The following is a 72089-nucleotide window of genomic DNA, read 5'->3' on the forward strand; positions in this document are numbered from 1 at the left end:
TATTACAATTACAACATGTGGGATTATTTTAGATAGATTAAATTTATCTTATATTAATAATTTAAGGATTATTTTAAATTTTTTTGATATGATATATAAAGAAGCATAAAAGTATAAGAAATAACATAAAAAAGGAAATCCACCTTGTCTAATTATTTTCAAGAATTAAAAAATTAACTCCAATCAATATGATTATTGTCTTTTACACAAAATAAAGCTGCAAGTAATAAAATTTAAAAATGCACCAGCCGGGAATCGAACCCGGGTCTGTACCGTGGCAGGGTACTATTCTACCACTAGACCACTGGTGCTTTACGAAAATTCAGCTCTTTAGATATTATAAAGGTAGTGTTGTAGTAAATATTATTTAATTTTTACAAATTTATATATATGTAACGTTTAAAATCTGATATTTATTTATTTAATCTTTCAATATTTAAATAATGTTTAATATATTACTAAGAATATATTATAAAATTTATATATTATATATATTTAGAATTATATGATATATATTTATCTTTTTATTTTTTTTATTTCGATGTTGAATAAGCCCCTTAGCTCGATAAGGTTTGTGATTTAGTTTATATTTTATTATTTAATGGTATTTGTGTAATTTATGAAATTTTATTTTATATTAATTTTTTAAAAAAATTCAATAATTTTAAAATACATAATAATTATAATCATTTATTCCATATAAGAGTGTGGATTTCTACTCCAAAGTGATGAAAAATAAATCAGAAAATATAAAAGTTAAATTCAGGAGTTAAAAAAAAACCTGCTTCAATTATGATAACACAGATCCTCTCACATACCGAAATATTTTTTTAATATTTAGATTTTATTTTGGACATTTTTCTTATTTCTTTCTAAAATAGTTTTATAGTTAAAAATTTTTAGTTTAAAAAGTTTTATATTAAAAATATATTTCAGAAAGAAACAAGAAAGCTGTCCCAAACGAAATCTTAATTCAAAACTATAAGAAAAAAATTGGGAATGAGAACGTCCAAATTAAATCATTTTCATGAGCCAAAATTATTTAATTGGGATTAAATTTTTACCAATTTTTAAGTTTAGAGAACCAACATAAAAATATTATTTTTGATGAATTTTAATTTTTATCAAAATTTTAATTCAGAAAAACTATTGCAAAGAAAATTTAATACAATTCATTAATTAAAAAAAAAAAATCTTAGAATGTGTATGACACTCATAAGACATCTCTTATATACCAAACAAAGGGCGAATTATTACATCCGCTTACCGGATGTCCGGACACCCAATTCAGACGCGCCACATCACCCGAATACACTGGATTTCGGTGTATTTTGGTGACGTGGCGTGTCTGGATTGGTGTCAGGACGAATCCGAACACCAGACGTAATAATTTGCCCAAACAAAGCTAATAGATACTATTCCATCTACAAATCTAAATTACAGAACTTTTTAAGAAAAACAAATAAATAACTCTCTTATTTCTGCATATATGTTTGCAAAAAAAAAAAAAAAATTATTTAACTAAACAAAAATATAACAGCTTGAAACAAGCCAAAGACTTATTAGAATACATAAAGCTGTATTTTATTCACAATCAGATAGAGATGAAAGGGGAAGAAAAATCAAACAAGCACCCATCACACTGAAGATATAAGAGTGTTACATTACAGGGCAAGAACACATACAAGCAGTTATCTACACGTGTGAATCATCATCAGCTTTGTTCAGCAAAGAGGCTTTGATTCCAAAAATGGAAGGTTTCTTCAACCAGTACTGCTGAAACCTTTGCCTGGCATACTCCATGTAGTCAAAATCAATCTCATTCACTTTTTCCTGCATCCAAACAAATCCATTTAGGGGAAAAAATAATATATAATCTTCATTAGATTTGATTAAAATGGTTTTAAAGTAATAGATTTGCTTTGAAATGATTGTAATACATCTGATCAATCAGTTCTTATATAATACTTATCTTAGGCTTCGTTTAGGACGGCTTTCTTACTGCTTCTTAAAATAACTTTTTAATTATACTAAAAAGCTGCTTTAAGAAACAGTAAAAAAGCCGTCCCAAACGAAACCTTAGAGGAAATATAAGGGTTTTACAACTTATTAGTTCACGTGATCGAAATTTAGGCTTTGTTTGGGACGGCTTTTTTGTATTAGAAAGCAGCTTTACGAAGCAGAAAAAAAATTGTCCCAAACGAAGTCTTAATTAGGATTATCTTATAGAAAAATTGTTAGTATGTGAGGACCATAAAATATCAAATTTCGAGAAAGTACCGAAATTATGCCCCATAGGCCCCAAAGTAAATGACTTGCAAGTGTATATTGCTCTATCGAGTCAAGTAAATTCTCAAGCTCCTCTTTGGTTGGCTCTTCACCTTGGAAATTGGAGGTAAAAGTATTTTAGGCAACCATGTTGACAGAGATATGAAAGAAAATATAATTTGGATTAGGAGGATAGATCTTAAAGCCATTAGATCTATCCTAGAGCAAATAGAATAATTTAAAAGACTTGTGCTCGCCAAAAAATTAATCCTCTAAAATAAAATGCTGAAGTCGTGAGGAAAGCTTACCTGCAGATTTCAGATATATCTCAACAAATTTTTTGCGTTCTTCAACGTCTGTAAATGAAAGCATACAAAGTAAGAGAAGAAATTACTTAAAAATTTGTAACAATGAAGGAAATATTTAGGGCATCTCCAACCGAACTCCAAACGCTTGGATGGCGTCGCTCGTGAGCTCTAGCTGAACGGTAAAACTTCCACTATTTGGTTGCGGGTGAATAGTGGGACTCCAATATTGGAGTCCCACTGTTCATCTTCGCTATTTTTCTGTCTCTATCGAACTTGCCGAATAAACGCGCGAAAGAAAGAAAGACCGTTACATTCGCAAAAGGGGGCAAAATGGAGTTTGATTGGAGATGAAGCACGGCATTTTTTAGTTTCAAGGCATTTTGGAGTGAAAAATAAAATTTTTGGTTGGAGATGGCCTTAGCAACAATTATCTACCTGGGTATTTAGAGTAGTCAAGGACATGAGGGGTGTCTGTATGGTAATCAGCAGCCATTTCACAAAAGTGATTAGCAATATCATATGGGACAGGGTTGAAGCCAGCGTACTCGTAATCCTACAAAAAAAACATCATAGAGTAGAAATATTATATTTAGCAAAGGGATTATGATAGGAAACACTTGTAGATCTCAGGTATTTCCTATCAATCTTCGGTGAACAACGAGAATTCTCCACAAAAATCCCCACAAAACCATGAAAAGATTAGATAATTTGTATTATATGATGAAATAGAAACGGAAAATCACAAGATGCAGTTGATCCTCAATTCGAGAGGAGGATCAATCTCTCCCAAATTTTTAGACGCCGCTAGAGCACAAAAAAGCCTAAACCAAGAGATCTCAAATTCAGCCCAAATTCAAGATGCCCTAACCCTAGAAAAACAAACTATTTACTGAATATAATTTAAAAGGAAATCTCTAAACATTCCCTACATTCAAATTTCCCTCCAAAATCTCTAAAAAATCTTTCCTAAACAGCTTTTTTGGAATCGGCAGGTCTTTTGGTGTGTCAAGGAGATGGAACTTCCACCTGTTTCGTTTGTAAGCCGGTCCCATATAGACCGGCTGGACTGGTCTAACAGATTACTTTGTTGGGTTGTAAATAATGACCACAGAAGGGTGGGCGTGATAGTTGGAAGTTGGAGGTCTTATTAAGAAGAAAACTAGCTATTGCTGAAGGGGGTGCTGATTGGCGAGATGGTCAGACATAACAAGCGGCAGGCTTTTCTCTACCTTCGGTGCGCATGGCCAATGAAGGAACTATGCTAAACTTTGAAGAAATAATAAGACAAAGAAAGGAAAATAAACTGGTGAAATAAAAATTAGGAAAATATTTGAGGGTAAATATTTGTATCTTTGTTTTATCTCTAGACTAGTTGATATTTATCTTTTCTTATTATGGTTAGGGATATATGTGAATCTCATCGAACCATATAAACTCTATTATATTATTTTATATATATATTACTTGAAATTATTTTTTACACAAGCATAATCATCATTACTCTTTGGTGGGGTGCGCCCGTTTTCCCAAAATCCAATTGTTAATTGGATACAGGATCAAATAGGACTTATGGTGAGTACCTACTTGTCGTCATCCCTAGTTGCAAGCCAATAGTGGACATATTAGTAATTGTGCAGATAAATATGCATACTTTGGTTCAAAATCCTGGATAGATTAACTAGCTTAAACATCCTGGTGTAAAATATGACATTTTTTCTCTGTTTGTTCTTCCAGTAGAATGATTCTATGTTTTTTATCAGCAATGTCTGAATAGTGAAAGCCTTCGACAAAGCCAAGAAATTGATTAACACCAAGAACAAAAATAATACATTTGCATTTGTCAATGAAAGGATGGACAAAAAAGAAACTCATATTTACTAGCATAAATTGTGTTAAGAGTATAAGAACTCACAATTATAGTTATCTGTCTTGTCTCCTCATCCATCATAATGTTGCCATACTGAAGATCATTATGGCAAAATCCTCTCCTTTGACCATCCCTTGACAATAATTTCTCCACAGTATTAATCTCCTCATCCAAAGTATCCAAATGAAATTCTTCAATTTCTTGAGAAGAACACAAGCCCTTAGCTGTTTTGAGCCAGTTTCTGAAGGGAACAGATAATTGGATGTGGTTAATCTAACATCTGAGTAAAAATGGTTAGCTAAGAGCAGCATAGAGTTGGATGATACCTTAGTCTATCCCACAAATTTACTTTCTTTGAACCAGGCATATCAAGATCATGAAACTCCCTAAGTTTGGATGCTAGAAGAGCAGATATTTCTGGGTCTCGCAGGTCGGCTGCGGAGAGAGTCTGGATATTACAAAATCAGAAGATAAGTTCAAAACAAATTTACAACAATTTAACATCATATCAAGATAAAACCAGATTGCCAAGTTGCCAGACATGTATGACCTGAAGGCATACTTCCAAATTATTAATTTTAAGAGATTCTAGATCCAACCACCCAAACACAACATTGTAGCAGGTAGGCTTTAGTACAACATGTTAGTAAATAAAATATGCTCAAATGCCTAAAATTCAAGGCCAGTTAAACCAAATAAAATCTGTCAACTAAAATATTACCAACTTTGGAAGCTTAATTGTTTTATTTGGTCGCAAGAACAAAAACGTATAACAAGTAAAGGTATATCTGGTGAATCATACAAAGCAAAGCATCCACAAACAGAAATATGGGAAATATGCGGAATATGGGGAAATAAGTATCATGTCCTAAGCCAAGCTTTTTCCTATAGTCCTCTTCAGTTAAAAATCCGAAACATGTATTACCATTTTAAAACCCCAAAAGACCTCAAAAAGAGAATAAGTAGCAGAAAACTTCAACTTAAGCCATTCCCTGAAAGTAGAAGAAAACGAGGAAGGGGAAACAAAAACTGAGATTCTAACTTCCAAGGGGCATCAGATTTGTTTGCAGGAAACAGAATTACAAAAAGACAACTTGTTCATTTCAGGGAATCTAAGAATTATAAAGGAAACAAAAAATTCATCCCAGGTTTATCAAGAACAGAAGTCCATGAGCACTGCAGTTTTTTAGAATATCAACATAATAAAAGAATACTTCATCAAATTCAGCATACCCTAGCATGAACAAACTCCTCCATGCGTCATTTGAAAGCATTAGCATCCCATCCAATTTAGAAGATATAAAAAATTGGAAAAAATATGACCGTTGCAATCTTATATGCCTGCCTACATTGTAATATGATCATAGAACTGATATGCAAACAAGCGTGAAAGTTTTGGCAGGCTATCGCTATCTGTAGAATTAATGATGAAATTGTTGTGAGAAACCGTTACAAAAGCATAGTAACTAAGTTTGTGAAAAAACTCATTCTCAGCATAAATATTTTGTAAAAGTTCGAGATAAGTGACAATGACCTTTTATTTTGGGTGAAGTGATTATGACTGAGATGAAAACTTTTTGAGAGTCAAGTAAAAGATAAGTCTAACGACGAAGAAATTATTGTGTGCGGATATCAGACATCTGATAGAGAAAGTCGTCCGATTTTCTCTCTGTCTACAATAAAAATGCATTCAAAGCGCAACCGCTAATAATTGCACTTTGATTATAGACAGAGAAAAATCCGAATGATTCTATTTGTACGATATCCCCACGCCTATTAATTTGCCCTAACAATGATAATAAAATACAGCAAGCAGCTTGTGTGAGTTTATCTTTAATAGGCTAAAAAAAAAGAATAATAAAATACAGCCTCAAAATACAAAAATACCATTTTAAATCCCAGCGCCTTGAAAGTTACATGTAAAATAAAGCTTTGAAGTTATCCTAAACTGTAATAAATAGCAAAGAGCCAAAAGTATGCTGAGTGCCGACCAAAAGTATTAATTATAAACGAAAATATTATTTTATTCCATTAAAGATCACGTTCCTCATTTTCAAGTGACAAAGTAAAATAAAGCTTTTAAAAAGTCAACTTAGATTCACCCTACTGTAAGCAAAGAGCCAAAAGTATTAAATATCCCGTTAAAGATAACATTTTTACCATTTTAAACACCCCGCTGCACCTTCCTGGAAAATAGTTGGAGGGGAACGAAACAAAATACTCGTTCAACTAAGTTACTCAGTGAAATAGATCCAGTTAGCCAAAAGAAAAGAGGAACCAGCCAGGACTTTAGCAGGTTTAGATGTTAAAAGGAATCACGAAATGATCAATAAAAGCGCAGAAGAAATCTTCAAAACACAAAGATCTACCATACCCGAGCATGAATAAACTCCTCCACGCGTCCATTCGTGAACCTCCCGAGCAATCGTGGCCCCTGCCCGTGCCTCGAAACAAATTCAAACGTCCGGATCTCATCAGCCCTATCAAAGAACACATCCACCCCTTCCCCATAGATCCTAACCAAAACCTTCCTCTCCCTCCTCCCCTCCACCCTCCAATTAATCTGAAACACCTCGTTCGTCATTGCCCCCTTGAGCTGCACCACCTCCAAAGCCCGCGAATCCACCACATCGCTCCATTCCGATGCCAGCGAGTGAAGAATCCTCCTCGCCTCCTTCGGAATCCGATCCTCCACTTCAATTGCGCTGCCAACCTCCACCGCCACCATCACCGAGAACCTAGAAACCCTAACTTTCGAGACGTAGATGAGGGATTGAAGGCGAAAGGGGAACTGGATTGATGGACGGCGAGAGGTTGAGTGGTGCGAGGTAAGAAATTGGATTGAGAGACAGCGACGAAGATAAGAGGCCGTCGGCAAAATTTTCCGGCAATCTGATTTTCTTTCAGGTCAGTGAAGCGGCGCGAAATGTTTAACGGTGGGAGGGGTATTTATAGGAAAGGTCGAGAGGGACAAACCGTGTTGGCGCCGTGGCGAGGTTTTTTGGTAAATTATATCTTCACCTGATTTAGTTGCACCAAGAAATGCACCAATGGAACACCTGCCTACGTCTTATGGGTGATGAATAATTATATATTTTATTTATTTTCTTTTAGAAGTATGCCCAAAAGTTTAGGACTAATTATTCTATGCTCATATTTTATGGTGAGAACCGTCCGAATTTGTTACATTTTTATTGTTATTTTGCAGTGTTTTTACAAAAAGCAGTAAAAAGATAATAAATATTTAATATTTATTAAAAATTTGAATATTTGTTAGTCTTTTGCAAAAGGGCAGCAAAATGCATTCACAATTGAATATTTGCAGCAAAAGGACAGTAAATCCTGACAATTCTTTCAGTACGATGTACACATTGAATAATTTCTTAAATTGTAGATAGGCTTGTCAATAAATTACTCTACATCTGGATACTATCTAAAAAATTTGGATTCAAGTTGACTCGTTTAATAAATTGATATAATTTAGAAGATTTTTCTTAGAACTTGGGCAATTGCATTGTTAAAGGTGGACAGAATAGTTAAAATGTTTATTCTTCTAAGAAAAAAAAAAAGACTTTAGGGATGAGTTTTTCTTGGTTCCACCCATGATCTTGAAAATCTATATCTCAGAGCTAGTTCAGTGGTGTAAAGTGTGTATTAACGAGTGTGCATGAGCAAGTCTATTTAGCTAGATTTGAGCTTTGAGGCGCCTGTAACTAGTAGACGCTTGAAGTCAGTGGTTGTTAGAGCTTTAGATCTCTTAGGGAGGAGGGTGATTGAGCTTGAGTTGTGGGGAAGAAGATGAGCTCCATGGTTCGATGGTTGCGATAGGGAGAACTGAGAGCCCCTCATATAGGTGTTTTCCCATAATTGAGGTGGTAAGCATGAATGATGTTACCTTGCTGTGGAAAATGAAGAGTAGCTCTAACGATTGATCCTCCTTTATGAGGCGAGAGGCAAGTCGTATGATCCACGATGACCCTTGATTGTTCTTGTGAGGGGTGACTTCCCTCTATGCTTCTTGACAGGTGGGTCCGATGATTCTTGGGTGAGCTCCATTGTGAGGCCTGCTAGATGCAAACACCATTATGATGGAGATATTATTATGTGCGGTCACCGAATAGTCTGGAGATCAATCAGGACGCACCACGTCACTTGGTACACAGTGATATCAAGCACTGGTACCAAGCAAAAAAGTGACGTGACGCATTTTGATTGATCTCCGGATGTCGTCCTAGGTCCACACAGAATAATTTTTCCTTATGATAACCCTCCAACTACTTAATTGCTAGATATATGAAAGCATATATGAACATGTAAAACTATATTTTGTTTTTAATATCATGAGTTTGTAACATTTTGTTGAGAATATAAATCTATTTTTTATTTAAATCTTTGATATAAATTATTTCATAATTTACTGAAAATAACAAATAAATATATAAAAATATATAATTTTAAAATTATTAAAAGAAAATAAAGATATAATTTTGCATCTCAAAACTTATTCATTATAATATTTGGTTTAAAAAACTATCAAAGATAATAAAAAATATTCAAATGTGGTCAGCACCGACCACTTCCATTCTTCACCAATGCTTTATATTTTGACCGATGAGAATAATTAGAGCCAAGAAAAGGAGCTCTGTTCACAAGAAAGTCAGATACTTTAGGTGTGAGCCTCTCTTTCCATTTGCTTTCCCACTAATTGTTAACTTACTCCGGCGGTAAACTTACCAATGCAAGATTAATCCCACTACCGCGCACAACTCTCCTTGGCCTATTGGTTGAGAGCCTAGGCTTCCAACTAAGAGGTCCAGGGTTTGAGTCTATGTGTATGCATTGTGTGTGTGAGTTTGCCTTAAATGGCCTAAATGTCCAAAAAAAAATCTCACTACCGCACATGGCCCTCTGTGCCTGGCAGACGCACGTTCTCCTTAAAATCTTGCAGAGCCGTTAGAATAATGCAAAGACAGAGAAATGGATTTCAGCTTCTTCTCTTTTCTATTTTTCGAATGAACAGTGCACATGTATATATGTTAATTCATGCTGTAACTAACATGTGATAACGGCTCTGCAGGATTTTAAGGAGAACGCGCGTCTGCCAGGCACAGAGGGCCATGTGTGGTAGTGGGATTAATCTTGCATTGGTAAACTTACTGCCGGAGTAAGTTAACACTAGCATCTCTAATTTATGCAATTAATGAGGTATATGTGGGTGAACAAGATGGGAGGATTGAAACCTTAGTAAGAGAAATCAAGGATATGTTCTTATCGTTGGGAGATGGTGAAATAAGCCCATCAGCCTATGACACAGCATGGATTGCAAGAATTCCATCAGTGAATGATCCAAACAAACCACAATTTCCAACAACACTTCAATGGATCCTTAAGAACCAACTAAATGATGGCTCATGGGGGGAGCCTAGTTTCTTCTCTTTATATGATAGGCTTGTTTGTACTCTATTATGTGTTCTTACTCTCACATTATGGAAACAAGGAGATGAACTCATAGCGAATGATAACATTCATTAACACTATATTTCATAGTAATTTTCTTGTTTTACATTAACATAAAAATGAGCTACTCAGTTGTTATGAATGACAAATAACAATATCATGCATAAATGAAAACATACAAATAAACATGATAACATGCAATATATGTTGGCTTCTATTCAACATGTGTGCATAACGACATATAAGTTTAATTAAGGTGATATTTTTGTAATTTAGTAAATTTTTAATGAAATATTATTCTCGTAAAACTTATAACAAATATTAAAGGTTGAAATTCATTATATCTTGTTACTCTCATCCTTAAAAATAAAATAGAAGGATATATCTCACTTTTGGAACAAGTTGTCTATTTAACTTCATGGGTCCATGTGATGCAACCATAAAAAATATATTTTCATTTAAAATGTAACTTATTTGTATCAATTCTAATTTTTGTTTCTTAGTTCATATCTATGTGGTGGTTTCTATATGAACTCAATGTCCCTAGCTAGCATTTTAAATATTTTATAATTAGCACTAGTTCTTTATTGTAATGTTTTGACTCAACCCATTGAAATTCAAATCAACACATCTAAAGTTCATATTCAAGTTAACAACAATGAAAATTTGAACGGATATTCTTTTAGCAATTTCTCCCTATTTATTATTATTTATATTAATATTTATACAATTATATTGTTATTTTTTAAAATTTAAAATCTGGCATATCTGCAAAATTTGAAGAAGCTGGAGGTGTTGATTTGATAGTTGTATATAATTCTGGGCGATTCCGCATGGCCGGAAGAGGTTCTTTGGCAGGGCTATTACCTTTTGCTGATGCAAATGCAGTTTTACTTGACATGGCTAATGAAGTGCTGCCTGTAAGTTCATATACCGTTTTAGAATGTGGAAGTATGAAATATATTAAATTTTGCAAAATTACGTAGAAAGGAAAGAAGAAAAAGAAGAAACTTTCAGCATTGCCAAACTATTCCAGATCAGTTCTTGCTGGAGTGTGTGCCACTGATCCATTTCGTCGAATGGACTATTTTCTGAAGCAGCTAGAAGCAACTGGATTTTCTGGGGTTAAGAATTTTCCAACGGTTGGACTGTTTGATGGTAATTTCCTCCAAAATCTGGAAGAAACAGGAATGGGCTATGGGTAAGTGGTTTCAGAATTATCTTTTCCTTCACAGTTATATGTTATTATTTCAATTATTGGACTAAAAAAAAAAAACTTATCTAGATTGGAGACCGAGATGATCAACAAAGCTCATAGATTTGGTCTTTTAACAACTCCTTATGCATTCAACGAAGATGAAGCTACTTGGATGGCAAAGGCTGGTGCTAATATTATTGTTGCGCACATGGGTCTTACTACTGCTGGATCAATTGGTGCAAAAACTTATCTTACATTGGAGGAAAGTGTCAACCGTGTTCAAGCCATTGCAGATGCTACTGTTGCCATAAATCCTCATGTTATTATTCTCTGCCATGGAGGTAAACTTCTAACCATGCGCTTATAAATTGAACTAGCTGTTCTTTGCATTGTTTAATATTGCATGCAAAATGCTTGAATAAGAGAGGATTAGCAAGCGAAATTTTTATCACAGAGGTAATAGGCGTGTGTTTGGTGAACGCAAGAATCTTTAATAACTGATGAATAAATTTAGACCATGATAAGACAATGTCATGTAATCTATTCAGAGATTTATGCACATATCATATCGCTTAAAAGCTTCCTTATTTATAAAACTGATAACTAGATCTTTAAAATCAAAACCTTAGTGTATTTGTGCATCCTAAAATTAAGTCATTAAGAATTTAATACTACAACAACAACAAAAAGCCTCTATCCCATTATGTGGAATCGGTCTTTTTTCTTCATCGTGTTCTGTTAAGAACCAACTTCTCATCTAAATATATTAAAGAAAGGTCATTTCTAATATTTTCTAACCAAGTCTTTTTGGTTCTACCTCTACCTTTTCTAACTTAAGTCAAATCTAATACATCTACATTCCTAAACGAGTCATCAGAAGGCCACCGTTTTATGTGACCAAACCATCTAAAGTCTCTCTCTCTCTCTCTCTCTCTCTCTCTCTCTAATCTTATCTTCCACTAGAGCTACTCCAACATTTTCACGTATATGCTCATTTCAATTCCTGTTTCTAAAAGTAAAATCTCTCATCCACTTGCATTCTCATCTCTACAAAACTTAATATTATGCTTCTTTTTTAATGCCCAACATTCTGCACCATAAAGCATTGTAAGTCTCACCACCATCTTATAAATTTCGCTTAAGTTTGAGGGGGATTTTTCTACACACAACAAGCCTGATTCTTTCCCCACTTCAACCATCCAACTTAAATTCTACTAATAATATCCCCATCTATTTCAACATCACTCTACACAATAGATCTAACATATCTAAAATGTGTACTCTTATTAATGACTTGATGACTCAAACTCACAATCCTCTCACTAGGCCTATGATTATTAAAATTACACTCCATATATTCAATTTTAGATCTACTCAAATGAAAGCCTTTAGGACTCTAAGGTTGACCTCCATAATTCAAGTTTACCTTCATCTCTAGTCTTATCAACAAGAAGAATATCATTAATAAAAAGCATACACCAGGGTACAAACTCTTGCATTTGTTTAGTGAGACATCCATGACTAGAGCGAAAAGATATGGGCTTAAGCCCGGTCCTTGATGTAATCCAACTGAAATAGAAAAATATTTGTCCAAACCACCTTGTTGAACACAAGTAATGGGTCTTGCCCGTAGAACATGCTATGACAGACACAGTCAAGGAGTACAAAATCCATATCCATAAAGAGAGACTAATACATAATCCAGCAGTATGCATCTCTTCGAGCTGAATTTATACAAATAATTAGCTCCAATTAGTACAAATCCATGCTATTACATTTCCCATCATTAGAAAACATAAGCTCTCTTTAGAAGAAGAAAAATGCATTCCTGTTTTCATTTTTAAAAATGTACGTCGTAAGATCAATTTAAGAAAGAAAAAAAAAATCTCATAATCCATTCCACACATAAACATCCCACTGGTAAAGCAAAATTCTCTCAATTTTCAAAATTCCTCAACAAGGTTTATAATAATAATACTAAGACACATGAAACTCGTAGGCAGACAAACAAAAACCCAAGGCTCGTTCGTCTCCTCTCACTGCCACTCCCTTCAATAAATAGCATAAAAAAAATAAAAAAACTATCCTAAGAAAGACCTAAAATACAAAAACCTGCGAAGCATTTTTAATTAATATGCCTGCTTCCCCTGGAGGATAACTCACTGAACATCCATCTGTATTCTGCATCGAAAATTTTTAAAATAATAACAATAAAAATAATAAATAGAATCCAATAACATTAAAGAAAAGCAATGGAAAGCAACTGATTTTTCTAACACCTTTTTTTTATTATACTGAGAGGGCGGGCTCTACACAGCCATTTTCATCTCGATTTTGGAATGAGGATCATAACCAACAAGGGAGAAATCAGATGCAGTGAAAGAATCAATATCCTTCTTCTCAGGATTAATCTTTAGAATCTGCAATGCATTTGAGAAGCCATTGAAGATATTATAATGAAACTTTAAATAAAATTCCATGCTGATATATAGATTCTTACCGGAAATGGTTTAGGTTGCTTTTGAATCTGCTCTCGCAATGGCCTTACATGAGTCCTATAAACATGAGCATCTCCAATGTGGTGAGTAAAATCCCCAGGAACGAGATCTGCTCATTGAAATAAACAACAAAGAGTGGTAAAGAAATTACATTCAAAAAAATTGAAATTGCTAAAACATTTATTTAATCAATGTTGAATTTTTGTAAACCTCTGAAGGGCAAAGAGCTAAGCATCTTCACTACACGAACCCTATTACTTACTTATTACCATTGGTCTGAATGAAAATGAAATGCTTAAAATTGTCTTAAAAACTATTGAGCATGATGAGAAGAGATAATTTTAACAAAGTCATCAAAGGATAAACTCTTGGGGAAAAACCAAAAGATTTTCAAGAATAAAAAAAAAAGAGCTATACATAAGGAGTTGGCTAAGAGAATTACCACAAACTTGAGCAATCATATATGTTAGGAGTGAGTATGAAGCAATGTTGAATGGCACACCGAGACCCATATCTGCAGAACGCTGGTACATTTGACATGAAAGTTCTCCATCCTTCACATAAAACTGAAAAAAAAAATCAGCATCATTAGCAATAACAATCTTATACTAACCTTTTGATTCAGTTTTATGAATTCTTCTTTATATATTTATTCTTGCTACGAATTGAATTTATTTGAGTTCTAAGTTGGATCAATCTTTTGATTAACTTTTATCCATTCTTATAACTATTTCACATAAACAACATCCTTTTTTTCATATTCATATTCATGTACTCAATTAAAACATAAAAGGGTGTTGAATCCAATTTTTTCAATGAGCATTAATCTGACCTTACTTGCGATATTGAAAACAAAAAGTAAATGGATGCGTGTGTGTGTTTGGGGGGGAGAACACAATAATAAATACCAATAAATAGTTCTATGTTAAACATGTCCTTTAGCCCCCTATTTATAAGTGCGAGTAGACACAAGACTATATTAAAAAGATTAAAAAAAATAAATATATGATTTCATGATATGACATAATAAAATCTTGGCATTAAAAAATATCAATTATATCTCATTACTAACATAAACTTCCTATAAAGCTTCCTATATAAGAAATGAACTCACATATAACACTTATTAGTCTGATATGATCTAATTGACCAGTGAGATTAACATCATTTAACCAGTTGGGTTGACTTGAGCTCAGTATGAGCAATTTGGTGCATACATATGCCAGGCTATATCATTATTTCATTCTCAAAAGGTTTTGTTCCATTAAAAAGAAAAAATCATATTAATCATTAAATTTGTTAATTTTCACGCTAGAATGACACAATGCAATAATAAAGAAGAGTAAAGAGCTATACATTATTTACTTGGTGACTTCAAGCTTGAGGCAAGAAAAAAAATTGTGTTTGGGTCCTTTGGGATGGTTGGAGTAGCTCTAGTGGAAGATAAGATTAGAGAAAGTTGTCTTAGATGATTTGGTTCACATAAAACAGCAGCCTTACGAAGCCCGTTTAGGAGAGTAGATGTATTAGATTTGACTTATGTTAAAAAAGTTAGAGGTAGAACCAATTTGAAAATCGGACCGGACAATGAACCGGAAGGAAAGGTTCATGGTTTGACCTGTTCGACCGGTTGAACCGGAGTCGAACCGGATGACGTAATAAATAATAATATTATTAAAAATTATAAAATGAATGAAAAATTTTCATCTAATGCATTCACTATACAATATACATTTCATTTTCATATCAAAATAATCAAATAATACGTCTAAATTTTCCTCTTCAAAATACATCAAATCCTTCATTTCAGCAGTGAATTGCTGTAGCTTCAATGTCTGATTCCTACTTAAAAAATCTGCATCCAGCAATACAACAGATTCCTTACCATGAACTAGCTTTTCTAACTTGATATTTCTAAACACCACAGGCAAATAACCAAGGCTGAAGTTAATTAATCTAAACGACAGAAGATGAAGGGTTTGTTTTAGAGCTGGTAACTACGCTTCTGATGCCGGAGCAAAACATCAGTGCTGGTTTCCTCCGAGTTATTTTATTCATCTCTATAAAATAGTAGACAAATCCGACTATAGACCACATGACAGCAATTGCGAAAAATATCACTCATTTCTCTAGAAATCAACTTAGGTGAGAAAATAATAAAACAAATCAGGGGATGAAAAACTACCATATTGTGCTCTCTCGCATGTTCCAAAAAATATCTTCAATGCATCTCATTCTCTAAACTGAGAAAAATAACTAAAGTAAAAGCAGATCAAAGGAAAGATATATCCAAAAATATCACAACAAATATGAGGTAGATGTAGAAGAACAAAGGCAGAAAATCACTAATGCAAAAAAATGAAAAAAGAGTTGAAATATTAGAAAAAAACAAAAATGTTCAACATAGAAAATAGAGAGGGGGATATCTAGAACACTAACGAGATGAACTATTATTGAAGCCGAAATCTCCTATGCTTCTTTGTCTTCTGCAGTTGCTACACACAAATCCGAGCACCAATAGAGAAGCTGCAGCGACGAAGGAGGAGCAGAGGAGAGGAGCGGCTTCGGGAGTTACGGCCTTACGGGAGTAGGAGAAAAAGAAGCTAGGTTTTACAGTTTTACTTCACATACTTATTTACTTATTTCTCAAAAACCGCACGATTGAAATCCAACGACTGAAGATGCGTCTAAGTTTAACGGGGCGGTTCGAGTCCGGTTTCCAGTTCGCCCGTTTCACGGTCCGACCGGTTCAAATCCGGTTTCCTGCTTTGCCGGTTTTGGTGTTAAAACGAACCGGCCGGCCGGGTACTGGTTCAACCGGTTAAACCGGCCGGTCCAGTCCGATTTTTAAAACGTTGAGTAGAACTAAAAAGATTTGGTTAGAAAATATTAGAAATGATATTTTTTATTAGATTTAAATGAGAATTTAACTCTTAACATGACACAATGGAGAAAAATGATTCATGTAGCTGACCCTAAGTAGTGATATAAAGGCTTGTGTGTTGTTGTTGTAGATGTTTCAAGGTGAATTTTTAAATGAAACTCAAGTATTATTGAAACTCACAAGTTTTAAAAGAAACTTTGCTAAAGCCAACGATTAGTCATTAATGCTCTAAAATTCTATCACTATTGACCCACTAAATTTCATGTGTACTGTAACTTGACACTACTAGTGTATCATGTTTATTGAAAAATAATATCATTACAAAAGAAGATTATATATTTTGAAAAAATATGCATTTATTCTCCATTAATTATATTGATTCATGACTTCACTTTCTTTATAGTATATTCATGTTATATGCTTACAAATAGAAATATTTATTTAAAAAATAATATCATTAAATTATCTCATCACAATATGGGATTAGAGTAGGTCTCAGCAAGCCTGCTACATTTAACAAAGGGAAGATGTTATGCTCAAACAGATCAGGAGTTTGAAGTAAAAACAGTAGTAAAAGTTCACTTCAAAGACAATTTATCTGAGCTCTATGCCATTCCAAAAAAGAAAAAAAAATCGATAAACAAAGTAAAAATACATAAAAAACAATAAAAAATATATTTATGAAGAAAACTAACTTGAGAGAACATGTGACAAGGCGGAAGAGCCATTTCTTTGAGATCAAAAGGATTCCAAGCTGATAGAACAATCTGTTCATCATCTGGTTTTTTCTTTATCTTTTCAATAACATCTAAGAGCTGGTCAAACCCTTTCCCAGAATAATCCGCATGCATGTCAACATATCTGTTAAAACACTGTCATCATCAACAACATTTTTAAGTTTAAGAAGAAAGCACAAGACGATCTATAATATTTTGGCTTACTTGGCGCCTAAGTGTCTCCACTGAAAGCCATAGATAGGTCCTAAGTCACCTTCTTCCCTATGAGCTAAACCAACACTAAAAAAGAAAAATAATTGAAAAAAATGCAACCACAGCACATTTTTGGAAGAAGAAACTATTAGTGAAGCAAGTATGATATAAGATTAAAAAAAAAACCTATCAAGATAATCTCTTGAAGCATTCCCATCCCATATGCGTATTCCCCTTGCCTGAAGAACCTATTCACATGAAGATACATTTCTTTTCTTAAAAAACACAGATAAGCCTCACATAAACATCTAAAAAGAATAACTGAAGTCAGGTCATGCCGAAGAGTGTCACTAGTCATCATTTACAGGCTGAATTCTGAATGACACAATCCTATGATGAATATGAAAAATTATAGGAATGGTAATTGGAACACTGAATTCAAATGAGATGTTCATTAAATATCATGGAAAACAAAAAAAAACTATTAGGGGAATATAGTACCTTGGCATTTGTCGATCCACTTATAAACCATAACAATTCTTCAACAACACCTCGCCAAAATACTCTCTGTGAAACCATTTCTAACAAATCAACATTGCCCATAAGAGAAAAACCCTATCATGTGCGATTTCTATGTCATACAGTAAAACATTATTAAGCAAAATATGTATACAAAAAGAGGGGAAAAAAAAAACTTTGACATTGCAGGTTAAAACAAATGAAAGCTAGCCAATTAGATTATGCCGTATCTAGCTACTAAGCAGATGGTGTTCCTTTTCAGAGCATGGGAGTTGAAACATCACACTTCATCATGATTAGATGTAACTGAGAGGTGATTATTTGTAAAGAGATATGCTTATCAAAAGTCTTAGGATAAATCAAACCTATAATCATAATTATTAAAAAAATAATATTTTAAATGAATTCATTATACAAAAATCTTTTTTTTTTTCGCTTGAAAATTCTATTCAACAACAAAGTTGAATGGAAGATGGTTAACAAAAAAAATATTTTATTTTTCTTGATGAAATAAAACTAAACTCATTAATTGATTTTATTGATTTGTATAGTTGAAATCACTTCATGTTTTGACTAAATTTTAACAAAAACAATGAATAGGAATCACATGCCACAATTCACATAAATTCAAGATCTTAAAGGGTGATTTAGTTACAACATCAAAGCTAGTGCTACTTATCTTTCAGTTGCTTATACCTTGTAATAACAATTTTCTTAAGTTAGCAAAATAGTACCTTGGTGGTAAGAAGTGGAAAAGATCTTCTCAAATTGAATCGCATCTGGAGAGGAAAAAAAAACATAAGAGCAATATTTTTTAGGGGTGGGGGATTTGTGATGAACAATCAAAAGCGATTAAATAACATAAATAAAATGTCATATAACTACCTGACAACCGAACTTTGATAGTGTCCCTGTCTCTGTCCTATCAATTTTCATAGCACCATGCGATATGATATCTTCCACAAGCCTAAGGTAACTGTACTCCTCATGCTGCTCAAATATCATTTTAGGAAGAAACGAGAATTGTTGGATTTCAATCTTATCCTTGCAAGAATTTCCATTAGTTGCTTGAAAATCATACTGAATCTGAGATTGACTAGACTGACTCCTCACACGTACATATGTCACAAAAGAATATCTAATGTTGTTCTCTACCAATGGAAACGATGAGAACCAAGGCTGAAACACTGAAACATCAACTGCTGGGATGAATGTGTCACATTCAATACTTGCTTCTATATCTGTGAGATGGATGGCATCACATTCGGGTGCATTCAGCACATCCCTGCAACAAAGTCAAAAACATTCATTCCCTTACAACTAAAAATCTTAAAACAACAAAGAGCTCACCTCAGTATGTGGCCACCACCAATCACAAATACTTTCTCAGTGGAGAAACAATAAGGGGAGGAAGCTAATAGATCTAAGGCAGAGCTCATGCTGCTGCATGTAATAACATTCTCCACTGTGGAAATATCAAAGCTTTCAGAACGAGTTAATACAATATTCAAGCGACCTGGCAAAGGTCTTTTCTCATTAGGAATACTTTCCCATGTCCTCCGACCCATAATCACTGCATTCTTTTTTGCAGGATTTGACGTACTCATTGTGAGCTCCTTGAAAAATTTGAGATCAGATGGAAGTTTCCATGGCAACTTACCATCTTTACCTATGCCCATTTCCCTAGTAGCAGCAACAACAACTTCAAAAGTCCTTGGAGGATCATTTTTTGCAATGCCATTAGGTATGTTTCCAAGTATCTTATCCGCCATCAAAGCAGCACTGTGACAATATTGACAGCTTGAAATGCTTCTGAATGTTTCAACTACGGCAGAATGCCTCTTCTGTATAAAACCAAGGACAGAACTATTTATGAAAATGATAAAACATGAACTTGAAAGATTAAAAAAAAAAAAGAGATGAATTAACCATGAGAATTGAAAATCAGAATACTAAATTATTTAACATTGAATTAAGTAAATTCTGAGAAGGAAAAAATCGTAAAAGTGCAGCTGATGTCACATGCTAGGAAAAAGAAGCATGTTAAAGGGAACATATGTGTTTTGAACCACCTTGAAAGGAATGATCCCTGGGTTGAATATCCTGAACGTCAACATCTGAACCAAAGACTAAATACAATCAAACAAGCATGATAAAAAGAACAATGCCACCGTAACAAATTCACCAAAAGCTCAATTTGCTGGATAGAACCAAAACAAGTTGAACTAGAAAGGGCCAACAGGATATAACATGATGAAGTTTCCAGAAAAGAAAAAAAAAACTGAAAGGATTGTAAATGCCTCTATAACATATATATCAAAATCCTCGCTTAACAGCGGATAACAATGGAAACAACCAGTTTTAAATTAGCTAAATTCCACTCTTAAAAAATTGTTTTAGCAAATGTGATTGTAAGAAACCTTTTTAATGATGTTTCAATAATAATGAAAATGTTTCAAGATTTTGTCATTTTTGTGTGTTAAGAATTCTAAGCAGAAGAAAAAGAAGCAGCTTTGGATAAGGATTATTGTAGGATTTAGGCATGATTTAGCTTAAATACTGCCAAATAGCAAAATGAAAACTATAAACCCTGCAGAAAATTAAATCCCGTTCCTTCTCCGTTTTCCCTTAAATCCCAGATTTAGTCAACCCTGTAGTGTCGTGGATTTAAGGGATTTACCTTCGTGGGAAGCTCCCGTCGTGACTTCCGATCCAACAGGAAGAACGTCCTCGAAGGAACTTACGGTAAATCAAAGCCGCGGATGACGGAAAATTCCCTCTAAATGCCGGATTTACGAAATTCTTTGGTTCGGCGGATTTACGGGATTTGCTCGAAGAAGCGCGCGAAAGGGAAAAAGTTACCTTCACAGCAAGCCTGCACGATTTATTAGTAAAAATTTTAATTGTTTCAAAATAATTAATAGGATTAAATGATTTAAATGAAAATAATCATTATAAAATATTATAAATAATAATTAAATAACTAATTACTATTAAAAAAATGTAATAAATATGGTGGAAACCAAGAGGACAATAGTGTGCACAATCCATCAACCTAGCATTGACATTTTTGAATAATTTGACGAGGTAAGCATTAATATAGAATGAATAAACTTCAATTATTTCCATTAAGATTAGAACTATCTAAAAAACGGCATAACCCAAAGCATCAAATTACCATGTTAAATGTGATTTTAAAGAGAGGAAATTATCCTAACCATGTCATAATTAAAGTTTTATTATAAGGAGTTTATTTTCATGACTTAAGTTCATGACATTTATAACTACATCATGATGTGCTTTTTTCTATTCATAATTACAGCTCCTTTTGTTGAAATTGGGAGGAAAACAAATATATTTTGGGCCTTTGGGTCACCATTCCTTCAACATCATTAGTTATTTTGAGGTAATGCCACATAAGATGTTCTTAAATCTTATGTTAATTTCACAATTTTGATCTAACATGTTTATATATATTTATAACTTTTGCAGGGGATTGAAGGAATCCGAAAAATAAAAGATGGCTATAATCCTGCAACATGGATGTTAGAAGTTACCACAATAGCTCAGGAACATATATTAGAAGCTGATTTTAGTGAGATATACAAGAACTCAAAATTGCATGAGTAAGTTAGAATGAGCTTGAGACCATGTAATCTTTCATATATATAATTCCTAACATAAAAATCATTATAGGAAGAATAAAGCAATTATTGCAGAATTAAGCATACCACCTGCTGGATCTGATGATCTTCATTTTTCAACACAATACCCACAAATGTTTCATACCCAATGCATTGCTTGTCTCTGGAAGCAACACTTGTCATATTGGAGGAATCCTCCCTATACCGCTCTGAGGTTTCTCTTCACAATTTTGATAGCCTTGTTATTCGGGACAATATTATGGGATCTTGGCAGTAAAAGGTATATTTCTGCTTAATTCATTTAATTCTTACTCAAATAACTATATCATGCTGTATAAATTTTTTACATGGTTGTAGGTCAAAGCAACAAGATTTGATCAATGTAATGGGCTCCATGTACTGTGCTGCTTTATTTTTAGTAGTCTTCTATTCTAATGGGGTTCAACCAACTATGGCTATTGAGCGTAAGGTCTTCTATAGAGAGAGAGCAAGTGGAATGTATTCAGCAATGCCATATGCATTTGGACAAGTAATAATAATTTGATAATTTCCTATTTTTAGTATATATATATATATATATATACATTGAAACTTAACAACAATATTGTTAATTTGTACGTACATTCAGGTTGTAGTTGAGCAACCTTACATCTTGACTCAATCACTACTATATACCGTCATAGTTTTTTTAATGATCGGATTTGAATGGACAGTAGCAAAAGTTTTTTGGTACATGTTCTTCATTTATTCGCCTTTGTCTTGCTATACATACTATGGCATGATGACCGTCGGTTTAACCCCCAACCAAAGCATAGCAGCAATAGTAGCTGCAGCATTTTACAGCATTTGGAATATTTATTCAGGGTTTCTCATCCCAAGGACGGTAATTGAAATTTATTTTTTTAATTGTGACTTCTAAATTAATTTATCAAATATGCATCTCTTTATTTATGTTAAATAATTTGTTCATCTTATAGAGAATTTCTATGTGGTGTAAATTGTACTACTGGGCAAGTCTGTTGGCATGGACACTCTACAGATTGATTTCTTCTCAATATGGCGATGATAACAATTTTCTTGACACGAACGAAACTGTGGCTGAATTTGTTAAGAGCTACTTTGGATACAGGCATGATTACCTAGGGGTTGTTGCAGTTGTTTTCATATTATTTGCAAGTTTCTTTGCTATTATGCTCGGAGTTGCAATCAAATTTCTGAACTATCAAGCAAAATAAGTTTCTTACAATACATGTAAAATGAAATTCTACATGAAATTTAAGCATTGAATCCTTATTTATATAGGAACCACTATTAAATCTCCTCTGTTATGACATGTACTTTTTCTATGTAGTTTGATTCATTTAGAAGAAAAAAATGTTTCACCAAGTAATCTATTTTTTATGCTTAAAAAGGCATTAGTTACTACAATGCATCAAATTGAGTTTGATTTTACCTACTTTGTAAGCTTGGAATATAATGAAGCCCATACATTATTCCTCTCTCATCAGGGCTTAGTGTGCAGAAGACATTTGCATTTTAAGTCTTATATGAGTTGTATCAGCAATCATGAGTTGCCTTTTCAAGGAGAACTTAGAGACCATAGGTAGAAGATAGTGCCAACAAAACTCATTTTATCTATACCTCAACTAATAAAGATATTTCTGATCTATTAGATGTACCAAATGACTCGGACTCATTAGCATGACCATGAAGAAGCAGATTGGGCTTTGAAAACTTAATTGATCAACATGATTTAGTAGCACATATCAAGCATGACCATTCAGGTCCAAGGTATTTGCTTCCCGAAGATTCAATAATTATATTTGGTATCTAATGACAAGCTGTAAATTTCAAAATTATTAGATACAAATTGTATAAAAGGGCATTTATGAGATAATATCTCAAGTGTCTTCCTCTATTAGTGATCAATTATATGCTTTAAGAAGTCCATTCTAGGATAAATAGAGAACATGCAAGAAGCAAAGCATTGGTTCAGAAGAAGTAGAAAGAAGATCGAAACAAAATAATAGGGGATAGGGAGAAGAGCTTAGAAACCCTTAGTTTTTTTTAATTAAAGAGAAGAAAGATACAGGTGCAAAGGAAACCGTGGAGGGAAGAAGCCCATACATTTATTATTAAATTTATGATTTACATGCAACTCATACTTAATTATTTTTTATTAATAATTGTTAATTAGATTATATTCGTGGACCTCCGAAAGGACGCTGCTTAGCTGCGGAGTGTAGAGGGGTATACGACCGCACCACCCCGAGGGATAGAGATGATCGCAGGCCTCCGCGCTCCTCGCAAACGGGTCAATGGAAGGGTAGATTAGATCGCACATATGACTAACCATTAAGGATAGTGGCTCTCACGAACGCACCCCGATGAGTAGTAATATACACGACCTGACCGTAACAACGGGTTTCCCCCGCTCTAGTGGGGTTTAGTTGTTGTGGAATTTTGTTTCCCACGGACGCAAGCCCCCGTGGTTAATTACATCTCGAGCCTAGGGCCCGAGAAAACTCTCGATTAAGAATCCAATATTATTCTTCCCAAAAAGGGATTAGCACACAAAAGGGAGACTAGGAAGTTCCTACTCAAAAGAAAAGGAATGGTTCAAGTGGCTTAGTCAACATGCACGGCTCACATCCACACTCGAAGGGACTGAGGTTGTTGATGAGGGAAAGAAAATCATGCACTCAAAAAATACAGAGAGAGAGGATAGAAGTGGCGTCATCTACGCGACGTAGATAAATAAGATTTATAGTCACTGAAGAGAAGGGACCAACCCACTATTTAGGCATACTACGAGGCACCCGATGTAGTAGCCTTGAACCCTAAATCTAAGATGAGTTTAGTATTTTTTTGACTTAGAGTATTATCGATTTTATTGATTAGTTATTAATGGATTAAGACATAAATCATAGAAAAATATGTCACTAAGTTTTCTATGTTTTAAAGTCTCTATCCTAAAAGGAACATGCACCCTAAGTTTAGGTTATCTAATACTCGGTCTTTAATTTTTGTCCTTAGGTGTCACTATAGTTATGGGACGAAAAAGATGTGCTTCTAACCCTGTACATGTGTTTATAAGTTTAGGGATCTAAAATAAAAGAAAGTAATCCTAGTTATAAAAAAATGAAGTTTCTATAGAGTCCTAAAGGGTAAGGAGCGTACAACCATGAGGGTCCCTAAATTTTTTTTTAAGTTTAAGGAGACTTACTACACCGGGGGCTATGACCCGGTGGTTCCGCCCGTAGCGCCCCCACCAGACTGAATGGGGGCGACTGATGCTCGGATATGACTGTCCATACTCCTTCGTCTAGTGCTCCAATGCTCCTTGTCCTTTGCTCTCCAAAAGAAGCACCACACAAAACCTTTATGTTATTTGCACGTCAGGTGGGCCACTTGCCTTCTCTTTGGATTTTCTTATTTTTGTGAGTACTTCTACCACATCTATCTCAAAACACAAGTTAGAAAGAAAAATAAGAAAGGCAAGAACCCAGAAAAAAGACGATAAAATGCAACAAAAGAGAGGAATAAAAATAAAAAAATAAAAGAAATGTAGACATTTTTATTGTTGGGCATACTTCTTTGAAGTCAAGTGTGCCTCTAAAATAATATTCTCCCCAATTCAATGTGATACGAATATGGAAGAATGTGTTTTTAATGCATTTGTTGTCCCCATATTCAACCAAAGCACTTGATACATTTAACACAACTAACTAAGCTATTATCTAAATAAAGCTCAAAGTGACAAATGGGAACAAGTTCCCAAAACCAAATCTCAAAATAAGCCTTCATTCCACATTTATCAAAAAACCCACTTTTAGAAGCAAACACTAGTAAAAGGAAGTCAATTCAAATAAGAAAGATCATTCGTTTCAAAAAGATATTAAAGAGACCTTGCTACACAAAGTTCATTATAAGATTATAAATCCCAAAATGTCTTAATGAAAACTTCTAAATGAAACGACATAAAAAACCTTACATAAATCACACACCCAAAACTCTTTTTGACACAAAAAAACAATCAAGTGCTTTCATTTATTTGGCGTGGGGTAAAAAAACCATAAACATTCTCCAATCGGAAAATATCGTAAAACTTTTCATTATAAAACATCCGCAAAATTTGATATAGAACTCCTCAGCACAAAACAACTCAAAGCTTTCGTAAAGCTTCCAACATGCTACACCTCCCAACATTCCAAAGAAACACTCCAAATAGCTACATCTCTACTCGTGCGAAGAGATATTTTAATGTAGCATGCTCCTCTCCAAAAGTATTCATAACCACAAGCAACTAAAGGAGGAAAGAAGAGATGATTTTAGAAGCTACAAATGAAGACATATATGAAATCACTTATTACACTTCCACCCAAAACCATCCTAATGAAACTATACAAATGAGAATTCAAGGCTACATTTAAATCCATATGTAAGTTCGTATTTGGAGCATATGAAAATTCTTTAATCTTTCTCCAAAAGAAAAAAAAAACTTTATTAGAGATATGTGAATACTTAACATGGTTGCTTTCCAACAGCCATTCCGCTTTCATACTACATGCCACTAAAAATTTTCAAAAGATGAAACCTTTAAATTTATGGTTCATAAACGAGAAAAGCCACAACATATTTTTTCTAAAGATACTTTATAAAAGGCTTATGAATACTCATCCTATATATATATATATAAATACTTCCAGACTTTCATCTCGAAAAATAACTTAGAGCATACGATGAACAAAAATCTATATATATCTCATTTTTAAAATAGTTTGGAGCACTAAACGAATGAAAATCTGCATCCAATCAATTCCCAAAGCAGTTTGAGGCATAAAAACAGGGAAAATCTGCATCTAACTCTTCTCCAAAACAATTTTGGAGCACAAAACAGCGAGAAATCTGCACATAACTCGTTATCGAGACAGTTTGGAACTCAAAACAGTGAAAAATATGCACCTATTTGTTTCCAAAAGCAGTTTGGAACATGAAACCAGTAAAAATCTGCAACTAACACATCTCCAAATCAATTTTAGAGCATAAAACCAGTGAGCAAAACTGCACCTAACTTGTTCTCAAATAGCTTAGAACACAAGAAACAGTAAAAATCTGCATATGACTTATTCCCAAAAAAGTTTGGAACCCAATTCACATCAAAATTTATGCAAGAAAATAAAAGAGCATCGTACTTCCTTGATACTAGCAAAGTCATGAAGCTTTTTGCGAATCAATATCTCGTATGCAGTAGTATGGTTTCTTTGAACTTGCATTTCATCATCTCTCTCAGACAAGATAAAACTACAAACCACTTCATCAGTGCTACTTCTGTAGAATCATGCCTTCCAAATTCAACCAACCACATGATCCTCATAAAAAAAACATGCAGAAGCAAATACCTTGAGGATTTAACAGAGGTGTGTTGCAAAGTTTATAAGAGAATGTCTTGTAAGTGTATATTAATCAATTTCAATAAAAAAAAAACATTTTAAGGCGTGGAATAAAATAAATGCCACTAAAGTTCAATATAAAATTTGTTTAAATATCAAAGTTCTCCTGTATCAATAGGTCAAGCATTTAACTGCTAATATTTACTTAAATAATAATTTAAACCCCTTTTTTTCAATTATTTATGTGCCATCGATGGAATAAAAGCAGTCAGATTGAAGATAAGGAAAACTTAATTATGAAAAATAAGATCTAAATAAGAAAATAGTTGACGGTTCATCATTTGATAGATTGATAATAAGAAAAGTAGGTCCAGGGAAATCCGCCCACAAACAGAAGCCATTCACAATGACAATAGTGGTAAATCACGACCACTGCTTCTCCGGTAGAAATGAACTTGAGCACAGAAAAAGAATGATACAAAGTAATACTGCACTTGGTTAACAATGTAAGCACTAATCACAGATATCTGGTAACAGAACCAATACCAGAAGTTGTCCAAGGAGAAAGTTACCTTCAACTTCAACTGATGTGACCACTAGATAAGAAAAGGCGAATCTTGAAGCTTGTCGAACACCAAATCAGTCATTACAAGATAGATATAGGTAAATTGATAACCTGAAAAAATACTATACTTGTCACATATATAAGCTTCGCTGTCACCGTGAAAGCCATATGAGCAAAGGAAACATTCATGTGAGCAAGACTACCCCACGAAACCTCAATATGAGCAAAATAATTATAACTTTCTCTTAACGGTCTTTCACCAAGCACTTGGTGTGCTATATGCAAATGGTCATACAAAACAAGCCAACATGATGATCACACCCAACCAATCTACACAAACTCCCTCATGATTCAGGTGATAATCATCTCAACAAGAAAACATATATGCATAGAAAAGAGAATTAAAGGAAATCTCATTCATCGGAATTTTTTTTTTTTTTTTTATAAGGACTTTAAACAATGCTATCCTTAATACCTCATCACTAAGATGGAGTAAGAATCAAACGTAATAGACACCAGGCCTTCACCAACTGATAATCAACTAGCACAACAAAGCTAGGCAATAAAATTCGGAATGAACACACCCTCAAGCTCACATAAATACACACTTGGAATACTTTTTTAGTGCACAGACAATCACAGAGCTAGACACAGTAATTAAATTTTGGACTCAATGGGTGAGAGTAAGAAATGGAAAAAAAGGTGGGAGAAGAAGAAGGAAGAGTGGAAGAAGGGAATTAAGAAGAAGAAGAAAACCAGGGAGAGGTGGAAAAAGGGGAAGAAGTAGGAGAAGAAGAAGAAGAAAGAAGTAGGAGAAAAGAAAGGGGAGGAAAATAAAAGTTTGGTCAGAACCGAAGAGAGACGAGAGCGCGAGCCCCAGGGATTTCGGGTGTCCGGACCTAAAATCGGAAATTATTACGTCCCGGTCAAAAATCAAATGGTCCTTAATACCAAGTGCTCAATATCAAGTTTTTGATGATGTGGCGAGTGGTTATTGGCCTCTGAACTCGTTCAATTGACCGGACATAATAATTGCTCCCGCTCAAGGGCGTCGGTCTCAGGTTGTGAAACCCCAGAGACGAAGGGAGGCTCCCGAAATCAGAGCCAACGGGCCTGAGGGGATTCCATCCTTTTGAAATCCTTCCATACATGCTCGTTGAAAAATCATTAACCAGGCTTGCATTCCTCCTCAAACCAGGAGATCAAGCCACTGAGGATGCTAAAATAGCAAGATCAAATATTTTTAATGAAATCAAGATTGTCGGATCTGATCTATTGATTCGGGATCAATTTCAAATCACGAGAAAGTCAATTGAGTCTTAATTTAAATTAGATTTGAGTTGAAATCAGGCTCGATGGAATTTAATTAATGAAATTGAACCGGAATCAATGCAAACTCTATTTGAATCGGGCTCGACGAGACTTTATTAAATCAATCAAAAAGAACCGTTGAGGGCACTCTAACGAAAATTGAGGTCAACAATATTTAAGAATTTTAAAGCCGTTTTTTTTTAAATGAAATAATCATGGTAGCTTTCTAATTACGCATCGTTAATTTTACATAAAAAAGTTTTATATTTGTCAAAGTATATTTACTATATTAGCATTAAAGATTTAATACATATATTTATAGAACAATAATTATCTTATACTATAATATATGAGCTAAAAAAAAATCAAATATTTGAATAGCAGATTGACTATGATTATCATTATTTTTCATCATAAGCGACTTTAATTGTGATGCATCATCCATTTTGACTTTAGAGAGCTCGTCTGCTAATCTCATAATAACATTGGGTGTTATATTTACACCAATCTGTATTTATTAAATAATTGTCGTTTGCAAATATTCAAGCCCCAATGTACGTGGGCTCCAAAAATTCGCGCCCCAATCTCTTCAGGGACCCCCTTCCTTTCCTTTTTTTTTTTCATTTTGTTTTCGGGTTGTCGAGGAGAGTTTTAACAAGTATGTTCATGGGTAAATTTTCAGAAGGCATATTAGATTTGAAATAAGACACTACCCAGAGATTTCACCCTCATTTTGTGAAGACTTTTTTATCTAAGTTTTGGTTTTCTATAGGCACAAACCCCTATAGTTAATTACCCCTCCCAATAATGAGACCTCCCAATAATGAGAAAGAACTTTGGATTAAGGTTGGTTGTCAAACATATACGTAGAGATACATAGTATTATAAGCATAAGCAGTTATGCGTTTTGTCCCACACACACTGTTCTGTATTTTCCTCCTCATGGTGACTCATACATATAGATATCCTGTATTGTATTCCAATAGATAATAATAATATTTTCCTCTCTTCCGCTTACCTTCTCTGTTTCGTTCAAGCCTCTCCTCCCGTCTCTTCACTCTCACATGGTATCAGACTGCCAGGATGAGGGATAACGATTCAACCTCCCTCAGCCAACCCGACTCTACTACCACCATGTCTACCGGCTCTCAAGAACTCCTCATCCCGCCGACATTGAAGTTCATTCTCTCTAACATCAAGAATCTGATTCCCTACACCCTCACCGTTGAGAACTACATGCTATGGCGGACACAAATCTATCAACACCTATCTGCAAACGGGTACGCAGACTATCTCACCGGCATTGCCGAAGCTCCTCCGGAAACTCTTTCTGCAGATCTCGCAAAATGGCGCCTCGTCGACACCAATCTCATGTCAGCCCTCTTCTCCACAATATCTCAGACAATCTTGCCTTATGTCATCAACGCCACCTCCGCCCACGAAGTTTGGACGGTTCTTGAAAAACGCCTTCAAGCATCTAGCCGCTCACGGATCCTTCAGCTCAAGAACGAGCTTCATCACATTCAGATGCAAACACTAACGATGCAGCAATATCTAGCAAAGATTAAACAGCTCGTCGACTCAATTGCTGCGTCTGGCACCAAATTAGATCCCGAAGATATTATCCTGTACACACTAAATGGTTTACCCGCCCAATACAATTCAATCAAAACCTATATACGATCATCTTCTCTTCCCGCCGATCTTGACTCCCTCTACTCGTTACTCTGCAATGAGGAGCTCCACATCAATCAAGATCTCAAGAAAGAACCGTCTCAGCTGCCAGTTGCCCTCTACACAAACAAATACAACCCCAATCGATCCAAGAACTCAAAAAGAACATCACAATACCGTAGCAACAACAACAACCGATCAACCTCAGGTACTGATCAACCCGCCACTTCAAATGCAGGACCGAACATTTCAAACAACCAACGTCCGACGTGTCAAATCTGCGGCAAATCCGGTCATACCGCTATTACATGCTGGCATCGATGCAACATGAACTACAACTCCAATCCCAACCCAACACCCCGAGCGAACCTTGCTCAATCCACGCAAGAAGGCGGTCAAAGCTGGATCTTGGATTCTGGCGCCACGACTCACATGACATCGGCTGGCACCATTCTTCAGAATTCAAATGTGTACCAAGGATCGGACTCTGTTTCAACAGCTAACGGCTCCACTATGTCCATACAAAATTATGGCCAAGGTTTGCTACCTCTTCCAAATACTCCGCGTAAGCTTCACCTCTGTCATCTTCTTCATGTTCCCGCCCTTACACACAATTTACTTTCTGTCTCCAAACTAACAAATGACAATGCGATATCAATTACGTTTGATTCTAATGGCTTTCATGTTAAGGATCTACAGGATCATCAAATCCTTCTCCATGGTCGCCTACATAATGGAGTTTATGAACTCCAGCTTGCACCCGATCGAAACCTGCGGGCTCTTCATACCACGACTCCAACACCGATTACTTGGCATGCTCGTCTCGGGCATCCTAATCATCAAATCTTTAACTTTCTTGCATCGTCTAATTCTGGTTTTAATAAAATTTCTTCAGATTTTTGTTGCATTTCTTGTCAATCGGCTAAAAGCCACAAACAGAAATTTTGTAACAGCAATTCTGAAACAAAGAAACAGTTTGAGTTGATCCACTCGGACCTATGGGGACCGGTTCCTCAATCCGAACACTCTACTTTTCGTTACTACGTAATTTTTATAGATGATTTTACTCGTTACTGTTGGATATATTTCATGAATTCAAAATCTGAAACGATTAACTGCTTTAAAAGTTTTCTCAGTCTTATTAAAACACAATTCGATTGTACACCAAAACGCTTTCGCTCAGACGGTGGAGGCGAGTTCACAAGCACTGCCTTCCTCTCCATTCTTCAAGCTCACGGCATACTTCATCAAATCAGCTGCCCTCATACCCCAGAACAAAACGGCTTAGCGGAACGTAAACATCGGCACCTCCTCGACATCACCAGAACATTGCTGCATGCGGCAAACTTACCGGACAAGTTCTGGCTCGAAGCTATCGCTACCGCCAATTACCTTATTAACCGATTACCTTCCAAACCACTATCACTCAAGTCTCCCTACCAAATGCTCTACAATGCCACACCGGATTACTCACATTTACGAACGTTCGGCTGCCTATGTTTTCCCTGGTTACAACCATACACGCATAACAAATTTGAACCGAGATCTCAACCATGTCTATTTCTCGGTTACTCACCCAACCACAAGGGATACAAATGTTTTAACTTGAGCAACAACAAAATTCACATATCCAGGCACGTGCAATTCTACGAAAACATTTTTCCGCTGCACAACAAATCAACATCGGATTCACTCAGCTCACCGTTAATCAGCTCCGTTACCCCTCCTCTTCTCCTAATGCCTACTTCCACAATCTCCACGGCAACAGATCCTTCTCATAAGACCAATTCAGATCCACCGATCACAACTGCTCCTTCTCATTCTACAAATGATCAGACTCATCAGCTTTCATCCAGCCCGGAGCCACGCCACAACTCTGCACATCCATTCCATCCTATGCAAACAAGATCAAAATCAGGGATTACAAAACCAAAGCAGCTCCTCTCTCTACTGAGCAATTCCGATCCTCTGCAAACTCCTACAACTTACAAGCAAGCATCCAAAAACAAAATCTGGCAGGATGCAATGAATAACGAATATCAAGCACTTCTCAAACAACAAACCTGGACACTTGTACAAAAACCGGCCAACAAACCGGTTATTGGATGCAAATGGACTTACAAAATCAAGCAACTTCCAAATGGCCAAATCGATAGATACAAGGCGCGACTCGTTGCACTGGGATATGCTCAAATCTTCGGTCAGAATTACAACGAGACTTTTAGTCCCGTAGCAAAAATGGTAACAATACGCTTACTCTTAAATCTTGCAATCAACCATAATTGGCCCATGCTATAGCTAGACGTCTCCAATGCGTTTCTACACGGCGACCTCCAAGACGATATATACATGAGTCAACCTCCAGGCTTCGAGGATCCTCTCCGCCCGGATGCCGTTTGTAAGCTACACAAGTCTCTCTACGGTCTCAAACAGGCGCCCCGTCAATGGTTTCAGAAACTCACAATGGTACTTCAATCAAACGGGTTCAGGTGTAGTCGTTCCGATCCATCTCTGTTTATTTTTGCAAAACTTCACATCCGAATTTACTTCTTAATCTATGTTGACGATATCATTATGACAGGAAACGATCAACAACACATTCAAATGATCCTTGCCGAACTCAGATCCGCGTTTGCCCTTAAACAATTAGGAGAAATTTCTCTTTTTCTCGGCATTCAAGTGACTCGATCTAACAAAGGATTCTTTTTATCACAGGCACATTATGCTCAGAAATTACTTGAGGAAGCCGGTCTCTCAAATTGCAAACCAGCGCCTACACCTATAGCTCCAACATCCAAACATCAACTGCCAAACACCAAACCATTTCACGATGCATTTCTCTACCGACGGCTATCAGGTGCTCTTCAATACCTTTCCATCACACGACCTGACATTGCTTTTGCTGTTAACCAGGTGTGTCAACAAATGCATTCTCCGACCGACCGAGACTTTCAACAACTGAAACGCATACTTCGGTATGTCAAAGGAACTGTTTCCTATGGTCTACCGATCATAGCCGGCGACACCAACCTTCGCACATTCACTGATGCAGACTGGGCTTCAGACAACACAGATCGCAAGTCCATATCAGGATTCTGTACATTCATGGGACCTAACTTGATCTCCTGGTCGGTAAAGAAGCAAATTACAGTAGCAAAATCTTCAACTGAAGCTGAGTATCGAGCCTTATCGGCAGCTACCTCAGACGTTCTTTGGCTACGACGACTCGCCGACGAACTTCAGCTACCACAGAAAACACCGACTACGATCCTATGTGACAACATCTCTGCAATTGCAATAGCGAAGAATCCGGTGTTTCATGCCCGCACGAAGCACATCGAGATTGATTTTCAATTCATACGTCACCACATTCTCAACAATAACATCTCCATACAACACATCTCGTCACAGGAGCAAATTGCAGACATCTTAACTAAGCCGTTCGCAGCTTCTCGGTTTGAATATTTATGTAACAAATTATCCATTCAATCACAGAATGCATAATTTGAGGGAGAATATAAGCATAAGCAGTTATGCGTTTTGTCCCACACACACTGTTCTGTATTTTCCTCCTCATGGTGACTCATACATATAGATATCATGTATTGTATTCCAATAGATAATAATAATATTTTCCTCTCTTCCGCTTACCTTCTCTGTTTCGTTCAAGCCTCTCCTCCCGTCTCTTCACTCTCACAAGTATCTGGTGTATAGTAGCAGCATGTTTGGTATGCGAGAATTTCATATTTAAAATTAAAAATTTGACCATATTGCACTTACAGGTGATGGTGATGAGTGATGATGAGTCTGATCAAGATCTCATGGTTTCATCATCTCGAGCCAACATGATTCCTAGTCTACTTAGTCAGAGGAGGTAGTCAACCAAACCTAACATAAGGATCCTTATCCGTAGTCACCAGTGTGGTGCCATTTGGTGATGAAATCACCAGATAGAGGACACATGTCACATCCTTACTATGAAGAGACTGATTGAGAATGAATCATAGTGATTATTTTAAAATTTTGAATTTTTATGGGCATTTAGGAGACATTATAAATTTTTATGATTCTCTCTGGTTGAGATTTTCTATCAACATGGCTATCATCGCAAAAATATATTATAATCACAATAAAATATTTATATTTTTTTAAGCTTGAAAGCATAAAAAAGTATAGGGCCCCCTCTGGTTGATACAAACATTTAAAACGGCCATTATTAGGGTTACGTTGGTGGTCAAATTTTTGTTGATTGAACATTGTCGATTCTGTCAATTTATTGACAGAGAATCAAGTTCAAATCTAAATTCCTTTCTTAACCCACACAACATCATCAAGCATCACATGTGTACCTACGTTACGCTCGTCGGGATCCATACAAGTATATATTATTGAATGCATTTATATGGTTGTTCTATGTATGCATGCTATTATTGGAATGAAGCCCTAGCCTCTCCATATTGCAAATACATACTGGAGGATAATTGGAAGGTGAGTTATATTAATTAATCAAGCTCGAGTGTAATCCTATGAGTTCAAGATGACTTACGAGCCGACTTGTTTATAACAAAGAGAGAAAATTATTATGATTTAAATAATATTTATAATAAAATTATTAAAAAATGAGAAATTAGAAGATAAATCATAAATAATCACTTGAAATGAGAAGGATATATAATTTTCAAATATTTTTGATAGCTTTATAGATGAAAATATGAATTCTAATGTATTTAAAGTGTATTTTATAATAATATTTTTAAACTTGCTTGTAAGCGAACTAACGAGTGAGTCAATGTTGGCTCAAATCTAACTCATTTGCTCATCGAGCTTAGCTCATAAGTTATAGAGGCAAGTTAGTTTAACTCACTTATACATTGTTACATATAAATTGTACCATAAAAAGGCTAAAGGAAAGGTTTGGCTATAAATTTGGAGTCATTGGTGGTTTGAATTATTTTTTGAGTTACACTTGTCTCGAATTACTTTAAGATTTCAACTTTTTTTCGGACAACTTTCATATTGCTTCTTAAAGCAGCTTTTTAGCACAAAAAAGTTAGAATTTTGTACTAAAAAACTGCTTTAACAAGCATTAAGAAAACCATCCCAAATGAAGCCTTCATTTGAGACATCTTTCTAATTGTTTTTTTAAAGCAGCTTTTTAGTATAATTTTTTTTTAACTTTAAATTTTTGTATTTAAAATATGATTTAGAAAGTATTAAGAAATTTATTCCAAACTAAACCTAAATTTGGCCCTAATAAAGTTGATTTTTGATGATGTGTAAGCCTAGGCTCCTTTTACAATGCTAAAATTGTTTATAAAATATTTAAGATGTATAATTAGTTAAATACTGTAAAAAAAAAAATATTATGATTATTATAAATTATAATAATTTTTTCTAAAAATTTGATAAATAAATTCTTATAATTATTATATTTTAATGGTTCTAATAGTAAAAAACTCATTTTTATAATAAAATATCTGAAATAAAAAAATAATCAAATAAAAGTATAGCAGTAGTTTGTAAACTTAAAGGGTGGAAAATGTTTAATTTTATTTATTAAACAATAAACTTTTAAAAATAATTTTGATTTATATAACAAAAAAAATCGCACGTGTTTTTAAAATAATTTGACGAGCAAAATAAATAGACTTTTTTATGAGCTATTAAGAGATAATCATGCCTTCTTCTCCTGGGTTGATTTTTTCCCTTTGTAGCATTTCTTTTGTTTTGGCTATCCCGGGTTTTTGGCTTGTTGGCTTACGTTGTATCTTTTGTGTTATTTTAGAATAAAATTTTCTTCTTTAAAAAAAAAGGGAAGTTTGTAGCAAAAAAATTTCTAGCCCTGCAAAGCTTGGATACAAATCTCTCTTGTTTACGTGTTAGATCTTCGTGCACGAAAAGGATACAAAACTCTATCTCTCTCACTTGTCAGGAATTTTAGCCTACAATATTATTGACAGTTAAAAAAAAAAAATAAAAGTCAAGCCTGCACACCTTAATTGAACTCATAGGATCATAATTGAGTCAAGCGTGACCCTCATCAATATAACTAGCCTAAAACTAAGTCGAGTCCAAACTGAGTCCAATCAAGCCAAATTCCTCTAATCAAACTCAATACTTGCAAGCTAGCATCAAATACTTATGACATTGATCCATAATTGTCCCTTAAGATTTTTTTTGAACAATTAATGGGTCAAATCAAACACTTAAATAAGATGAGCTACACTTGAGGGCACTAATAATGGTTTTTCCCAATTGGTCTGTAATAGGAGTTCATAGATTAAGATCCATTTTAACTTAGAAAGCAACTTATGTTGAAACCATTAATTAAGATCCATTGGTCTCTATATGTGTATCATGTTTATTCACTAATGATGATATGGATTCTGTTATGTTATTACACGTATGTCCTCATTTCTTAGGATGCCACATGCATTATTGATTTTGATACATTATATATTAACAATGATTATCAAGGCTAGAGTAATCTTAATGAGGCTAAAGTCTTGAAAGAATTATTGTTAAGATTTAAGAGAAACCCAAAAAAGTTGAGGTTGAAGAAGACTATACTATACCATGACTACCAAGTTAGATATGGTATTAATAGTTCAACTTTGAACTAGTTGAGTCTTGCAACTTAGTGTGATAGAGCAAAAAATAAAGGAGATGTAATCAAAGAAATTTTGGCTTCTTCACAACTTGTCTAACAATAGGGTAAGGTTGAAGATATACATCCTCATAAAGCTGATTATAATGTCTTAACATATTAGATGAAATTTCTGATGATTTTGGGTATATGTGATGCTCTCTTAATGCCTCTTGAATTATGAGAGACATTCTAGGAAGTACTTGTTGATCCTAACAAATTATTGGCACAACTTGGTAGGATTAGTGCATGAGAGGCCATTTACTTAAAAGAAACCCTCAAAATAATCTTTTAGGATGAAGATCAACTCTTAGGGACTACTGATCATATGAATGTTAGGGTCAACATGATATTGATAGATCTTGTTTGAAGACTCTTAACTACCTTGAAATAAACATGTAAGAATTATGTTTTGATAATGTTATATTGTGGGATTTTAATAAGAAAGTGAGGACTTGGTTGAATAACTCAATTTCTTTAAGTTGGGCCAGAAAAAATTTAGTTTATCGGTGTCTAAATCAATAGTGGCCGAGCCATTGAATATGATCAATAAAAAAAGGATAAAAATAGAAAGTGTCAATATATCTAAATTTAATAAGAATTGAAGAAGTTCCAAATGCATTATCTTTGTAGTTATGTACAAGCCATAACAATATTTGTTCAAAAACAAGAGGGGCAAAGTTACTATTTTTTTGTGCCTCCATGTGAACAGCTTAAGGTGAAACATATTATCTCCTACAGTGTACTTGAATCCTTAGTCCATAATTATTTTGAAAATCATGAAGAGCCAACTGCGAATGAAGTAGTCTAGCAGTTCCTTCAGGAGGATTCTTAATAAGTACATGTTTATCTATCTATACAAGCTAAATTCTGCTGAATAGTAGTGGAAGACCAATGCTCCATGATTCAACCAAGGGTTGGGCTATACTATAATAGAGTATGCGAGCTCTGTCAATTGCTTTATGATATACAAGCTTTGTTAAGGTTGATGATATTTTCATAACTAACATGAAAAAATTCAAATCCAAAAAGAACCTCTAAATTTTAAGAAAGATGGTTAAAATAATATTTATGAATTGGAAGACAATAAATATGAATGAAAGAAAAATCTTGTCCTACCTTTATAGGTGCTTAACTTTACAAGCAAGAAGCTAGAAAACTTACTGTAAAACTCCATCTTATTAATAAAAAAATCAATTAAATTAAAATGGTATTGCAGTCTTGTGAATACAAAAGAACAGAGAGGAGTGTAGACATGGATAAAATGAAACGAGAGATCCACTGCAAGGGAAAGATAGAGTGAGAGATGAAGAGAGAGAAGGAAACATAGAGACAAAGAGATCGAGGGAAGAGAAGAAGTTTTCAACATGGAATTTGTATTCACTCGATTTTTGACAGGGATAAAGTCGCCTCCTAAAGTGAGAGGGAGACTGAGAGATTGATTGCATGAATTGGGACATATAGTCAAGTGGACTATATGTATTAAGAGTTTTATATGATGAGGTCGAAAATTTTAAATATAATTATAAGAAGAATAGAGTTTATTATATTATCTATGAGTTAATGCTATAGAAACGTGGCATTGCTACTCCTAGTGACAAGAAAGCTACCTCAAAGTAATCCTTCCTAACTCATCTCAAGCAATTCCTATTGCTTTTTATTTTTGGTTTTGTGTAGTAGGGGTTCAGGTTGACCCGACGGGTTGCCGGGTTAACCCGGAAACCTGTTTAAAATGTGTTGCTGGCATCTGCCCCGGCTGCCCGCGCTCTGCCCGCCTAGCTGCCCACGCGACAACCCAGCAGCCTGTCGATGCCACCCGTGCGCGCTAGCGCCTGCTCGAGCGCTCGCCAAGACCGCCCACGCGCACTCCCGCCTGCCCTCGGACGCCCAAACCTACCCAGTTGCCCGCTAAAGCGCGCACCCGAGTCCTGCTGGCGTCAGCGACGTCTCGCCGCAAACTCACGTCCGCTTCCTGTGTCGGGTCAGATCAACCCGGCAACCCATTGGGTCGGGTCCGGGTCGAATTTCCGACCCGACCCGAGTTGGGTTAGGGTCAACCAGTTTGAACCTGGGTCAGTTCCGAGTTCGACCCGAATCCGACCCGTGACCCAATTTTGACACCCCTAAAATATGGAAATAGTACTAAAAAAAATGGAATTTATTGAATAATTTTGTCTACTTAATATGTTAGCTTAAAACTGAAAAATGAAGTGATTAGAGACCTGAATTAAACTGCTAGATATTTAACCTTTTCAAATACTTAAAATCCTCTGGCTCGACCTTCCGTCAAATCAAAAATGAATTAAACAATTAATACTTTTTTCCTTCACCAGAATATTCATATCAACTCCAAAAAATCTCTCAGAAGTAACCTTCTATGTAACATCAGACGTCTCATCTTTCCCATAGGTAAAGTCCAAATCAATATTAATGACTTTAGGATCAGTCGGTTTCAAAATACACTCTCCTTCTCATAAGAGACATTAAGTAAAGTAATTTCTACACACTTCTTTTTTGCATCTGCTACAGCAGCATCCCAAGATGAAGAAACTACCTTCTGAACTGGTAAGTGCATAGAAATAAAGTCATCATTTGAGGTATTCAACTCAGAGAGAGCAATTAGTTCTCCTTTCCTCATTGCAACAACATTTTTATTGAATTGATAGTCTCTACAGCAAGAAGATGAATAATCTCAGCAGGCACAGGAACTCTAGATTTAAAGCTGTAGCATCTAAATCCACCTTCAACTTCTTCAAGAAGACAATATAAAAGGAATGATATGATCTCTTGGAATACATGGCTCAAAGAAGATGAATAATCTCAGCAGGCTCACTTTGAAAAATTAAATATTTATAAACTTCCTAATAACGAGGGGTATATTTAAATAAAATTAAAATTCAACTCAGAAGATTAAATCTGAACCATCCACATGGTATCCAATTAGATGTTATAAATACACTTGGCTAACTGAATTTCATTCAACAATCAGATTCCACATGAAAGCAAATAAGCAATAAATAGGATCAAATTCTTGCCATTCAAAAAGATGAATCATAACCAATCACCGCTCATACAAGGTGATCTTTCAGGGCATCTCCAACCGAAATTCTCATTTTTCACTGCAAAATGCAGTAAAATCAAAAAGTGCCATGATTCATCTCCAGTGGAACGCAATTTTGCCCCCAAATCATCGCTCGTTTCTTTCGCGCCTTTCTCAGACGAGTTCGGTAGAGAGAAAGAAATGGCGCAAGTGAACAGTGTGACGCCAATATTGGGGTTGCACTGTTCAACTGAGATCAAACGGTTGCGACGTTTGAGGACCTCCATTCGGCTGTTTGCCGAACGGTTGGAGATGGTCTCAAAGAAAGGGACTCAGCCGTTTCATTTGGTGAAACCCTTCCAAAAGCATAATTTTCATTCCTCAATGAAGACAAAGGTTCGATCAGCATCCCTTTATAACAACGGAAATGTTTCCTAAAGGCTGACTCACAGGAACAAATGGAATCACCTTCCCAATTTTTTGCAATCCTATTTGTATTTGATAAATGTTCCCGGCTTAGATGAAAAGAAGGATTTCTCTCTATTACACAATAGATCTATGTCATAAGATCGAACTACTTATTCTTCTAAACCTAGTTATTTAATTTATTTGTTTTTATCAAAATCACAACAAAAAATTTCTTTAATTTAGGAACTCAAGAGAAGATTATATTTTCCTTCATATTCAACCAAATAGTCAAAAATCTATAAACAAAGTAAGTTTATTGCTTTTGATTAGTACAATATTAATGCAAACTTCAAGGTTTCTTCCATTTTGAGAAATGAAAAAAGTGGCATTACCTTCTAGCAAAAAGTGGAATTGGCATGACCTTCTAGTAACATAAAGCATGTTCTTCATTTTTAATTAGATGCATCTATTATAACCAACAACAATCTAAAAAGGCATGGACAAAGATCAAGACATTTAATCTTACAAAGAAAACTCTTGGTAAATATATCTCTTGGGGAGGCTTTAGAGAAGGACTCATTTCAGGAGTTTGATATTATCTCAAATAAGTTCCAGGCATTATAATTCCTCTCGAATATTTATTGCAGCATTTTGGGAAAAGACAGTACATGAATGGAAAACATACTACAACTATTATATCTATTGTTTACTACAAAAAATGTCTACTCTAACTTTAATATTTATGAAGGCTTAGTTCATCTTCCAACGATAACTATAAATATAACAATGACACATAATTGGTGGTTCACAAATAAACTAAAAAACACTACACTGCTACTTAATCATAACTCTTCCTCTCTTAAGAAGATTGATTGCACTTACTAATACTCATTGGTCGTACTCTGATTTCTGAAATAAATATTTAGTCTTGGCTTGCACAATAGTGGATGTAGGTCATTTGATCAAACGACTGCATATGTTATGCTTACTAATCCTGTTTTGATTATTTTTTCTTAGCCTCAACATTGAGTAACACAAGAATTTTTTCTTGAACTATTAACATTTGTACTCCTCTCATCTCAGGACAAAAACAAGTTTCCACCATTTATATTCTTCGTGCCTTCTATGAGAACTCAACTATTACTCTAATAGAAAAAAATAGTAGAAGAGAAAATTGACAATAATGATAATCAATTTGATTCCCAAGCACAACTTAGAATTATGCACTGTAAGCATCATATTAGAGAACCTTCAAACAATACATTTGACACTCAAGAATAACCGGAAGTCCGCTTCGTAGAAATTTGTCAGCATTTTACTACAGTGATTGAGGAAATGAATATAACCTCTACATTCCAACCTATATTGATTATTCAGCATACTCGCCCACCCAATAAGGAAAATGATGTTGTAATCAATGACACAACTTTTCACCCGCATACTATGATGTATGACTACCCATTCAAACTAGATCTTTTGGAGGAGATGGTCATGCTGAAGTTCAAGGCTAAAATGTGTTAAGATACTATTGACCATTCTAATCACATCAAGACATTTCAAGAATTTCTTATCACTATACAATATATTGGATGCTATAAAATAAATCCTATACACCTACACATTTAGGAACTTAGCATAAAAGTGTCTCAATCAACTTGTACAAAAAATTATCCTATTTGTTCTTTGCATAATGCCTTGCATCAAAGAGGCCGTTCAGGATCTTTCAATCTCTATTATATATTAAATAGATAGGCAATAGCTTGAGAGAATCTATGTTGAAGTTCAACAAGGCCTCCCATGAAGTGACAAGGTTAGGAGTCATTGGCCAAGTTCACATTAATTTGAGGGTTTCAACTAGAAAGCTTTAAATTCTCCATCGCTAAGAATCCTTCCAACACTAAATAATAACTACAATAATAATAATATTTCTTTCCATCCAGTGAAGAAAAATAGGAGGGTTGATTGTTCTAAACATGAAAATCAATTTAGAACACCACCTCATATGGATCTTAGGAGGCGCCAACAATTGGTAACTCTTACAAGGTACTTCGACATCGACCTACCTCCTTTAAATCAATCACTTGCCACACTCATGGCAATGATTCAAAATAGGGAGTGCATCAAATGGCAGGCTCCAATTAGAAAAATAGTAGAAGGTTTAGATAACTTTAAGAAAACGGATACGCGTTAGCCGGAGAAAGGTAAAGGTAGCTCGGGAAATTGAAGTCTCCGAGCTCCATAATTCGGAGTATGTACATCTCTATTGGTGGAGGTTAGTATTCTGGAAATTCTGTACTGTAACTAAATGAAACTAGATGAATGCCGCTTTGCGAACTCGATTGTATCTGTGCACCGCAGAAGCAGTGCAGTTAGATCGAGTTTCAGGCCTACTCAATGGGTAGAATGGAGTACGACTGGGTTCTCGATGGTCATACAAATTCACCGAGAATTTGGAAGTTCTAACTTTATCATATTGATGAGGACTATAATATCAAGGATTGTAGAGTATTTAGGCTCTACATAAAAAATTAATAAGGTATTGCTATCTTAAAAAGTATCTTGCCAACTAATTTGAGAATAAGCAACTTTAAGAGGGACAAATTGTTGTATCGCAGGTGTAGTCAAAATAATTTGATTAGGCAGATGAGTAAAAACTCTCCATAAATGAAAGTGAATATAGTTTTTTATCTAAATTTATATTAGAAACAGTAATATTATATGCGATATAATTTTTAATGTAATTTTTTTGGCTTTATATAAATTTGCTGTAAAAAATATGAGACTTGTATAACTTTTACTTTACCTTTTTTTTTAAGTGCTGATAATAAAAAGCCTATCGGCTATCATATTAAAAACTCATGAAAAAAATGTGGTTTACTTAGATTAATATTTTTTAAAATTTTTTAGAGTGGCGTATTTAAATGAGTGCATTTTCTGTAGATATCCTATGAACGGCTGGAGATTATTCATTCGCATATTAAATAGACAATAAATTTAGTAAAATTGACATGAGAAAGGGACGGTACGTACCGCGTACTTGTGGTTGATCAAAGTCCCTATATATAAGACCAGAGACGCCTAGATCGGACCAACTGACAGTCCAGAAAGCCAGTCGTTGATTCGTTTCCCCTCTTCCTCTCCTTTCACCACCGGCCGGTGATGGCCGTGGAGATCGCCGGAACTTGCTTGCATTGGTCTCAGCCGCCGCACCTCCGAGGCCCTATCTCGGCCAAAACCGTAGCCCACGCCATTTCTTCTCTCCTTTACACTTCCTTAAGCAACTCCCACGATCGCGTCATCACGCATAATACTGCCCATCATACACCCTTCCTCGGAACTGCCCTTCTTCATCACTGTCATCAAAGAGAATTAGTGAGAGGTGGAAGAAAAAGGGTTTCTTGCAGTGCCAACCTCGACGGCTTCGTTGATGGCGGCGAAAACGAGGAGGAATTTGTGAAGAGGGTTAACGAATTAAACCTCAAATTTAAAATCGAAGCCGAATCTCAGAGAATTCAAGATGCAGAAACCAGCAATAGTTGCGACGAATCAGCCCCTTCTTCTTCTTCTTCTTCTTCATGTTTGGAAGAAATCCATTCCATTCCCCCCGCTTCCGACTCGATTTCACCTCTCCCGATTTCAATAAACCCCGAAATTCCAGCGATGCCGCCGGAATCTTGGGCTGGCAGTGACGGATTCGCGTTGCAAAAGATGGAGCGGAGGGCAAATAGCTTCGATATACCCCTGTCGCTGCGAATTCTGCAAAGCAAGAAGAAACGATGGGAATCGGATGAGATGACGGACTCCGTCTACTCCTCCGTAATGAAAGCCTTCTCCTCTATGGTGTTTATAGTGCGCGAGCTCCAAAGCCAAGTGATTCGCATGCGAGAAGCCCTACTCTCATCCGACAATTTCCAAATCCAGGAGACCCTCGCAAGGGTCCATAGCGAGCTCCATGCCTCTTTCGTCTGGCTCTTCCATCGTATCTTTTCGTCCACTCCCACCCTCATGGTCTACCTCATGCTCCTTCTCGCCAATTTCACCGTCTTCTCAATCACCGACCACCATGCCGCCACCGCACCCTTGCCGCCACCTCAATCCCTCTCCGCCTCAATCGAAGAATCCCAAAACCCTACTCCTCGATTCAATTCATCCACCATCAAAACATTCTCCGTCTGCAGATCTTCCGCCGTCGGTGGAAACGGTAGTGGCGGTGGCAAGCCACCGGCGATCACCGCCTCTGCGGACGACGGCTCGGATCGGTCTTCATCTTCCTTGGGTGACGGAGGCATGATCTTCTCAAAGGCAATTTCGATGGCGGCTATGGACGAGGAGATGGCGACGGCATGGAAAGGGATAGTGGAGAATACGGCGGAGATGATTATGGCCAGCGGGCGGCACGAGTCGCTGATGGATCCCCACACGTTGCGGCGATTCGTGTCACCCGTTACGGTAGAGGCCGAGCCGGACGACTTATCGGCTTACTCTGCGACGGAGCTGTCGTACAGGATCGCACTCTCCGAGAACCCCGACGACGCTCTCCTGCTCTCAAATTTCGCCCAGTTTCTTTACACTGTTCGTCGCGACCACGATAGGTAAACTCTTGAATTATTCATTAAAAAAAAAAAACTCAATTTTGTGTACGAACAATAATCTGTTAACGACTTCACTAAAAAAAAAAAAAAACTTTATTCCTCCGAAATAATTTATGAAGGGCCTGTCTGGCGTATAAAAGGAATGCACGTATTTAAAATATTTTATAATAATTTAAATATTTTTTTATTTGAGTAAAATAAATATTATGTATACTTTAAAAATTGTGGTTGACGACTATGGTGGGCGGCCTTCAACGGCGAGTAGTTGATGGCGATGATCAAAGGCGGTTGACAGTGGCGGCGGGTGGTGTTGACGATGATAGTAGGTGGGCGGTGGCCAATAATTGACGACAACATTTAAATAAATTTATAGTGCATTTGAAAATCATTTTAATTTATACGTCAAATTTGAACTAGATATTGAATTCATACATTAAAATTTAATATTGTATTTATTTTATTTTAAATCAAATACAAATATTCTTGAAGCCACTAATGTTTAAAATTCTTTATACTCATTTTATTGCAAATCAAATAGCCCCTACAACAATTATAATTATTTTGAATGAATTTTAATACGAAATTATATTAGAAATAGCATAAAATTATTGATATGAATAATTTATATTATATTAATTTTAAATGAATTTAATACGTTTTAAATTTATTTTTCATAAAAAAAAGCTGGACTTAAATTTTAAAATAAAAAAAAAGTTTGAAGGTGAGTCTTAATTTTGTTCCCTAATTTTCCCCAAAAAAAAATCTTAATTTTGTTGTCGGGTGCTGAACAGGGCGGAGGAATATTTTAAGAGGGCGTTACGAGCTGAGCCGGCGGAGGCGGAGACACTATGCCGGTACGCGAACTTCTTGTGGGTGGCGAGGAAGGATTTGGGGGCGGCAGAGGAGACATTCTTGGAAGCCATTTCAGCAGATCCGGCAAACAGCTACTATTCCGCCAACTACGCCCACTTCTTGTGGAGCACCGGCGGCGAAGACACATGCTATCCTCTCGATGATCGTGATACGTAAATTTTTATTTTATTTTATTTTTTAGGTTAAATATTTACGTATAGTGGTCTTTTGTTTTTCTTATGCTCTGAGTTATTGTCCATTGGATTGGTTCTTTGGTTATGATTTCATCATATTTTGAAGGTAAGATCATCTCCAACCGTTCGGCAAACAATCGAATGGAGGCCCTCAAACGTCGCAACCTAACTCCTTTTCCTCCTCCATTTGATCTCGGATGAACAGTGCGACGTTAGGGGGCAAAATGACGTTCGATTGGAGACGAATCACGGCACTTTTTGGTTTCACTGTATTTTGGAGTGAAAAATAAAATTTTGGATTGGAGATGCCCTAAAACGTGTTGTCTGTCCTGATCTGAGGGCTGAAAGATTCTAGCATGTATAGTGGTAAATAGTTAGCTAAATGTTTCTGTTAAGAAATAAATCAGCATAATAAAAAAGCCTTGGTTAAGGATTTAATTACTGGGAGCCATTGGTGTCTGCGAAATTCTCTCACTCAATCTGTTGCAAATGCTATAAAAGCCATCCCTACTTATGATTCCTCTTCAATCTCCTTAACATGGGATAACTCTTCTATTGGGGTATTTGGTCAGTATCTCATAAAGTACTAAAATCCTAAGCATGTTATGGCCCTTTTGAAAGGCTCCATGGCTTCATATTGGCTATATGATGTTAGGTATCGTGCCCGCTGGTGGCTCTTTTTGGTTCTATTTGATTATTGCCCATTCGATTTTGCCTGTTGGGACTCTTTCTTAGCCATGGACGATGATGTGTACCATATTTCTGGCTCCCCTTGGATGGTCTGTGGGAAACCAGAGGTTGTTGGATGCTTCTTTATGATTTTAATTCATTGGAAAATAGACTGAGTCCTGGCTTTCGTGGGCTTTTTGGCGCTTTGTGCTCTCTCATGCTACCAACTTTAACATCTCTTTTGCTACTGCGTGGCTCTTCCTCCTTGTTTTTGTTGTTGTTCAAGTTTTAATAGATATGTATTTTCATTTGATTTTTGACTCTCTCGAGCTTGCTCCTCTTTTTTTCTGGAGCATTAGGTTTCTTTTACAGCTTATATTTTTGAAGTTTCATTAATATACGGGTTACGCCCAATATCTCCAAAAAAATGTTATATATTTAAATATTTTGAGTGGTTTGAATGAATATAAAATAAATGAAGATAATTTATTTTGTTAGAAGTAAAATGAATATAATGTAAATTAAATCAACCGCTTGTGGTGGCAATGACGATAGTTGCGAAGCTAGGTAGAGGTGGATGGTGATGAGTGGCAAGCTGCTTCGGGAGGCGGCCGGTGGTGACATGGAGGGGCGATAATCATTGAAAACTACAATGATAAAGAATTTACAATATATTTGAAAATCAAATAATTCTTAACTATTTTAAATTACATCTATATTGAACTAGATGATCAATTTCAAATATTTTAAAATTTTAATTCAAAGCAAACTCTAATATTTTCAAAATCATTATATTTAGGTTTTGTTTGGGACAACTCTCTTAATGCTTCTTAAAATAATACTTTTGTATAAAAATTAAAATTGTTATACTAATTAAAAAGCTATTTTAAGAAGCAATACGAAAGCCATCATAAATGAAACCTTAATCACTTTTACTTCAAATCAAATAATCCATTGCATGAATATCACATAATACTTTCTATTTACATATCTTACATAAAAAAAATTATTTAATTCCATATATAACACTTAAAACTTTTCAATATATCGAATATGACCAATTGACCCCACTACATTACTGTTTATCGTCCTCATTTATGATCGCCCCTTGCTTAATTACTGAGACAAATTAAACTAGCTTCATAGGGAAGTTCATGGTATGTGAAATATTAATACGACTGAAATTATTTGATATATTGGCCCTCTAACGTACCTGATGATATTTTAACCAAGACGCATCAAAATAACTAATTTGGTTGTTTTGTGTTTCAGGGTTACGGCTGGGATAACTTTTTTCTTGTTTCTTAAAACATTTTTTTTAGTAAAAAAAATAAATTTTATTTTAAAAAACTGTTTTAAAAATAATAAAAAAACCGTCTCAAACAAAATCTTAGAATTTACATCAAAATTCAGCCAATCTAATCCATATAATGAGCAAGAGATTAGATGTAACTCACAATGGAATGATGTAAATCACGGTATACTATGCATGAAATATGCAAGTAATAAAACTAACCAATCAAATGTAAACTCTAAGGCTTAGGCTTCCTTTGGGACAACTTTTTTATTGTTTCTTAAAACGGAGTTGTAGTACCAAAATTAAAAGTTTTGTACTAAAACTCTGTTTTAAGAAGCAATCAAGAAGCCGTCCCAAACGAAGCCTTAGTTTGGAACGATTTTCTTGCTGTTTTTTAAAGCAACTTTCTAGTATAAAAATTTTTTGACCTAGAAATTTATATACAATAAAATTATTTCAAAAAACAGAAAGAAAGCAGTCCCTAATGAGACCTGAAGCTCTACAATGTATATGTGAGAGTGTACAATATATACTAATACTATAAGCACAACGATGAAAATTATATTCAAAATAATAGCATTATTAATTTTTTTAAGTAGAAGACACAACCTACAAGAAAACAAATTAAATTTTTTTACTAAAAATTTACTTTAAGAAGCAGTAAGAAAGTCATCCGAGAGAAAACCTAAATCTCAATGTTAAGATGATTCAGTAACATTTGAATTTGATCTTGTAAACATCACATGTACGTAAGAAAAGCAATAATGTTTTCTCTTTACAAACTAATGATTTTCTTACAGTAAAAGCTAAAAACATTCATAAGGCAGGAGCAAAAGATGAAGCTCAGTGGATCCATAAAATATTGAATAAAGTTGATGCCTGCTTTCGCAAGAAACACATGGGGATGCTTTGCAATATCAAATATGTGGGCAGGCTGTTATGGAGCCAAAGGTAAAACCATTAAGAAAACGCCATCTTCATCATTGTTGCTGTGATGAGATGTCAGCGAATATCGCAAAAGTTATTCCAGTTTAGGATAATATAATAATAAGCCTTCGTTTCAAATGGACAAAATGGTGAGCAGCCAATCTTTTTCAGCTTGTTTGTCGGTATGATATTTATATATATATTGAGTTTATTATATCTTTTTTATTATATTATAGATAGTTAATCATGTAAGAGATATGTATAATATTGACTTTTTAGAAGGAAGATACGGGTGATTAATTTAATTTTATGTTTATAATGTTTTAAATAAGATCATATAAAAGAATAAAAATTTGATTTTGATGAAAATCGATATTAATTTAAAGCTCATCGAGATGATTTATATCCTGACAAATTTTTTTATACCGAACAAGATTATTAAGATTATTTTATTCTTTTTTTGGGTGATGGCTTGAAGCATCCTTAGTAATTTTTTTGTAGGTTTTTTATGATTATAATTAGGTGGGATTTTTGGCTTCTAGGTTTTTCTTTATTTTTTTTATTGTATGCTCTTCTGAGCAGTTGCAAAACTTAGATCCCTTTTAAGAACATGTAATTTTCTTTTAATCAACACGTAAACCCGTCTGTGAGTCCCCCCTCCCCCACAAAAAAATATCCGGATATAAAATGCAACAAAATGAACTTCAAGCTGGCTGAGATCTGTTCAATTAAAGATCTATAATATTTATCCTATTCAAATAAATAAATAAATAACTGAAACAAAACTATAAAAAGTTAACTGAATAATATTTTAGCGCACTTAGATTTGGTTCTCATTTACACTGCTAAAATGGAATCACATACAGCACACACACCTAATTTTCAAGAGCTCCATTTGGAGACACTGAGAACATGAAAAGCTAGAAACAATAATGAATCATAATCCAAGGGAAGAGAGGCGAGGGAGAAAAAGACAAGAAGAAGAAGCCCAAATGCTAAAATTTGCAGAGGGAATTATTCAATTCATCATAATCATCAATATAAATATAATAAGGGGAAGAGAATATTACCAGGATATAAGTAGGGTGGGTAGTTATCCACTTAATTAATATAAACGAGGGTTGTAATTCACTCAAACGACGACTCTTCAAAGCATGATTTTAGAGTCATGGATTGATCCTTTGTACTTGGGCCATGTGTGCTTATTTATTGGCCCTAGATTATGAATTAGAAATTAAATTGGAGTGATAATGTGTGTTATCTTTAGATATTTAGTTGAACAATCATTATGTTAGCTATTAAAAGTGTAAAATATCAATTTCATGACATTTGAATCTTACATATATGTTTGATAAATAACATATTGAACCTAAGAGTTATATTATAGAAGTTACTTCATAAACTATATAGGTTGACTAAACTCGCACACCACCATTTGTATTGAATGTTATCTATTAGATAAATGTATTAGAATGCTCTTTTATAATTGCAACTTAATAAGTACAATGCTTATCCATCTTTTTCATCACATAAATATTATAAGAAAGCTAATTGCATGGGGCACCTAATATATAAGGGTCATATTAGTGAAGCCAATTCATGAAATTTATATGTCAAAATTTTATTTTGATTTATCGACTAAATATGTCCCTAATCAGCCTATTCTAACTGCCATCCAAGTAAGATTTTCACCGATTATAATATCCCAATAGATAATGCATCATAACAAATATTTATTATAACAATTTAAGATGTCTCAATCACTAGCACTTTTTATAATATTATTCACATTATCTATTTTTTTAATAAAAATTACAATATTAGTACAAAATGATACAAGATAACATAAATAACAAACAAGATTATAGAATCAACATAGAAGAAGCAAAAGTTGCTCTCTATCTAAAAATTTTAAGAATTTGTGTGTGTGGACAGTGAGATATTGTCAAATTTAGAAAGAACTACACTACTTAGTACCCCGTCGAAACTTCAAAAAATATTCAAACCAAACATGATTTGCCAACCTATAACACCTCGATCTCCTCAATGTTTAGGAAGAAAAAAAAAATCTCTCTATATAGAAAGAACCACATTGATTGCTAAAGATAAATAATAACTACACTCAACTCTTTCCAATTCTAGCTTTCCTCTTTCCACACATAATGCCCCGCACTTGGCTATCCAGTTAATTATATAAAACCCCATTATTAGTGCATTTCCTGAGCTCCTCGTGGCATCTAATTTAATCTCAAAATTAAGTTAAGAAGCATGGCTAAAGGCTCTAAAATTCCAACAAGTTTCTCGTAAGCTAGACGATAGTTGCTTGTGGCTCATCTAATCTTTGGAACAAATTAATCTTCATTGACTAGAGAAATTATTCTGTGGGGACGCCGAATATTGTCTGGAGACCAATCAGAATGAGTCACGTCAGTATCGCGGCTTGGTACTCCTCGGTATTGTGCTCATTATTGCTGACGTGGCTCATTCTGATTGATCTTCGGATATAGAGCTACATTTGATGTCCGCACAAAATAATTTCTTCATACTAAGAGTAAAACACCAAACTTTTGTAAACCAAGCTCTGTTCTTCTGATCTCGAGAGATTAACTATGCGTTACAATATGCATGATCGATGCTATTATGGCAACTTGATCTATTTTGTAAAGCAAACAACTATGATGAAGCATTCAATTAATGTGTCATTGAATGTGTTTAACAATAAATTAAAGCCCATAACCTCTTTCCTCCTATGGATAACTGCATGTTGTCTCTTCTTCTTTCCTTAGTTTCTATATATGCCCATCTCATCACTCTCTTCTCTCTCTTACTTATTAATTACTTATTAGATTAATTAATGGAGGAAGAAAATACTTTTCTTACTAGTTCTCAGAGTAATCAACTTCTCCTTCAGCCATTATCTCCTCTCATAGTGCCATTGGAGAGCTCTTTACGTGAAAAAAAGCAAAGTTTGCTCATGCAACGTGAAGGCTTTGCTGGTCTACAAGTTTTCTGCTATAATAACGGAGGAAGAGTTGATGAGATGGATTGTGCAACTGTAGATGGAGAGAAGAGCGTAGAAATACCTTCTTCTTCGTCTGCTATGGAGGTTTCTATTGGAATAGTAAAAGGCCAGTGGACAATTGAAGAGGACAGGCATGCAAATATACATGTTTTTCTTTTTTTTTTTTTATGCCTTAAATTAATCTCTTTATTGTTTATACACTGCATTTAATTATAATTATTATTACTATTTCTTATAATTTAGAATGCTTATTCATTTGGTGAAGCAACATGGAACAAGGAAGTGGTCTCTAATTGCTAGGAAATTTATCGGTAGAATTGGCAAACAATGCAGGGAAAGATGGCATAATCATTTGCGCCCTGATATTAAGGTGGTATTTTATTATTCTTTCTTATATAATGTTTATATAGTTTTACCAATTTTTCATAAAAATGTTTTGTGTTGATGTGATGATCGATTAGTTCAAAGAATAAGATTTTATTTATTTATTTCAGAATTAAATTAGATATTTGATGATCAAATAATGAAAAAGGAAATTAAGAACTTGTTTCAAAATTAATTTGTAGACACTTTGAATGGCAACCTTTATTTATGTTTTTAATATTAGGGGGTTTGGTTCAACCCCTCATATATGTGAAATCATATATAAGCATATATTTTCTATGTTAATTTTCCTATTTCTTTCTTAAAATATTCATATGATCATGGGCCCTCTATTTAATGAGCTATATATTAGGTTAGTTAATGGATTCAAATGACTAAAATTTTTGTGTTGTGTTTTTAAATCTAATTAAAAAACCAATTATGATTTTATTTAGCAAGTTATTATAGAAATTTACTATTATCTATCCAACTCATTGACCAAATAAAACCTTGAAAAAAATCAAAATTAAATGGCTAGTGGCATATTATATAGGCTCATGTTCATTATAAACACTAGAGTAGTAATAAAGCTTTGGTTGAATGAAAAATAAAAGCTTTGGTTGAATAAATTGTTGAGATGCAAAGCATATTATAACAAGAAAATAATAATAATAACAATAATTTTCATATATGCAAACAATCAATCAGCTTCAATTTGAGTACGCAGTTCATTTGTAAACCCCTACTTAATAGTTTATAGATAACTAATAATGTGAAACTCCTTAAGTAAAAGAAGCTAAACTTTTAAATATCGAGATGTCTTTTGGTATAATAGTTGGAATTTCATTTAAGAAACTCCGCAGTTAAGCGTGCTATTCCCATAGCAATTCAGGGATGAGTGACCTATTGGGAAAATTTACACCAACAGGGCAAAATCGCGAGACTCTTAGGTCAAAGCGAATAATATCTCAATAGTTAAGAGTTTGAGCTGTTACAATCTCATTCATCTCCCTTTAGACTATCATCGACCTGAGCTAAATTTAAAACTACACCCAATGCTCCTCACTCACAATTTGGTGCTGCACCATTAGATGATGATCATGATCATTCTCCTATTAATAAATTCACTTTAGAAGTTGTTCTATCTCCCATCTCCTTCACCCCATCAATAAATTCAAAAGACTACTGTTGCCATATTGCTAACAGAATTGTTACTATGAAAGAAAAGTTCATGACTACTATTGTCTTAGCCTCTTTATCAGGCTTGGTAAATTATCAAAATTAATACATATTAGTTTTCGCACCTTATTTTATTAGATCTGAGGATGAGGAATTGTTGGCAAATTTTGACATCTTAAATCAAAATTCTAATGTTTAGTATGGAATATGCAAAATGAAAATTGTGTAAAGGGCCCTCGTTACTCTAAATTTTTTTCTAAATCTCTTATGTTATATGATTGACCTAAATGGGAAATGGAATAGGACTACGGCTTTGTTTGGGACGGCTTTCTCTATGCTTCTTAAAGCAGCTTTTTAGTATAAAAATATTTAACTTTGTACTAAAAAACTGCTTTAAAAAGTAGAAAAAAAGCCGTCCCAAACGAAGCTTAAATCTCACTCCTCTTCATCTACTCTTTTATTTTAGATTCTACTTTTGTAAATATCATTTCAAGAATGATAATTATTTGTTTTAGAAGAAGTAAAAAAAAAACATAACTATCTCCATATAATAATTTCTCCTATCCCTTACAATTGAAAATTCAAACTTCTCTTTCTCCTTAGGAAGTGGCAAGATAGAGTTCATTAGATAAGCCCAACTTACAATAAACTTAAAAACAAATAATAATAATAATAATAATAATTTATATGTTGAAATTTTTATTTTTTTGTGGCTTAAAATAATATAAATGTAATATAAAGTAAAAAATTGATGGTGGTTGGATGGTGAGAGTAAGCGGATGGAGGTGGCAGCCAACGACCAATGAGGGGCTGGTGACGGAGGACGGCCAAGGTAAGTTGTGGCGGTAATAATGATAAAAAACTTATTGTATATTGAAAAAGCTAAGTACTCAAATATAACTATTTTCTAATACACTAAAATTATAATAGATTATGAATTTCAAATACATCAAAATTTTACTACATATTTCTTTCAATTCAAATATATTTTCAAGACCTTCACATTTAAAATTCTTTATATCTCTTTTACTTCAAAATAAATAACCCCTAAAGTTTGTTTATTAGAAAAAATTCATTGATGCTTTGAGAGTCGTGAAATACATCAACATTCACATCATGGAGATCGAATCTTTGACCACGATTAATTATATCTCTCTTAGTGTATATTTCTTTCAATGTCTAATATCTTGCAGAAGGATAGCTGGACTGAGGAAGAAGAGAGCATGCTGGTTCAAGCTCACAAGGAAATAGGAAACAAATGGGCTGAAATTGCAAAACGCATTCCAGGAAGGACTGAGAACTCAATAAAAAATCACTGGAATGCGACAAAGAGAAAGCAAAGTTCAAATAAAAAACTTAGAAGAAAGGCCATTCATGGAGATGCCGGTGCTTTTAAGCTCACAGCTCTGCAAGAATACATCAAAAGCAAGACTTTAAGCTTACCTGATATTACCCCAACTGCAACTTCCCCATCCACTTGCCATTCGAGCACATCAAATGAATTCCTTCTTCAACCACCTCAGCCTGATGATTCTGAGCTCGCAAGCCAAATGGTTGAGGAGTTGCTTTCCATGGAAAAACCAGAGATCATGAGAGGTTTAGATGAAGAAAAACGAGATTTGTTGGGTTGTTCAAAAGTTGAGTTTGTTTCTCAGTTCTTGAATACGGAGGAAAGCTTTCCTTCTCCTTCCAATGTTACTTCTGCTGGTTTAGAGACTCAAAGTGGAAGTAACTTACAATGGGATTTCTATATATCCAATCTACTTACGGGACCTTCTCTTCCTACGATAGAAGAGATTGGGAGTTTTAACGCTGATAAGGTAACAGGTGCTGATGGTGCCCAGGCTTCACCTATAAGATCTGCAGATATGGATTTGATGGAGATATTACATTGGCATTTGTCACGTTTGCCGAGCAAAACTTTTGGCGGATATTGATTTTATTTTTAATTTCTGAGAAAAATAGCTGTTGGAGGTAATTTACTTTATGATTCAAGTCGGATTTAGTTTAGAGGTTTTTAATTAATTTTACTGCAATGGAGAGTTCTTCTGTAAGCCTTTCTTGTGAATGAATAAGCCGTAGATCTCATCAAGGAGAATATTTTGTTGATCATATTCCAGAGAGAAGCCATCTTCAGCAGAAGGATTTCCCTGCCTCCAATTTAAAATTTGAAAAGGGAAGATTATTTTTGTGTAAATTTGTTATGATTATCTTAATTCTTAACGGCCATGTTTTGTGCTATCGTAACGGTGATAAGCTTTCAATGCATTTGCTCTTGAAAATGGTAAATAGTGGCAACAAGCAGAAATTCAATACAAGATCTAATCTGAGAAGCGTTGAGAAACTAAACTTCTAATTTATATACAACAAAAAGTCACACTATTGAATCTCAAAAAATGATTTTTTTAATATATATCATCCAAAAATACTTGCATAATTTGAGGTCTATCTACAACAACATTTGACAACAAAAAAATATTAAAAAAGTAAAAACCAAATTAGCAAAAAGAAAACTAATAAAAAAGCATACTTATAGCTTAGATCATCATAGTCTAATATCAAAATTGCTCATCTCATACCTTATCATTTCCCTAGCATGAAAATAAAGTAGAAATAAGAGTGAGCTAATATGGCTCAATAGGCTACGACAGCCTAAAACAAAAATAAACATCTTAAACCAAAAGAAATGAAAATATTGAAATAATTAACTAAAGTATTGTATGGAAAGCTGAAGCTAAAACAAATACTGATACTGAATGCATTTAAATAACTATTGAAATTGTATTAAGACTAATTGGAATATAAACAATCACTTTGTAATTATCAGGGTAGCTCTCAGACCCCAACTTCTCATATATAATAATTAATAAATTAAATTTTTCTCCACCAACAAAATCCCTTCTTAATAATATAACCCTTAGGCTCCATAATTTTTAAAACATAACACATAACAAAATCTATTCTCGTCGCCAATAGAATCCCTTCTCGCTGTCGATTCAAAATTTCAATCACAAACATTGAAAATAAAGTATATTTTACATATGGGTGTTAAAATGATTATTCAGGTTGGGTTCAGGTCTAATCCGAAACTGGCACAACCTGCCTCTAACCCAATTCAACCCGACCAGACCCATCGACCTGATTGGGCGCGACTATTAATGGGAGCAAGCGAGACTGTGCTAGTGGGCAAGTAGGTGTGTGGGCGAGTTCAGGAGAGAGTAAGCACAACAGATGTACGAGCAATGGATAGACTGAGAGGATGACTTGTACCGCGACGTACGAGGATGACTACGCGACGAACAAGTTAATTTTAGATTGATGTCAGGTTTTCAGGTTGACTTGAACTCGACTCGAAATTGCAATCCATCAAGAATATGAGACTTGAACTCAAGCCATATCCCGAATGGGTTGACCTAAACCCATAATTTTCAGGTTCATGTTTGTGTCGGGTCAAATATATATCGACACCCCTAATTCAACACAATTAAAATAATTATAGTATTATTGTGTAATAAAAAAATTTCTTTAATTGCTGTCAAATAATTTCTCATCCAGTATTCTATTGTTTGCTAAAATTAAGTTTTCATAATTCTACCACATTAGTACATTACCATCGATTATGTATAATAGCATTCTAAAGTTTTAACTGAGCAAAAGTATTTTTTAGATGTTAAAATAAATATCTAAATTGATAAAAATCATTGTATTTTAAAATGACCATACAAAAAAACTTTAATAAATATTCAAAATGATCAGAACAGTCATATCAATAACATATCAAAAGTCACGCAGATAAAATTAAGTTACAAGAATTTGAAAAAATCATATTTTTGTAAAATCAAATTATAAATCCATAAAAAAATCTCAAAAAATTGTAATTTTTTAAAAATTGGGATAAGCAAAATATAACATACCTCGACCCAAATAACTTTTGAATTGGGCCAACAAGTGAAAAAGACTCTTCTCTTTAAGATTATGCTCCTCTCTCTTGGCTGGTAGCTTGCATGAGAAGACATGGAATTGAATGAATAGTGAAAAAATATATTTTTTATTGTAGAATTTTGGCCTAATCTCGTGATGCCACTATTCCAATGATAGGGCTAGCTCTTGAAGAAAAAAACTTTAGATTTAACAAATATAAATTAATACCTCTATAATATGCTTCATAACACATGCATGCATTCTTCATATATACAAATCATTTTTAAACATATGCAAGAGAGTTCAAATAAAAAAAATTAACAGGTTACTTGACTTTTAGTCGAGTTATACTGGTTTGAACATTACTCTGATCATGAAAATCTCACAACTCTCCCCTCATGAAACATGATCATCGACATTTTCAAACCAAAATAAGTCAAAATGAACATGGATATGGTTGTCTCATCTCATGTTTTTTATCCCAAGTAACATCTCTTGCAATGTTATGTTTCCACGGTGCCTCTTCTCACATGACAAGATCGCTGGACAATCTTTCCATATCAACGCCCTACAATGGCAACGACGACATCACTCTCGGCGACGGGAGCTCGGTTAGCATTGCAAACTCCGGTAAAGGGTTGCTATCGACTCCCTCTCGTAAGATTACCCTATCTAAAATTTTACATTCTCCGCATCTTAAATACAATCTTCTATCTATTTCACAACTTACCAAGGATAATGATCTTGAAATAACTTTTGACTCTTCTGGATTTCTTTTTAAGGATCCGACGACGCAGCAAATCCTCCTTCGAGGACCATGCCGTAACGGCCTGTACACAATACCTAATACTGCAGCTTCTCTTTCGCAGACTTCTCTTCACTCCAGAATTCATGAGTTCAACCCGTGGCATACTAGACTCGGCCACCCCAATAACAGAACATTGGCTCGTATTGCTTCGCTCTATCCTGAGCTCAAGATTGGTCCGAACACTATGTCGTGCTCATCTTGTAATACGTCTAAGAGTCATAAACTGTGTTTTGATCTTTCTCGACATAGATCTCAATTTCCTTTAGCTTTACTTCATAGTGATGTTTGGGGACCGGCTCCCACACCGTCTAATACTGGTTACTTGTATTACGTCCTCTTTATTGACGACTATTCGCGCTTTACGTGGCTGTTTCCTATGCATAATAAATCTGATGTGTATAACATTTTTCTTGCGTTTAAAACTAATATCGAACTGCTGACTTCTCACAAGATTAAATGTCTCAGGACCGATGGTGGTGGTGAGTATGCTAATAGTAATTTGCTCAATTTTCTTCGCTCTCAAGGGATATCTCATCAAATGTCGTGTCCTCATACTCCGGAGCAAAACGGAGTATCTGAACGAAAGCACCGGCATATAATTGAAACCACGCGCACTCTTCTCCATCAGGCGTCGGCTCCCTACAAATTCTGGCCAGATGCAGTACACACTGCGGTGTACCTAATAAATCGAATGCCGTCCGCAAACACTGAACACAAGTCTCCGTTTGAGCTCTTTCACCGCATCAAACCTGATTTAAGTCATCTTCGTACCTTCGGGTGTGAGTGTTTTCCTCACATTCCGCCAAAGTTTCGACACAAATTTCAACAAACCGCCAAGTCTTGCGTATTCCTCGGTTACTCTGACAAATACAAGGGATATCGATGTCTTGATGTCGCAAACAACCGTATTATTACATCTCGTCATGTTACGTTCAGTGAACTCTCCTTCCCCTTCAACCGCAAAGAACCTGTCTCCGCTCCATCTGATGGCGACACACCTCCGTCACTCTTAATTCCTACATCTGCCTCCTATACCTCTCAGGCCATCACGTCCAAATATTCCACTCCTCAGATGGGCTGCGCTCCGTCACCCGCCTCTTCATCTCAGCAATTGGGTTCAAGCAACTATTTTGAAGCCAGTACAACTGAACCTATCATTCACATGATTCCTCCCAAGACTCATCCCATGGTTACTCGAGCCAAAACAGGCTCCTTAAAACCTCGCCAACGATTAAATTTGATTCATACTGACTCTTTGGTTGATATTGCTACAGATCCAACTAATTTCCAAGATGCCTACAAACATTCTCATTGGAGGCAGGCTATGGCTGCTGAATTCTACGCTTTACAACAACAAGGCACGTGGAGTCTTGTACCGCGACCTCCTCACTCGTCCATACTAGGATGCAAATGGACGTTTCGTACAAAACGTCACACAGACGGGTCAGTCGCCAAATACAAAGCACGACTTGTTGCCCTTGGAAATCATCAAGAATATGGCCTGGACTATACCGAAACATTTAGTCCAGTCGCTAAACTCCCGACCATACGGATTCTTCTCGCAATCGCACTCAACAACGATTGGCCTGTTCACCAACTCGATGTGGCCAACGCATTTCTGCATGGTGAACTCTCGGAGATCGTTTATATGAATCAACCTAAAGGATTTGAAGACTCCACATATCCAGATCATGTATGTCGTCTTCATAAAGTCATTTACGGTCTCAAACAGGCTCCCCGGCAATGGTATAACACGTTCACCTCTCATCTTGTCTCTCTCGGTTTTTCTCATAGCACCTCCGATCCTTCGCTGCTTATTTTTCGCAAACAACAGACCAAAATATTTATACTTATCTACGTTGATGATATATTAATAACGGGAAATAACTCTGCTGTTCTCAATAATATTCTGGATCAACTTAGCATCAAATTTGCAATGAAAAAACTTGGAGACGTGCACTCATTTCTTGGTCTTAAAATTGACAGAATGGCTAACTCCTATTTTTTATCTCAAAAAGCCTACGCAATGTCGATTCTGCAGCTTGCCAATCTCTCTAACTGTAATCCTCTTGCAAATCCCTCATGCACCAAGCTTCCGAAGGATCTGCAACCCGATACAGCTCTATCCGATCCCGTTCTTTATCGTCGGATCACCGGCTCCCTTCAATATCTGACTCTCACTCGTCCGGACATCTCGTACAGCGTCAACTGTCTATCACAATATATGCATCAACCTCTTCCAGAGCACATCTTTCTGCTCAAGCGACTACTACGTTATCTCAAAGGTACACTCAATTTCGGTCTTCCTATCAATAAATCTAATTTGTCTCTCAAATCTTTTTCAGATGCTGACTGGGCCGGCGATCCCAAATCTAGAAAATCAACGTCAGGCTACTGCTCTTACCTCGGTGACACTCTCATCTCATGGACAGTCAAGAAACAGACAACAGTGGCTCGGTCCTCCACTGAGTCCGAATACAGATCCTTGGCCGCCCTTGTTGCCGACGTAATTTGGCTTCGCAGAATCCTAGCAGATTTTGATATTCCTCAAGATCAACCCACGGACATATTCTGTGACAATACTTCGGCGATCGCACTAGCTAACAATCCGGTGTTTCATGCACGCACCAAGCATATAGAAATAGATCATCGGTTTGTCCGCGATCACATTCAGCAACAAAACATTCGCATCCTACCTATCAGCACTATTGATCAGGTGGCAGATATATTCACAAAGTCGCTTTCTACTCCTCGATTTCAAGCACTCCGCCACAAACTGAGTGTCATGCAAGACCCATCAGTTTGCAGGGGGGTATTAGTGCACAACGGACAAACAGCACCCTTAAACATATAGCCTTTTTGTATTTCCTATTTCTTGTTTAGCCCTCTGTGTAACCGGCTGTCCAAAGCCTATATATAGACCTGTACTGTAAGCAATGAATGATATAATACTTTCTTCTCTCTTTACTTTGTCGCATTGGTTCTTGTCTCCTGGCCATCGTTTTCCACAGGTCTCCAATGATATTTCCTGTGGAATGAGAAGAAAAAAATGTTTCTTTATCACTACTGCCGTTCTATAACTATGTTCAAAATGCATTTTGTTGAGAGTAGACAATTGAGGACACCATAGTTGGCATTTAACTTGGCATGCTTCCTTTTTTAGTTTTCTTAAATATTTTAACACCTATTGGAATCTACCGGTTAGGTTTAACCCAATCTATGCAAAATCTACTTATGTTTAATTGTCTAAGTTCTGCTCATCAACATGATTAGCCTTATCCTAACTCATTAGGTTTGGTTTTATAAATCTTCTTTCTTCATTCATTCTTGTTTAGTGATTTTTGAGGCATTGATTAATTTTTTTTGGTATAACTTCTAATTATGTTATCTATATGCTCTATCCCTTTCTTTTCTATTCCTTGTCCATTAATCTTCTTCACTATTTTATTAGCGCATCTTCAATTTTCCACACTTCTTATTAGTGCACCATCCACTCTATGTTGTGTATGCCTAAAAAAATTATTTCTCACCATTTTATCTTCAATATATTTTACTCACAAAGGAAGTCTATTTGTGACTTTGTAGCTTTACTTTTTGAAGTAACTAGCTACTCTTCTAGTTACTTAAAGTGTGTTCTCGATCGCAAGATCATATGATATAGGAAAATCATGCATAACTTCTCCCATAATATTTCTATATCTTACTTCACCACACCATAGATCTTCTCATATACCATCATAGTAGAGGCTTCTCTCCTCTTAAATTCTGTTTGGAACTAAACCAAGAAAAACAATGGAGAAGAAAACAATAAAGAAAAATATGGATGAACGAGACATTTCATTTTCAAGGCTTGAATTGTATGGAAATGCTCCCGACCAAGTTTATTATGGTTTTTAGGTTAAGTGAAGGGTTAAGATATGTGATACGTCATCGTTGAGATCCACACCAAAAAATTCAACCTTTAAGGGTGATGGTTGGATGAATAGAGCCCTTTAGCTTTGTGATTCATATTGTCGAAGATTGAAATCAAGCTATACGATGACTCTTAGATCGATATTGTGTGTAATCTGAGTTGGACTATTGGATTTTGTTGATTCTTTAAATCAATGTTTGATTTTATCAAATTGATGGAATGGTCTTTAAGCTTCTTGAAGCGATATGATTGTCATTATCACTTCATACCATTAAATGAAGATCATAAGATTATGAATTTTGACATCCTCTATTGAACTACTGGAATCTATCAGAAGCAATTAAATTTTATGTACACATGATTAATAATCCAATATTTGGACATATAGTACTAATTTTAGTCAATATGCATGATATATTTATTTATCTATATGTACTTTAACATTTTAATATCTTGGTGACATGTCCTATGTCTTTGGAGTACAATAAATTTGGCCTCCTATAATTTGTCTTGAAAAATGACTCTACTAAATCTTCCTCCCATGTTTTCCTAATTGTCAGAGGATTGGAAATTTGGTGCATTGAGAATCTCAGGCCGGTCCTGGTTCGGAAGTCCTCACATGGAAAGTTCTTATCTGGAAGTGCATATATAGTCTTGAATGTAAGTTGCTTACACTGGTTTTTTAATCTCTTTTACTACACGTCATGTTTGAATATCACTTAGATCTTCTGTTCCCTGAAATGCTCAAACTGAGTAGCAGTTTCAATCAAAGAATAGTAATTCTTCAGTTCATTGTACCACATAACAGACGGCTATGCTTAGAAGTGGAAATTATCAGCATGATATACATTACTGGGTGGGGAAAGATGCTGAGGAGGTTTGTCAATAAGTAAACTTCAATCTTTAAGTGGTATTTGTAATTTGTTCTGTAATCATTCATCATATTAAGCTCATTATTATGAACTTTAGGATGACTCCACTATGGCTTCAGATAAAGCCCTTGAGTTGGATGCAGTATTGGGATCTCGTGCTGTCCACTATAAGGAGGTTCAAGGAAATGAAACGGAGAGGTTCTTGTCCTATTTTAAACCTTGCATCATACCTATTGAAGGTGTTTTCACTTCAGAACTACAAGGTGATAGGAATGGTGCATACCGAATTACATTGCTTGCTTGCAAGGGGGATCATGCTATACATGTCAAGGAAGTAGGCTCCCCTCTGTAGCACTACCATAACTTCTTTCAGCACTGCTGCTCTTTGTTTATTATATCCTTTCTTATGTTTATATTCAGTGCAGTAACCTTCATGAGTTATTCTATACTGAATACATTATAAAGGGAATATCTTCTCTGTGAATATCATTCATCAGGTCCCCTTTTCCCGGTCCTCTTTGAACCATAATGACGTTTTTATACTGGACACAGACTCAAAAATTTTTCTTTTTAGCGGTTGTAATTCCAGCATACAAGAAAGGGCCAAAGCTTTGGAAGTTGTTCAGTACATAAATGAGAACCAGCATGGGGGAAGGTGTAAAGTGGCAACTATAGGTATGTCTAATATATGTCCTTCTTAAAGGTCCCTTGCTACAAATTATTAACAGAAAACTAGTGCAGAGGATGGAAAATTTGTTGGTGATTCTGATGCTGGAGAATTCTGGAGCTTATTTGGTGGTTATGCTCCCATTCCACGGGAATCACCTAATACCAAGCAGGATGAAAAGCCTTCAGCTGCAAAACTTTTTGGGTGAGCACTGTCGCAAAGACCTATGTTCACTGTTGTGTCTTCCTTTTCAGATGCATTTTCCCACCTTATAGAATTCGCCAAGGCTACCATTCTTTTGGAGAGGCAGAAACAATATTTGCAGTTTGCTACACATGTTTTATCTTTTCAGTTGAAAAATCTAATGACTATGCTCTTTTTAGGGTTCATAAATGCAAGTTGCTTCCTCTTGATTCACCTTCTTTGGCTAAGGGGTTATTGAGCTCTGATAGGTGCTATCTGTTGGATTGTGACGCTGAAATCTTTCTATGGATGGGAAAGACTACATTGGTCAGCGAAAGGAAGGCGGCTATTTTGGCCGTGGAAGTAAGATTTGTCATATTTTGGAAAATTTTCGTGAATGTTCTGTAGATGATTTATTTAATTTTAAATGGTTCATGAACCTTGTGTCATCCAAAAGGGCATCAATTGATCTGATCTTCTGACTGCAGAAAACTCAAAACATGAAGCAGTATTTGCGGTGGTTCTTCCAGGGCTTGTAGGCATTGTGTATATGTTTTCTCCGGCCCTATTCCAGTCCCTCCGACTATCTCATCTATTCTCCTTTCTTGCTTTATTCTTGCTCCCTTTTCCATCCCTCTTTTGTGATTGTCTCATCTCTATCTACTGAATGATTGGAAGATTTTTATTCTTGATATATCATCAAAACAATTGTGTTGATTGGGCACGAATATCAAAGCAAAATCAAGTAGGAAACTTCAAAAATTAAATCAAACTATATGAACTTTGATTTCAACAAACTTATAGTAGAATCAAACATCTTGGAAATACGATCTCAACGACACCAAATTCGACTCAATCTGAGCCCAATGAATCCAAATCAAAGACCCGAAGAACATTTGGAAGGTTCAAACCATAATTTGGATTACCAAACGGTTTCCAAACATGACATGCTTATAGTCGAATCGAGTGGCTCGACGAGACGAATCCAACGAGATGAATCCAACGAGCCTAAGATCGCCAAATTCTGATATCATTAAGACATTCAAATACCAAATAAATGGTCCATGATCAAGGGATTCAACATCGGCCATCCATTTAAACAACTCTCAATTTATCCTTGATCTTCCTCTTATTTACAGGCCATGCCACTCTCAGAAAACTATAATTAGCCATTTCTCATGGAAAGGGGAGGAAGATGGGGCCCAAGCAAGAAGAAAAGGAAGGTAATGAAGAGAGAATAATGAAGAGTTCTCTTGCCGCCAGACTTCTCGACGTCCTCCCGGCCACCGACCAACGCCAAGCTTTCGCCCGTCGCTGGACTTCTGTCCGTCGTCGGAATTTCGTCGGACTTTCTACCCGACGCCGGACTTCTGTCCATCGCCATACTTCTACACGCCGCTGGACTTTCGCCCATCGCTGGACTTTCGCCCATCGCTGGACTTATGCGAGTCTCTGAACTTTCGCCGGACTTCTACCCGATGTCGGACTTCTGCCCATTGCCTGATTTCTACCCAATGCCGACCTTCCACTCGTCACCATACTTCTATCCGTCGCCGAACTTTTGTCGGTCTTCTTTCTGAAGCCTCACTTCCGTCCACCGTTGAACTTCAGCTTGACGCCAGATTTTTGCCCATCCTGGACTTCCGACCTCCTTTGCCAGTCGGTTATGGTTCATCTGACCTCCTTCATCAGACAACAGTCTTTCTGACTACTGTCGCACGCCAACTACGATCCTTCCAACCTCCGTCGCTAGATAACGATCTTTCTGGCCATCATTGACCGTCGACTACGGTCCTTCTGACATCCGTCACCAGAAAATGGTCTATACGACCTCCGTCGCCCGACGATTGATGCTGGACTTCCACCCGACAAAGGACCTTTCGGCCTCTGTTGCCCGCCGACTACGGTCCTTCCGACCTTCGTCTCCAGACAACGGTTGTTATGGCCTCCGTCGTCTGCCAACCACTGTCTTTTCGACTTCCGTTGCCCGCCTACTACGGTCCTTCCGACCTCCGTCGTCCACCGACTATGATCCTTCCGACCAAACAAACACGTCAATAGTAATTCTTCCAATTCCCATCATGTAATGCATTCTATGTGATGTATATTTGTTACATCAAGCCAAGGCCTTCCCCCCAAGGAATGGCCTCATATGTTATCAACTACAAGTACTAGTGGATTCATTCAAACTGGGTCAGACCCTGTGGGTTTTCCCATATTCAGGGTTTTCCACATAAGAATTTTGGCGTCTCTTATAAATGCTGCACCCTATCTCTTTTATCTGTATACGTGTTGGATATTCGTACAAAGATAAGACGTTAAACTTTGTACTTCTTTACCGCCGCAAGTATTCTAGGACGCAACAATTCTTAGTATTATGGGTTGACCATACTGATGCCTGCATGATCCAAATGTTCAAATATTGCATGGTCATGTGATATCTAACCATCACTGCCTTAGCAGAAACACTTAACGTCATTACTTTGTATATTCATTGTGATGTTTGCCTTGTTAATCAGTTTATTTCATGATCTTCTTCTCCAACAGAAATTTTGTTTCTTCTTGAAGTAGTCTTATCTTCTTACATAGTACAATTCAGCCACTTTCTACAATATTTGCTTACAATGTATTTCATAATCCTTTCTTGTTAAACCATCTATCTTTCTGTGCAGGAATTTATGCACTCTCAGGATAGACCTGTGAGCATCCATACAACCTTCTTGACTGAGGGATCTGAAACTGTTAAATTCAAGTCATATTTCAAAGATTGGCCGCAAAACACAGCACCCAGCTTGTATATAGAAGGCAGAGGAAAAGTAGCAGGTTGTATTATATACTTCTGTATTCGCTATATTCTTTACTCAATGAAATTTACCCATGCTTCAAAAAAATGACATGGTTTACTTGTATATGATATAGCTATATTCAAGCATCAGGGATATGATGTGAAGGAAATCCCTGAGGATGACTATCAACCAATAATAGACAGCAATGGCATGCTTAGAGTAATTATGAGATTCCTGTCAAGTTTGTTCGTTAATTTCTTGTGAAGCAGAAGTCATTGACATTGAATCAATTTTTGTTTAGGTTTGGCGGGTTAATTGCCATGATATCACCCCACTTTCATCAACAGAACAGGCCATGCTTTACAGAGGAGACTGTTACATTGTCAAGTATACCTATTCTGAAAATGACAAGGATAATAATCTATTTTATGCATGGCTAGGATCGAACAGCACATCGGTACGTCTTTAAATTTTTTCAAGAATCTTATTTTAGGTGGATATTGAAAGTTATTTTATTACCTTTGACTTCTCTCTTACTGATGGATAAGTTCGTTCAACAATCTCATGAGTTGGGACAACAATTATTGTGCTGCAGGAAGATAGAGTTGATGCGATCTCCATAATGACAAGAATGACACAATTAATCAAGGGTTCTTATGTCATGGTTTGTGTTAATTTGAATTTTTGTTAATTTATTTACCGCTGCTTTTGTTCTGTCCCATGCTTGTCCATTCAACAATGACAATAATAACATCCATAATTTTTGTCCTAGCATCATCGCTTAAGTAATTCTCTCTGTTTTTAAATAGCATATCTTTTGAAGGAGGCAGATGCGGTTATCGATTGTTAGATGTAATTATATTAAGGAAAAATCTTTTGAATTTTATAGTAGATTTTGGAGACTATTATTCTTCCAAGGTTTCAGATCAATAATTTGATCTTTACAAATCTTTCAGGCTCAAATTTGTGAAGGTAAAGAGCCACCGCTCTTCTTCTCGATTTTCCAGTCTCTCATTATTTTAAAGGTGAGGATATCCTTTGTGCAATAAATCTGCCATCTGGTGATAGTCATAAATTGACCATGCGTCTGTCTTTTTGTTGGAATAACTTGTAGGGAGGATTGAGTTCAGGATATAAACTGTTCTTATCGGAACAAGGTATCGCCGATGAAGCTTTTGACAAAGATAAAATAGCTTTATTTCGAGTTCAGGGGTCCAGCCCTAGTAACATGCAGGCCATCCAAGTTGTTCCTGTAAGTGGAACGATGTCATCTTTTTCTGCTATTTTGTACGGTATATTGCAACCTTCTACTAATTTGCACCGTATCAAGTAGCAAAACGCTACTAGTATCATGTGCATTCCTTGTTGTCGGTGGAAGCCATCATGGAAAAACCATTATTCCACCTGATCACAAAATATTTTTCTTGCTATCATCATCTACCTTTCATGAAATAACTTGTCCATACACAACGAATTGCTGTTTTAAATATGGTGAAGAGGGATGAAATTTTCAGTTGCTTGAGAAAAAAGATCCATGTAGTTGACCCCATATAGTGGGATTAAGACTTGTTATTGTTGTTGGTCTCCTATCACTTGTAGATCTCAAGTAATTCATATCAATCTTTGGAAAACAACGAGAATTCTCCACAAAAATCCACACAAAATTAGAAAAATAGTAGATAATTTTATTATTTGATGAAATGGAAATTGAAAATACCAAGATACAATTGATCCTCTATTCGAGAGGAGGATCTATCTCTCCCAATTCTCTAGTCGCTGCTAGAGCCAAAAATCTAAGAGAGATCTCAAATTTCAGCCAAATTCAAGATGCCAAAACCCTAGGAAAACAAACTATTTAATGCATACAATCCAATAGGAAATCTCTAAACAGCCCCTACATTCAAATTTCCCTCCTAAATTCTCCTAAAACCTTCCTAATCTGCTATTTTAAATTGGGCGGTTTGATCGGCCCATACGGAAGGCAGAGAGGTTCCGCCTCTGTTTCGCATGAGTCGGTCCTATATGGACCTGCTGAACTGATCCATCTAACAATACTTCCCTCTCAAAGACCCACATTATCCGCAAGGTGGAAAGACGACACCCTCCTCTATTCCTTTTCATCACAAACTATAAAAACCTGAAGAGTTCGGTCCTTACACCAGTGCCTTGGCGTATACCTCTCGTCTCATTTGAAACATAGCCCATTCGCCCTTTTCTCGTGTAATTTTATTTCTATGAGCTTCTTGAAGTTGTTCCCAGGTCTTCCTCCTACATTCATCTCCTTCGAAGTCTCCCAAAGATTATCCTGTGTTGGTTCCTTGGGTACCAAAAAGGTGGTGGTCATCATGCACGAACCTCCTGAGCTGTTGCTTCCCGTTCCTCTGTCCAGGTGCCTCTGATCCTCCACCAACTGAGCTAGCTCCATAGCCTCTCTCAAGTCACGATGCTTATCACTCTAACCGCTGTGCGGATCTTTGGTTTCTGTCCCTTCATAAAGTTCCCCTTCAGTACAGTCTCTAGAAGCTGATCCAGTCGACTGACAAGATACTCGAATTGCTCACGGTAATCCACCACTGTCCTCTCATGCATCAAAGGGAAGAACTGCTCATAGAAGTCCTCTCCCCCCTGATCTGAAAATGTTCCAACAAACAATCCTTAAACTCCTTCCAGGTCTGTATCGGTCGCCTAGTATCCCTCCACAGGTACATGCTAAAGCTTTACCTTCCAAGTACATCCCGGTTGCCATTTGTCTCTCCCCTTTCGTCAACCTATGGATGGTAAAATATCTTTCCACCTTATAGATCTACTCATGGACATCCTCTCCCTAAAAAATAGACATCTTCAACTTTCCACCCTCAGATTGCCTCCTTTCCCTCTATTCCCTTCATAATTTCCCATTCCCCAAGGAGGTGGTTTTCCCCCAAGTGTCCTAATCATCCCTTTTACATTCATACCCATGCCTTTCATCAAATTCCCTCTCCTTTCAAATTCTGCATCCCTTGGATCATAAAATATCCCCCCCTTCAAATTTTGCCCCATGTGGTCATAATTACCTTTCCTTTTTCAAATCCCGCTCCTCTCCTCTCCAAATAAGCACCTCTTTGTTCTTTCCTATCTCCTCCCGCCTTTCCCCATAGCCCCTACACAACTCTTCCCTAGGTATAGGCCCTAAGGAGTTAATTGCTGTTGACATAAATATAATGCAATAGCATATAAGAAGTTATGGAATACCAAAAGGTTGGAGTAGCTACAGTCTACAGCAGAAGATAAGATTAAAGAGAGTCGCCTTAGATGGTTTGGTCACATAAAAAGGTGGCCTTCCGATAACCCGGTTAGAAGAGTAGAGGTATTAGATTTGACTTGTGTTAAGAAAGGTAGGGGTAGACCTAAAAAGACTTGGTTAGAAAATATTAGGAATGACCTTTCTTTATTAGATTTAAATGAGAATTTGACTTTTAATAGGACACAATGGAGAAAAAGGATTCATGTAGCCGACCCCACGTAGTGGGATAAAGGCTTGATGTTGTTGTTGTTGATTGCTTCTCGTTAGGGCCAACTAAATTGTCAAATCTAGCCATCTCTATCACTTTGTATTACATGCAACCAAATGAGCCCTTCTAAGTGTCAGAGCTTATGACCTAAATCGTTGGGCTCGGGTCTACAATTTATGGTGCAACAAATGTGGTGCAATTTAATTATGAGAAATTTTTTTAGGATATATTGTTTCAACAAAAGGATTGGGCCGATTTGTTGTGGTGCAATTTGTATGGACCTCTATTATTTTTGCATACATATTTGTATTCATGTAATTAGGGTTTGTGGTTAGGTTCTATGTGAGCTGCTACTCTCCTATTGTACCTATCTTTGAGCATTGTGAATTATTGTCCTTTGCTCGTTGTTTTTTATTTGTCTAGGATTTTTTATGTAAATTTGTGTTTTTATTGATTATATTTTATATTATTTTTTTCAAATCATTAAGGTTGAATGTTTTGTGCGCATGTGAAAAGATATTATAAATTGCATTGTGCATTTGATAGTAATAGTCATTATCTAATATAGGTTCAAGGTTTTTAAGTTTCTCCGTTTCATAACATGAACCCTTGTTTCCATTGTAGCATGTTATGGCATTTCATTTATAATTATATGGGTTTAGGGAACTTTTGTACGCTTGTACAAGCTTCTGCAAATAATGAATTCTTCAAGATTTCCTCGATCTTCTCAAACATCAAATCTATTTCTTTAGTAGTATCATATAAATATTTACCGGGTGTCATTGATATGTTTTTGCTTATGCAGTTTTATTTGATAAGAAAAACGGATTGTTTTAAACAAGTTGAAGTGTCTGCTTAACAAGGATTAAATGTATTTACAGCTGGAAGTATTTTCAGGTTTCTTGTTCACTCAATTCCTCCTACTGCTATATATTACAAGATCAAACATCTTTCTTCACATGGTTCGGGAGCCTTTCATCAACTACAGACCATGATCTTGTTGACAGGTTGTTAGACCAGCTAAATGTAAGATTTATTTCTATGTGGCATTGAGATTACATGTTAGCGACTCTCTGTTTCATCCCGGTTATTAGTCCTTGTGAAGTGGATTTGTTAAACAGCTTGTTGCAACTATGTTTCTCTGACAACTTGTCCAGTTATTAGTCCTTGCAACTTTTCCGTATGTCAATTATACATATTAGCTTTTCTCAGATTGATATTCATTTTGATGACATCTACAGGAAGTTCGAATAAATGTTGAAATCTTCTTCTTGCAAAACGTAATACATGTCTTTCAAGGAATTTATTAGCCTTCACTGTTTTGGAATATTTAATTTGGGCGATTTAAATAAAATATTTACCTTGCTCCCTTAAATTTTTTTTTTTCTATCCCAGTTAGTTTCAGATGAGATTGTATTGTTTTACTACAAACTATGCTCATTCCAATATATATGTTAACTTGCCACATGCAGAAAATAACAATACATCAATTAATTTTTAACAAAAGAGGGCAACATATAAGAAACCAATTGTCCGGCTCGAATGTTTGATAGTGGAAAATCATGACTGAAGTTGTTTTGGTAAATCTAGTAAATGTTGTTAGTGATTTACCTGCACATTTATGTTATTTTATCAGTTTTTAGTATAATGTGTTATAATATGCTTCTAATTATAATATACCATCTTTGTTAAACAAGTGCATGAATAGCATGATGCCATTTGAGGTTTTTAAAACACTGTTTGC

General features: G+C 35.5%; 6 protein-coding genes, 1 non-coding gene and 1 pseudogene across 10 annotated transcripts in view; 5 read left to right on the forward strand and 3 right to left on the reverse strand.

Moving 5' to 3' along the window:
* Positions 1-240: 240 nt before the first annotated feature.
* Positions 241-311, reverse strand: TRNAG-GCC. The gene has a single exon. It is a non-coding gene; the product is annotated as a tRNA-Gly (tRNA).
* Positions 312-1532: 1221 nt separating this feature from the next.
* LOC110107980 (probable choline kinase 2) lies at positions 1533-7362 on the reverse strand. The gene is made up of 7 exons (XM_020838458.2): positions 6818-7362; positions 4770-4891; positions 4489-4684; positions 3012-3129; positions 2577-2624; positions 2281-2381; positions 1533-1833 (listed from the first exon to the last, which is right to left on the reverse strand). Exons 1-7 carry the CDS (start codon positions 7169-7171, stop codon positions 1696-1698), a joined length of 1077 nt encoding a protein of 358 aa, XP_020694117.1. The 5' UTR covers positions 7172-7362; the 3' UTR covers positions 1533-1695.
* A 3293-nt stretch (positions 7363-10655) lies between these two features.
* LOC110107977 (uncharacterized protein y4oV-like) lies at positions 10656-11465 on the forward strand (the record flags this gene model as incomplete). The annotated part of the gene is made up of 3 exons (XM_020838454.2): positions 10656-10820; positions 10908-11101; positions 11186-11465. Coding segments are annotated over 3 exons (639 nt in total), but the record flags the coding sequence as incomplete, so codon positions are not given.
* Positions 11466-13016: 1551 nt separating this feature from the next.
* LOC110107974 (bifunctional dihydrofolate reductase-thymidylate synthase-like) lies at positions 13017-28375 on the reverse strand. 4 transcript variants are annotated; one of them, XM_020838449.2, is made up of 13 exons: positions 20609-20804; positions 20001-20045; positions 19279-19772; positions 18814-19213; positions 18663-18707; positions 17911-17976; positions 17596-17657; positions 17422-17496; positions 17176-17341; positions 14039-14162; positions 13599-13705; positions 13378-13518; positions 13017-13272 (listed from the first exon to the last, which is right to left on the reverse strand). In XM_020838449.2, exons 2-12 carry the CDS (start codon positions 20043-20045, stop codon positions 13408-13410), a joined length of 1695 nt encoding a protein of 564 aa, XP_020694108.1. In that variant the 5' UTR covers positions 20609-20804; the 3' UTR covers positions 13017-13272; positions 13378-13407. The 4 variants fall into 4 exon arrangements, with proteins under 4 accessions (XP_020694108.1, XP_028551960.1, XP_020694107.1 ...); XM_028696127.1 differs by lacking the exons at positions 20001-20045; positions 20609-20804 and adding exons at positions 27538-27641; positions 28006-28375 and having other exon boundaries at positions 13020-13279; XM_020838448.2 differs by having other exon boundaries at positions 13020-13279.
* LOC110107978 lies at positions 20941-23060 on the forward strand (annotated as a pseudogene).
* A 15233-nt stretch (positions 28376-43608) lies between the features above and the next one.
* LOC110107981 lies at positions 43609-46292 on the forward strand. Its single transcript, XM_020838459.2, has 2 exons — positions 43609-45201; positions 45993-46292. Exons 1-2 carry the CDS (start codon positions 43769-43771, stop codon positions 46228-46230), a joined length of 1671 nt encoding a protein of 556 aa, XP_020694118.1. The 5' UTR covers positions 43609-43768; the 3' UTR covers positions 46231-46292.
* A 5702-nt stretch (positions 46293-51994) lies between these two features.
* On the forward strand, positions 51995-55641 carry LOC110107979 (transcription factor MYB64-like). Its single transcript, XM_020838457.1, has 3 exons — positions 51995-52293; positions 52406-52532; positions 54898-55641. Exons 1-3 carry the CDS (start codon positions 51995-51997, stop codon positions 55639-55641), a joined length of 1170 nt encoding a protein of 389 aa, XP_020694116.1.
* A 6584-nt stretch (positions 55642-62225) lies between these two features.
* LOC110107972 (villin-1) overlaps positions 62226-72089 on the forward strand; it is a 20783-nt gene continuing 10919 nt past the window's right edge. The window contains exons 1-14 of the mRNA XM_028695969.1: positions 62226-62290; positions 62907-63006; positions 63155-63223; positions 63316-63552; positions 63716-63893; positions 63960-64089; positions 64269-64431; positions 66741-66891; positions 66988-67073; positions 67156-67311; positions 67450-67518; positions 67811-67879; positions 67969-68106; positions 71243-71371. Of these exons, the coding sequence (XP_028551802.1) occupies positions 62226-62290; positions 62907-63006; positions 63155-63223; positions 63316-63552; positions 63716-63893; positions 63960-64089; positions 64269-64431; positions 66741-66891; positions 66988-67073; positions 67156-67311; positions 67450-67518; positions 67811-67879; positions 67969-68106; positions 71243-71371 (1740 nt within the window). The remainder of the gene's footprint in view (positions 62291-62906; positions 63007-63154; positions 63224-63315; positions 63553-63715; positions 63894-63959; positions 64090-64268; positions 64432-66740; positions 66892-66987; positions 67074-67155; positions 67312-67449; positions 67519-67810; positions 67880-67968; positions 68107-71242; positions 71372-72089) is intronic.

The sequence above is a fragment of the Dendrobium catenatum genome, unplaced genomic scaffold (assembly GCF_001605985.2).
Source record: "Dendrobium catenatum unplaced genomic scaffold, ASM160598v2 fragScaff_scaffold_716, whole genome shotgun sequence".
In the NCBI taxonomy this organism is placed as follows: Eukaryota; Viridiplantae; Streptophyta; class Magnoliopsida; order Asparagales; family Orchidaceae; genus Dendrobium; species Dendrobium catenatum.

Coding starts and splice junctions, on each gene's coding strand:
- LOC110107979 (XM_020838457.1), top strand. CDS start 51,995: ATGGAGGAAGAAAATACTTTTCTTACTAGTTCTCAGAGTAATCAACTT. Junction 52,294..52,405: donor TGGACAATTGAAGAGGACAG/GCATGCAAATAT, acceptor CTTATAATTTAG/AATGCTTATTCATTTGGTGA. Junction 52,533..54,897: donor ATTTGCGCCCTGATATTAAG/GTGGTATTTTAT, acceptor AATATCTTGCAG/AAGGATAGCTGGACTGAGGA.
- LOC110107981 (XM_020838459.2), top strand. CDS start 43,769: ATGGCCGTGGAGATCGCCGGAACTTGCTTGCATTGGTCTCAGCCGCCG. Junction 45,202..45,992: donor GTTCGTCGCGACCACGATAG/GTAAACTCTTGA, acceptor GGTGCTGAACAG/GGCGGAGGAATATTTTAAGA.
- LOC110107974 (XM_020838449.2), bottom strand. CDS start 20,045: ATGTTGACGTTCAGGATATTCAACCCAGGGATCATTCCTTTCAAG. Junction 14,163..17,175: donor CTTGTCACATGTTCTCTCAA/GTTAGTTTTCTT, acceptor TTTTTTTTTCAG/TTTTATGTGAAGGATGGAGA. Junction 13,519..13,598: donor AGCAACCTAAACCATTTCCG/GTAAGAATCTAT, acceptor AATGCATTGCAG/ATTCTAAAGATTAATCCTGA.
- LOC110107980 (XM_020838458.2), bottom strand. CDS start 7,171: ATGGTGGCGGTGGAGGTTGGCAGCGCAATTGAAGTGGAGGATCGGATT. Junction 4,685..4,769: donor AATTTGTGGGATAGACTAAG/GTATCATCCAAC, acceptor TGTTCCCTTCAG/AAACTGGCTCAAAACAGCTA. Junction 1,834..2,280: donor GCCTATGGGGCATAATTTCG/GTACTTTCTCGA, acceptor GTTTGGATGCAG/GAAAAAGTGAATGAGATTGA.